Consider the following 67,717-nt stretch of genomic DNA (forward strand, 5'->3'; position numbering starts at 1 on the left):
CAAATGCTGATAAGTGAACTTGCCCATCGTGCTTTGGTATGTTTTTCACATGATGCAATTTCATATCCAATTTTTTAATCTCTATAAATGTTTGCTTGGCCATGTGGCATACATGGCATGAAGTCTTGCTCAAATAGTCTATTATACAACTTTTGCGCTGATTGATGAACTATGACTTATTCTTTGAATGTTGTAAATGATTTGTTACGGAATCTAATTTTTCAGCTATGATCCTAATGTTCTCTTGCAGAATCTAGTGAATGGATACGTTTTCAAAGGCAAACCAATAATCATCCAGTTTGGGTGGAATCCTGCTTCTTCAAAAGCAAATTAATCGAACATTTCCGCATGATTCATGAACAGGAGGAAGCTCTTTATGCTGCCCTGTCATCGTTGGTTCTATATTAACTATTCATTCTCATATTCCTAATAAAGCTGGACTTCAAATCCATCAAACTTTGGTTTTTTTAAGTTTCTTAGTGATTGGTGCTCCTTCATTGACTCAATTAATACATGAAAAATTTTCTGTTGCTCTTGGAGAATTAATACAAGTTATGATTTATGTCATTATAATTAACTTGGTTCTATTGGCCTTATAGATGAGCAAACAGAAGTTGAAAAATTAATTCTTTCTGCTCAATGTAGGTAATTGCATTGCATTTGCATCATATGAAAGATGGCAAGTCTTTCTACTCAGGCAGAAGCATATTGTTATGGCATTCGCAGCTCTTAACAAGATTGCTCTTTGAGCATGCTCTGACACAACTGTCAATGACAATATATTACTTAGTAATAAGTTAAAACTAAAAAAAAAAATTACCCAGGACCCTGCGTCTTCTCTTTATCCCCTGATTCCTTAAAATAGGGAAAAACAAATACAATTTTTTTATTTGGATTTAAATCTGTGTCAAGGACTTACCCCAAAAAAGAGAAAAAAAAGGAAAATCAAAAGCAGAGGAAGCCATAGCCATTTGCTTTTTTACATTGCTTCTCCGTTTGGGTTTATCTTTTAATAAATACATTTCACTTTTTTCTCTTCTCTCTCAAAATATATAAATAGAATAGATTGATTTACAAACAATAAAAATGTATTAAACAATGTTTAAACGAAAATAATATTTTTAAATTTTTAAACTATGATCTTGCGAACAAGCTCGTTAAGCTTAGCTCAAAAACTCGTTCGAAAGCTCAGCTCGTAAGCTCGTTTGAAAGCTCGACTCTTAAGCTTGTTAGAAGCTCGATGGCTCGGCTGGTTCAGGGTTATCGGTCCTAGCTCGATTATCGGCTCAAAATTCAGCTCGATAAGAGGCTCGTGAATATTTCGATTCGATATGGCTCGTGATCCGGTTCGTTTAAAGGCTCGCGAGCCAGCGAGCTCAAATACGAGCTGCATTTTCATTAAGCTTGGTGAGCTCGAGCCACGGCTCAGCTTGAGTGAACAGTAAACGAGCTGAAATCGAGTTTCCCTATGTTCGAGCTTGGCTCGACTCGAATCCACCCCTACCCATGGAGTCACGAGATCGATATAAGCATCTACATAATTAAACAAACATAAAAATATTAATAATTTATGAATTCATACAAACATCAAATATTAAATACAAAATTAATCAAACATGCCATATTGCGACAAATATAAAACCATTTTTGTAAGATAGAACATAGAAATTCAAAGAGCATTATCATTGACAACTTGCATGCGTGTCGTGTCAAAGCATTAAACGACTTAACAATATTTGCGATCATAGTATTATATCAAATGCTAAGGAAATAAGCACAAGCCCACTGTTAATAGTTAATACCTTCCAAATAAGTTGCTACAATGGGATTTCAGTTTTAACCATCCACATTGCCTTGTCAAAATCTTCTATTCGATAAGTTTTTATAACTCTCCAAAATAATCTTTCTACATGTTTTATTTGTTTGTACCGACTATAAATATTCCTCTTTATATAATGGTTACACCAACCGTGTTGCGCATTTGGGAACGCTTCTCTCATATAACGAGTGAGTGTAGTGTCTATCTAAGATGATTGTTAAATCTAAGAGGTCCCCAATACACTTATTACTCAGAAGAATGGGGTCTAAGTTATTGTTTCCTTTTTTCCTCCAATGCCAAGTGTTAATGGATAAATTTGATTATTTCCAACCTTGTCCATTGTAATAAAAAATGTACCCCAATATCGACCTTTCAAGAATGCCCCATTAATACAAATAACGGGACGACAATAATCACGAAATGTTTTAATAAAGCATTCTAAATCCATAAAGACAGTATAAAATTGATTATCCATGTTAATATCTATTTGTGTAATAGTGTTAGGGTTTTGTTGTTCAAAGTTGTAACAAAATGTTATAATAGTCTGAATAACTCCTTCAGTGAATCTTTTATCTCATTCAAAGCCCAATTCTTAGCACGCCAAGCTTGTGTATAAAAGATATCAATTTGATACATATCCACCATATCCATTATGTTATCTTTTGGCCTATACACACCATCACTTATAGTAAACAATGTTTGTAATATTTTCTTAAGTGTTATTTTGTTTGTTTGTCTATGATGAGGTCTTATGAGATCCTAAAGATAAGTGTGCGTTCCTAACTTTTGCAACACAAAAATGTCACTGTTACTTAATTTCACCCCTTCTGCTTTCCATTTGCATTATTGATGCACACACTTTATATCCCATCTCTTTTATTTGAACTCGAAACCTTGAATTGATAACCATTTTCCAATGTATCCTTATATAATGTATCTATTAAAACTTGTTTAAAAGCAAATTGATCTTTCACTTTGAATCTGCCATTTTGTGATGCAACTATGTGAATTTCATTTCCCTCATTTTCTACATCTTTATAAGGCTCTGAACCACCAAAAAAATGGATTAGAATAATGATGCATTAGAGCAATATCAACTAAACTTTCATGCGTTATCCCTAATGGACCAACCTCTACATCATCAACAATATTATCACCCCCTTCAGCATCACTAATATCATTGCCACTATTATAATCATTATCGCCATTATCATCAAAACCACGATATTCATCTTCTTCGTCGAAGTGAAAATCATTTATTGATAAATTGCCCATTTGATAACATCTTTTAAGTGTACCCCACAACAGTTCTAGGCCTCTTTCACCATGGACCAAATATTGAGATAAAATATTCCAACCAATACCAATCTCAATACCATCATGATCAAGTTTACATTTACCCTACTTATTTGGGGTACACTTTTCGGTTGTGTATATATGTTATCTACAGAGTGAACTTCAATGGATGGGTTTTGATGAACCTCTTGGTAAATCTCTTGTTCTAGTTTTGGATGTTATTGTTCAGAATTTACTTGGAATTCAATTTGGTGTGTCACCTCTTTAAGAAATAAAAAGACTTTTTACGTGACTTAGATAGCTTTATCATCATCCGAATATCATAGTCATCTTTTAATAAATATAGCAAATCACTAAACTCCATTGGATTTGACATATAAATTTTTATCTTATTATAACTTTGATCGATACCCAAATGAGAAGATATCGCTTCTACAAATCCATTGTAATTGATTTTTCTATTAATTTAAACTAATGTCTGAACTCTACCAATATATTTTTAAATTATTACCACCTTTGTTGCACAATTGCCAACTAAATCCAAGCATGAATATCACTCCTACCAATTTTTTTGATCAAGCAATTAAAGAAAATGAAATATGGTTTGTTTAAAATCAATTAAGTTTTGAATGAAATAAGTAAAGAAGTGTGTTTTAATCCAATAAATATTTTCATATGCCTCCAAAGCTACCCCATCCAAATCATTAATAAATGAAATCAATTGTCTTCATGTAAATTGTTTTCATGCAATTGTTTAATGACAAGTGTTTTCATAAAACAATTTTATTCAACTTTTTCAATTTTCTTATGCATAAATTCACTTAATTTTGTATTGCAATTTCGCTCACCATTTTTTGCACCTCACACACACCTGCATGCACTCTTCACACCCACACACACTTACACACACCTCTTCGCACCCGCATGCGCTTTGTGTACTTATGTTCAGCTTTTTGTTACGATTTATAAATATTAACAATTACACAAAAAATTATCTATTTTTGAATATTTGGATCATAAGTTATCAAACATATCATATTATCAATATGATGATATAGGAGAAAAGGTTTTTCAAGAAAAACTATATCAAATCTAACGTAATTAGAAGAGAGGAGTATTATTGAAATACAAATTAAATTTGCTTAAAAAAGTAAAATCACTTAAAGTTTGTCTAAAAAAGTTTAGGCAGAAACTTTCGTGCCTATTTTAATTATTATCCCTTTTTCTTTAGTTTCAAAAAAAAAAAAAGGTCTAATGATGCCATATTTCGTTCCTCTTTCATAGTATGTTTTCACAACTTATAATTATAAAGCAACCAATTAATAAACTTACAATTACAAGTATTTTTGGTGCATTATATTTATTATTGTCATGTATACTAAAGAATCTTGACCTACATCTTTTGGTGACTAGCATACAAGAACAAGAAACAAACATTTTAAAATGTAAATACTACGATTTGAGTGTTTGTGAAAACTTAAACTTAGACAATGAGTTTGTGGAGTTATGATGACCCCCAACCATCATTAGGCATGCCATCACAATACTTCATTTTTCAATAATTTTTTGAGTAAAAATCTTTTTGTTGTTAGATGTTACATCTACGGTTATTACAACAGTGAGAAATCTTATTAGGAGCTTGTGAGCACCAGGGTAACAACATGGCTTAGTAAAAGCATGTGGTCACCAAAGTGGTGACAAAGCTTATAATGATCCCTCTTTTAAGCAGTGTTCTTATAGAGTCTTCTGCATTAGGTTTGTGGGAGAGACTAGTGAAAGTTAACAGCTAAGATGGGCTACAAAATAGCTTTCAAGCTTTTGCTCACTTCTATTGACTACTTATCCCTTTAGGACTAACACATTAGAATGATGACATAAATATGTATGCCCCTAGTTTGCATGATTTATATCCTTGGATGTTGTACTCATGACGGGCGGAATTTTGTTGGCATGAGTAACCTTTGGATATTACAAATTTACACAATCTTTTCTTTGTGTAAGTCTTGCTTAGCAAATGTAGGTTAGATCGTCCTTGGACTTTGTACCACAAACCTCGATGTAACCTGTTAGATAGGAATTAAATTCTAAATATTAGATGTTTACACTTATAAGATGGTAAGTTATTTTTTAACATCGAATATCAAACCTTAACCTCATGACATGAATTTATAGCATGCCTAAAGATGACATTGACCTGATGTCAATTATCTCTTGACCATCGAAGGTTGGTGTCTTGACTGTCTAGACATAGGGTGCATTCTACTTATTCGATGTTACTCGTACTTAAGATATGCATTACATACTATGGGACAAGACCTCTATTAATGGAAGTTGAAGCCTAACATGTTGAGATGGATTCTAATAATTGTATCCAACCACCTTTTTTAAGAGAATCAACATACATTTAGGTAGTCTTGCATGTTTGACTTATAGGCAGGTAACTAATGTGTTTAAAGCAACAATGTGTGGGGCATTAAGCAGATGTTATCCTTTGATCAAAGACATGTTTCGTATGTTAAGAGGTGTTATCCATTGATTGTCGTTCTATACTTGGTTGGACAATGTAAGTTACCTTACTTCTTGTTGTCAAAAAATGAATCACTATAGAGTGATAAGAGTCTAGTCATTGGAATCAACAAGTTTGGGATGCTTTAATTATCAAGGCTAATTATGTGTTCAAGATACCCAAGTTGATCAGGTCATTTTGAAAGGAGACAAACTTTTTACACCCGAAATGGTATTCTCAAGTCACCATTCTAATCCATGGGTTCAATGAGTTTGGTTGCTTAGTTTGCTAATTAGAGTGTCAACATACATGACATCAAGTAGATAATGTCTCTAGATAGCGAGAGAGATATCATACTTGTTACCCATTATTTACCTTGTTGAATAATCATAATTTTAATTCATGTTTAGAAATGTCTTATTGTCATCTTTACTAAGAGTGCCCTTAATAGGAGGTAACAAGCCTAAAGTGTTATATGCCATGGAAAGAATTCAGGATCCCTTACCTAATGACAGCTAGTTGTCACTTGTATTGGCATAAGTGATTGATAATCACTTAAGAAGTAACTAACCATACCAAAATCATAACTTCAATAGTTTCAACTTACAATTAAAGCAATCACTACCAAAATCACAACTAGAAAAGTTTCAACTTGCAATCAAAGCAATCACTATCTTACCATACCAAAATCACAACAACGTCTATCAAGTCATATAATTTTACATTTTACTTGAATAGTTACACATGTAACCCTAGTCTCCACAAACATAAATTTAAAACAATGAAAAGTCTAAAGTGAAAGACAATTCCAATGACTTACTAATACTTAGGCATTGTATTAAAGTACTATGACAATATCACAATCGCAGTTGTAATATTATTGTTTTCTAAACGAAACACGTTACGTATCTTGATTGTCTTCTTGTGTCTCTTCATCTTCTTGTATTGAACTCCATCACAATTCAATATACTTTTTGTTGGTACTAATTTTATCACCAACAAATTGCACTATTGGTCAACTTAATTAGTAGAGATGGTAATAGGGTAGGTAGAGGCCGAATACCTTAATCCACCTCCTCGTTCTCGCCCTGTCCCTCATATGAGAATGACAGAGAATCCTTGTCCCCTCTCTATAAAAAAATTTGCCTCCCCTTCCCTTCTCTATCCTTGTAGGGAAATTTACCCATACTTTTCCCTCCTATAGTGGTGTGCATAGTTCGGTTTGGTGTGACTTGAGAGTTTTTTCAAACTAAATTAAAAAAAAATGGCTTGAAAAATTTACAAACCAAATAAAACTATTTTGGGTTTTCAAGCTAAACTAAAAAAATATGGTTTTGTCCAATATAGATTACAATTTAAACTTATTAAAATCATTCATTTATAAATATGAAATATATATATATATATATATAATATACATATAAAGAAAATGACAAAATAAATATGAAAAAAATAAGTAAAGTTGGCAATTTTTAACACGACCTGTTAACTTGATATAACACAAAAAATATTGGGTTAGAGATAAGTTTTTTAACACGAAATTTATTTCAAGTTTACCCAACAAGACTCGAAATTAAATTAAGTAGTATTAATATTTACACAAAAGTAACCTAACATAATCTGAATCAGCTTAAATATTTTGAAGAAATATTACTGTAATAGAATTTACTAGGAATAAATTATAGAAATGTTAAAAAATAATATTAACATCAGCTAAAATCTTTATAGATTGCATATAGTTATATTTTTATATAATTATAATTACTCATATTACCGTTTATTTTTATTTAAATATTTTATTTTATTATTAAGTAGTAAGAATTTGATTTTATTAATCAAATTATAGACCTTTTTTAAAGTTCTATCTCATTATAATTATATGTTGTATCCTTATAGTAATAATTTGAAATCTTTACAAATTGTATATAATTATATTTTATATAATTACAATTACTCATATTATTTTATTTTATTATTAAGTAGTAAAAATTTAATTTGGCTATTCAAATTATTGACGTGTTTTAAAAATCTTAATATATAAATTTTTAGACCATTTGTCAATAAGACAAAATATTATATTGTTTGTTTTATTAATAGTATATTAGGGTAATTTGGTGAATAAATTAAAACAATAAAATATTTTGGAAAGTAAAAATAATAAATAATTTTAAGTCAATTTGGGTTGGGTCAGGTCAACTCGAATATTAAAGGGTTGGTTAAGAATTTAAAAATGTTAATAAAATTCTAATTTGAATCAGGTTAGAGTTGAATGTCTTTAATATGAAGCCTGAACTAACACGACCTGATAACATGAACTACTAGGTCTAAAAATAAGTTGTGCACCTAATTATATATTGAAAAATTTTATTAAATATAGTTTTATATATATATTTTTGAAAAATATAGTTTACAATTTAGTTAAGTTAAAAAATTGTCCATATTGTAACCCAAATTAAATTTTTTTTTTTAAATTTATCAACTAAAACTAAACCAAACCAAACCGTAATTTTTAAACACTCTAGTTGGTTTTACAGTTTCAACCAATTATATACACTCTTACCCTCCCATCTTCACTAAAAAAATAATAGTGTATATATATTATGTGTAATAATTTAAAACTTTTATATGTAATTCAATATATAAATATTTAGATAATATATTTAAAAAATAATATATTTGAAATATATTTATTTTTATGTCCAACTGTGAGGATTTTAATTGTACTTATCTTTATTAGATAACTCTCCGCCTATTCAAAAAGGAACAAGCCGAAGATCCAGTTTTGATTGTTCTCTGTTATAAAATTAACTTAATCAATATGACAGATGAAGAAATTAAAGAAGAATTGATGGAAGGAAGTAAGAAAGTATTGAGAGAATGCTTTTATATATGAACTGGATGCAGAGAAGAGAAGAGAAAAATTGTGTTTACATGAAGAGAGGAGGGGGTATTTATAGGCAATTTGCCGCCCCTCCAATCAACAAAGGAATCAAATTTTCCAACTTCATTAATGCATTCACACTCCTTTGGTTTCTCCTGCGTAAGCCTTGCCAATTTCTTCTTCCATGTGCTTGCAATAATAAATACGTTCCCACTGCTTTTCTTGACTTAATTTGGTGGAAAGCCACCTGGTTTTATAACACTCCCCCTTGAATTTCCACCACTTACAGAGAATTATATTAACCTTACTAAGGAAAAACCCAGTAGGATAAAAACCAAAGCAAAGGAACATAATTATTAAATGTCCTGTAAGTTGGCGTTGGACGTGCTTAAACTGCCTCATTAAAAACCTTACTAGGAAAACCCAGTGAGACAAAACCTAGTGAAGGAAAAAAGAGTACAGAGCACCTTTTGTTCAATATTGGATAAACTTCCAAATTTTGCCTGATGAATGCTCCCTCTGATGAACGCTCCCCCTCTTTGTAGTAAGATTAACTTGGTTGCTTGTTGAGCCGTTGCATACCGATGTTATACACTAACTTCTCAAATGTCGATGTCGGTAGTGTCTTAGTGAACAAATCTACAAGATTCTCACTAGATCTGATTTACTTGACATCAATCTTTTTACTCTGTTGGAGCTCATGAGTGTAAAAGAACTTGGTGAGATATGTTTAGTTCTGTCTCCTTTGATGTACCTATCTCTAATTTGGGCTATACATGTTGCATTGTCTTCATATAATATGGAAGGAGTGTTTGAGGTAGAAGGAAGACTACATGCATTTCAGATATGATGAATGACAGACCGTAACCATATACATTCTCGGCTAGCTTCATGGAGAGCTAAAATCTCTGAATGATTTGAAGAAGTTGCAACCAAGCTCTGCTTAGTGGAGCGTCATGATATAGATGTGTCATTATAAGTGAAAATATATCCCGTCTATGAACGGGCCTTATGAGGGTCAGAAAGATAACCAGCATCTGCATATCCAACCAAACTAGGATTTTTAGGGGATTTGACAGAATAGAATAATCTCAAATCTCTAGTTCCACATAGGTAACGAAATATATGTTTGATTCAATTCCAGTGGCGACGAGTTGGTGCAGAGCTAAATCGGGCCAATAAATTAACTGTAAAGGATATATCCGGTCTCGTGCATTGGGCCAAATATAATAAGGCTCCAATGGTATTAAAATATGGTACTTCATAACCAAGTATCTTTTCATCTTCTTCTTTAGGATGAAATGGATCATTTTTTGGATCAAGAGACCGAACAACCATTGGGGTGCTCAAAGGATAAGCCTTATCCATATTAAAGTGTTTTAATAATTTTTCAATATACGCTGTTTGATGGATAAGTATTCCATTTGAATTGTGCTCGATCTGTAGGCCGAGACAATATTTTGTTTTCCCCAAATCCTTTATTTCAAATTCTTTTTTCAAATATTCAGCAGTTTTTAAGAGCTCTTCAGGAGTCCCAATTAAATTCATGTCATCAACATAAACTACTACAATAGCAAATCCCGATTTTGACCTTTTGATAAAGACATATAGGCATATAGGGTCATTCACATAACCCTCTTTTTTCAAATATTCATTGAGGCGATTGTACCACATACGTCCGAATTGTTTTAATCCGTATAATGATCGTTGTAATTTAATTGAGTACAAGCCTCTTGAATTGACATTTTTTGCTTCAGGCAATTTGTATCCTTCAGGGAGTTTCATATAAATTTCAGTGTCCAAATTTTCATACAAATAAGCAGTAACTACGTCCATTAGACGCATATCCAGTCCTTCAGAGACTGTTAAACTGATTAAATATTTGAATGTGATTATATCTATCACAGGTGTATATGTTTCATCAAAGTCTATACTAGGCCTTTGGGAAAAGCCTTAGGCTACAAGCCTGACTTTATATCTAGCAATTTCATTTTTCTCATTTCTTTTTCTCACAAATACCCATTTATATCCAACGGGTTGTAAGTCTTGAGGTGTTGAAACTACAGGCCCAATCACTTGACATTTTGCTAGGGAAGCTAATTCTGCTTGAATTGCTTCTTCCCATTTAGGCTAATCATGTCTTTGTTTGCACTCAACCACAGTATGTGGTTCAAAATCATCATCATTCAGAATTTCAGTAGCTACTGCAAATGAGAATATATCATCAATTATAATTGTTTCACGATTCTACATTTCTTGTGTATGAACATAATTTAAAGATATTTCAATATTCTCATTTTCCTGTTCTTCAGAATTTTGTACCACTTCAGAGGTTTGTGTCACTTCAGGGGCTTGAGTCTCTTTAGAGACCATAACCTCTTCTGGAGAAATATTTGTTTGATTATTTGTCTTTCTTTTTCGAGGAACAGCGTCCTTTGATCCAACAGGTCTACCATGCTTCTGGCGTGAGGTAGATTGATCAGTCACGGTTCGAATGGATTGTTCAACAGTCACATTGATTCTTGTTGGTGTATTAGCAGCTGGAACATGTGATCTTGTCACTTTTGCCGTATCAACAAATGCATCAGGCATTTAGTTGGCAATAATTTGTAAACGCACTATCCTCTGAACTTTAGTTTCTCACTTTGGGATGTGCGAGGATCTAAATGAGACATGGTAGATACATATCAAGTAAGTTCATGTCTAACTTCAGGAGGCATTTTCTTTTCCCCTAAAGATGGGAAAGTTGTCTCATTAAAGTGACAATCTGTAAATCGTGCAGTAAAAAGATCACTTGTTAATGGTTCCAGGTACCTAATAATGGATGGTGAATTATATCTAACATATATTTCCAAACGACGTTGGGGTCCCATTTTTGTGCGTTGAGGGGACGCAATAGGGACATATATAGCACAACCAAATATTCTCAAATGAGATACATTTGGTTGGTAACCAAGAACCAATTGTAGGGGAGAATATTGATGATAAGAAGAAGGTCGCAAGCGAATTAACGCTGCAACATGTAATATAGCATGTCCCCACATAGAAGTAGGTAATTGACTTTTCAGTAATAAAGTGCGTGCAATTACCTGGAGTCGTTTGATAAGAGACTCAGCTAATCCATTCTGTGTGTGGACATGCAGGATTGGATGTTCAACCTTAATCCCCATAGATATGCAATAATCATCAAATGTTTTGGAGGTAAATTCACCAGCATTATCTAGTCGTATTGACTTGATCGAATAATCTGTGAAATGTGCCTTTAATTTGATAATTTGTGCTAACAGTTTAGCAAATGTAACATTTCGAGTAGGCAATAAACAAACATGAGACCATCGTGCAGATGCATCAATTAAGACCATAAAATAACAAAATGACCCACTTGATAGATGAATAGGCCCACATATATCCCCTTGAATCCTTTGCAGGAATGATGAGGAGTCATCTCCAATTTTGGAAGGGGATGGTCTTATTACTAATTTGTCTTGAGAACAGGCGGTGCAGAATTGTTCACTAGACAATAAAATTTTATGATTCTGTAATGTATGTCCATGTGAATTTTCAATAATCCTACGCATCATTGTAGATCCTAGGTGGCCTAAACGATCATACCAAAACATAAATGCTTTTGGATCAACGAACTTCTAGTTCGATACTGCGTAGGTTTCAATTGCCTTTATGATTGTACAATACAATCCAGATGATAAAGCAAGCAATTTTTCTAGTATAAGCCTTCTTCCGGAGGTATTACTAGTTATACAGACGAATTCTACACCATTTTCACTCATGGTTTCAAGATGATAACCATTTTTTCTTATATCTTTAAAACTCAGTAGATTTCTTCTGGATCTACTTGAATATAATGCATCATTGATGCTTAATTTGGTCTCATTGTTTAACATAATTGTGGCTCTTTCGGAGCCTTCTATCAGATTAATTAATCCTGATATGGTATTTACTTTAGCTTCGATTAATGCTAAAGTTAAGAAAAAATTTTTTTCCTTAAGAATTGTGTGCGTTGTTGCACTGTCCACCAAACACGTCTCCCATATCAGCTTTTGAAGTCAACGTTTCAATTTTGGAGTCCATTTCCTCTCATTCAAAAATTACGTTAGTTATAACATACACAAAATATTGAAAGGAAGAAAGACAAAATAATATTTATGACTTATAAAAATCTTGGGCATCCTTGTCACTATTTAAGTGACCTATATTGTTATTCTTTGAAAGAAGATTTGAAACATCAAGAATCATTAGATCGACAGGATCTAACTTATTAAAAATTTAATACTTATGGGTGTTTGATATAGATCCACCCAATGTTTGTGTGTACTACAGTTACACCACCAATGATATTTATAACCTCACATATTATTTTGTGGTTTACTCTGCATTACAACTACTTCTGGTAGTTGCGTTCACTTCAGGGAATGATATATAAAGAGAAAAAATTAAGTCAAAATTTTCTTCTCCGATATTGCTACTACAAGAGCATAAAATAAAATGTGGGGAATATTTTTCTTCCACATTTAGGAAAAGATTCTGAATATTGTAGAGTTATACTAAATATAGAGTCATTGAAAGTATTATTGAATCTGATGTTCAAATCTATCTTTCAAATTTCTCCACAAATTTAATAGATTTATCATTATATCCACAAATTTAATCCTTTAGGGATATGATGTCGAGAAATAATAGCCTTGTGTTTGTCCTTCTGGGACATTTTATTTGGTCAATTTTTCAAGACCCATAAATTATAAGTGGAGATTTATGCAAAAAGCCCATTTAATATTATTCATCTAATTTTAGGAACTTTAGGTTCAATTATTGTCATATTTACAAAACTTCTGGTTTTGTAGATAATATATATGAGTTAATCTTTAAAACTTAAGGTTCAAATATTATCTCATATTTATAAAACAGCTGATTTTGTAGGAGAAATATTGGGATTAATTTTGGAAGCTTTAGGTCCATATATTATCCCATATCTACAAAACTTCTGGTTTTGTGGTTGGTATTCAAAATATTATAAAATGTATTTTGACTATATTTTGGACTTCAAGTCTATATTTTTCACACTTTATGCAAACTTCAGGTTGCAAAGGTGATATCATTATTAAAATAAAGACTTTGATGAAACTGGGGACTTCCGACCCATATATATGTATTTTCATGATTTTACAAACTTTAAGTTGTAAATCATAAAACTCGGAACTCCGGGCCCATATATATGATTTTCTCACGATTTTACAAGCTTCAGGTTGTAAATCGGATATAAATAAAAATAAATATTCAAATAAATAAAGATGCGAATAAATAAATATTCAAATAAATGAAATACAATAAAAATAAACATTTAAATAATATCAGGACTTCCGGTCCAGATTCTTGGTTTTATAAACTTCAGGTTACAAGTAATATTTATGACTTCAGGTCACAAATTTATAATTTCGTAAACTTCGGATTACGAATGATATTCAGGATTTCAGATCCAGATTCATGATATTCAGGACTACAGGTCCAGATTCATAATTTTGTAAACTTCAAGTTACAAATAAGATTCAGAACTTCAAGTTTAGATTTATGATATTCCAGACTTCAGGTTTAGATTCAAGAGTTTCAGGACTTCAGGTCCAAATTTACAATTTTGTAATCTTCAGGTTGCAAATATGATACAATTATAAAGAAAAATTAAGTAGAAATATAACATAAATTACTGGGACATCATAATTGGGATATCCGTATTTATAATATATAAGCTGCATAACGATATAATGGAAAGATATAATATATCTGAGTTGATCATGCTGATAACGTGTTATAAAATTAACTTAATCAATATGACAGATGAAGAAATTACAGAAGAATTGATGGAAGGAAGTATTGAGAGAATGCTTTTATATATGAACCGGATGCAGAGAAGAGAAGAGAAAAATTGTGTTTACATGAAGAGAGGAGGGGGTATTTATAGGCAATTTGCCGCCCCTCCAGTCAACAAAGGAAGCAAATTTCCAAGCCAATTTTTCAACTTCATTAATGCATTCACACTCCTTTGGTTTCTCCTGCGTCAGCCTTGCCAATTTCTTTTTCCATGTGCTTGCAATAATAAATACGTTCCCACTGCTTTTCTTGACTTAATCTGGTGGAAAGCCACCTGGCTTTATAACATTCCCATCTTTATTAAAAAATTCAATTTTATAGACCAAATTATTATCTCTATTAATTAATTAAATATGATCGGCATTTTTCGCATATAGTCTCAACTTTAGATCCCGTTTGAGATGGTCCTGAATATTTTAGTTCACATACTATAATTAATCTTGGAACATTGTATAATTGAAGAGACGGGTCAACATATTTAATCCAAGTCTTTCTTCTTACAATTTTTTATATTTTCCAGGAATATTTAATATTTCCAGGAAGTTGTTGGCTTGGTGACTTTTTGATCTTGGAGCCCTCATTTTCTTTTCTGTATCTTTAATCATAGACAAGAAGATGGGCATTTCCACTTTCATTATTAAATTACGGCATATATATATTTTTTTAACAGAAACCTACTCGATTTGATCAGATAGTAAGGTCGCGAGTATAATAATTGGACCTATTATATCAGGTATAATTCAGTGTTTCACAGCTAATACAATTCAAATTCAGGTCTGCAGCTCTACCACTTCTACTAATTTTAGGGTCAATTGTTGCATTTAGTAAGAGGATTACTGAAATATATTTAGGAGCCAAAGGACTTTTTACCATCCAAGTTTTAATGAAATAACAAATATATAATTGTAACAGATAAAAAATTTATATATTTGTCATAAAGGAATTACGCTCCATTGAGGATAATGGGTGTCGTACAAATTTGGAAGATGCTCATTGTCTAACAAAGTTCGAGCCTCCAACCATCGACAATCACTGGTGGGCGGAGATGTGAAGAATTTGGGGGGAGGAGGGGAAGTCATTTTTTCAAAATTAAAAATTGAAGGTAAAATATTATTTTTTAAAACTTGGGAAAAAAATAAAATAAAATTTTATATTTTGTAACATTATTGTTAAATAATAGTTTTTCTCTTATATTTAACAGTAATTTTAACGAATGTTTAAAAATATATAAGTGTTTAGGTTTTTTATTTATTACGAATATATTTTTATAATTGAGGTAAAACTTAGTGGGAAATGACTCTTTTTGGCCTATGTTTAGCTAATAACATTGTTAAAAAAAAAAAGTTTTGCATTGTCTGTGCTGATATATTTACTGAATAATACTGAACAAAAAAGATTTTGCAGTGCTTGTGTTTTCCTGCACCTGATTCTTTGGTTCATGTTTTAAAACAGACTTTATATTACAAATTCATAAAAATTACCCCCAAACTCAAAGACAGTCAATTGCCCTTCATATCTGAAGGGTCTATGAATTAGCCAATTTCCAGGAAGTTGCCCTCAATTATTTTCTTCTAAGCTGGATGTAAGACTTTCTGATTGTGGGGACATCATCTTCTTTACTATATCTTTAATTATCTGCTACCTCCAAAAATAAATAAATAAATTTTCTGAAATGGGTTTTCGTTTTCATTCTGAAATATCTATTTTACCCTCTGCTTCTCCATTATCTGTGTGTCCACATCCAAATAGTTTTTATCATTTCACCATAACAGTCTAGTTTTATTATTTTTGTGGTTGAAAGTGCTGGAAACGCATTCTGCTACCCCTCTCCTATCCCGCACTGATTGGATCAGGAATCAGTCTAGTTATTTGCACAACTACAACACCAAGTTTGAGAATCTCAAGGCACAATTTGAGAAACTTACCCTTGTCAGACAGCGTGTGCTGCATAATATTGAGGTTGCTAGAAGAAATGGAGAAGAGATTGATGAGGACTTTCAAGAGTGGATGATTAATGTCGACAAGCTCATCGAAAACGCAGTTAAGATTTTTTTAGACGAACGGAAAGGAAAGAAGAGATGTTTCGGGGGGTTATGTCCTAATTTGGGAACCCGCCATCAGCTTAGCAAGAAAGCAGCTAACGAAGTTAAGTCTATGGTTTTACTATTGTCTCAAGGAGAAAAATTCCATGAAATCTCCTCCCGTACCATTCCAGAGGACATTTCCAGCTTGGTTACTTCAAGCCAAAATCCCTTTATTTCTTTGCGGAACTACAACAGATACTATGAGAAACTTGTTACTGAAGTTGAGAAGCTGATGGATGACAGGGAGCGTGTGCAGCGTTTGATAGAGGTTTCTAGAAGAAACGGAGAATCGATTTATGAAGATGTTTCGAAGTGGATGATGAGTGTTGGAGAGCTTGTTGATGATACAAGAAGGACTTTTGAAGCCTTTAAGCAGAAAGAAAATGGCCGATGTTCCATCGGGTTGTATCCTGGTCTGAAAGCCCGTTACAATCTCGGCAACAAAGCAGTGAGGCAACTGAGGGCTGTTGCTGAACTCCGGGGAGAAGTGTTCGATAGAGTTTCTTACACTATCATTCCACCCAACGTATGGCATACTTCTACCAAAGTTTACGAGAATTTTGGATCAAGAATGTCCACTTTGCAGGGTCTGTACAACACATTAAAGGATCCTAATATCAACATAGTTGGGGTGCATGGAATGGGTGGCATTGGCAAGACTGTGTTAGTGAAGCAATTAGCAGCTCGAGCCGAGAGAGATAAGCTCTTTGATGTTGTGATTTTTGCAGAGGTAACTTCAAGACCAAACATAAAAAAGATTCAAGGAGACATTGCAGATCATCTGGGTCTGATGTTCCGTGTGGAGGGTGAAGGGGAAAGAGCACTCAGGCTAATTGATCGATTGATGCTAGAGAAGACCGTTCTTGTAATATTAGATGATATCTGGACAAGTTTTAATTTGAGGAGAGTTGGAGTTCCTGTGGGAGACGATCATGAGATGTGTAAACTACTGCTAACATCAAGAGATGGTGATGTATTAAGCCAAATAGGTTCTCAGCGGAATTTTTTTGTTGATGTTTTAGATGAAGAAGAAAATTTTGATCTCTTTGAGAAAATAGCAGGTGATTCTGCTGAAAACCTGGAGTTGCAGCCCTTAGCATTTAACATAGCCAAGGCATCTGGAGGCTTGCCTCTTGCCGTTTCTTCAATTGCAACTGCATTGAGACGCAAGGACATAGCTACATGGCGCAATACATTGCGAAGTTTGGGACAGCCATTATTGAATAACTTCAGTGGGATACTTGCGGAAGTTTACTCAAGTATAGAGTTGAGTTATAATCTTTTGAAAGGTGAGGAACTCAAGTCAACTTTTTTGCTTTGTAGTCTGATGAAGTATTCTGGTGATATTTCCATCATGGGATTGTTAAAATATGGAATGGGTTTGGGTTTATTTAAAGAAATTTCTAGTGTGGAAGAAGCACGAAATAGAGTATATACATTGATTCACGAACTCAAATGCTGTTGTTTGCTACTCGATGGTCATTCCAATGAATGGTTTTCTATTCATGATATTGTTCTTCTTGTTGCCATAACAATTGCATCTAGAGATCAACATGCATTTACACTGAGAAATGGGGCTATAGATTGGCTAGATAAGGGTGCACTTAGAAAATGCCAGGCAATCTTCATATTGGACAGTAATATTACAGAGCTTCCTGAAGGTTTGGAATGTCCACAACTCAGTTTTTTCTATCTTCTTGCTCAAAATTCAATTATGAAAATTCCAGACAGTTTTTTCAGTGGAATGACACAACTCACTGTTCTAAACTTGACTAAAATGCACTTATCACCATTACCTTTCTCACTTTGTATCTTAGTAAACCTTCGGACATTGTGTTTGGATCAGTGCATACTGGGAAATATAGCTGGTGTTGGAGACTTGAAGAACCTAGAAATCCTCAGCTTATCACATTCTGATATTAAGTTTTTGCCTAAAGATATAGGTCAGTTGACTCAGTTGAGGATGTTAGATATGAGTGGTTGTTCCAAACTAGAAGTTATTTCACCAAATGTTATATCAAGTTTATCTCGCTTAGAAGAATTGTATATGAGTAATAGCTTTCTTCGATGGGAAGTTGAAGGGCTCAGTATGGAAGGAAGAAATGCTAGCGTTAATGAGTTGAAGCATTTGGCTGAATTGACATCTTTAGAAATATGTGTTAAAGATGCCAATATTCTACCAAGAGATCTTGTTTCTAAGTTGAGAAGATACAGGATATTCATAGGTGATGTGTGGGACTGGTTCAGTGAGTATGGAACTTTAAGAACATTGAAACTCAAGGCCAATACCAGCATTTTTCCGAAGCGTGGGATTACCAGGCAATTGAATGGAATTGAAGAACTATACTTGGATGAATTGTTGGGTGTCGACAACGTTCTTTATCAATTAGATGGTGAGGGTTTTTCACAATTGAAGCATCTCCATATTCAGAATAATTCCTCCTTGCAATGTATTGTTGACCCAACGGATCGTGAACCTGGTCATGCTTTTCCCAAATTGGAGTCAATGTTTCTTCACAATTTGGTGAACTTGGAGATGATGTTTAAAGGTCGATTCACTAAAGAGTCGTTTTGCAATTTAAAAATCATAAAGGTGGAAAAGTGTGATAAGTTAAAAAATGTCTTTTCATTTTCTATTGCTAGAGGGCTTCCACAACTTCAAACACTTAATTTCAATGGGTGCAATAATATGGAATATATATTTTTTCCTGAAACAGTTGCAGATTTTTATGTTGCTAACAGTGAAGAAAACATCGAAATCAATGAAGTGGTGAATAAGATTGAATTTGGTCAGATATGCTCCTTGACTTTGAAATCACTTCCAAAACTCAGAGGCTCTTGCTTTAAAGTGACATCGAGCTATGAAGACGTTTTGGAGGATTTGGTTGAATCAAACAAGCCACTTTTCAGTGAAACGGTAAGTTAATCTGAAGCTTTTTTCCTTTTTTCATTTTTATTCAATTTTTTTTACTCCATTTATTAACAAATATAGGAAATATAAATTGCTTAGGGAAAAACAACAGAAATGTAAGCTTTAGGCATGCCACATGTTCATGATAAAAAAATTTTACTTTTTAGATTTATACGTAATTACTGAAACAAACAACTTTCTGCAGGTTTCGTTTCCCATTTTGCAGGTACTGGAACTGGCTGAAATTAATATTCAGAAGATTTGGCACAATCAACTTCCATCAAACTCTTCTTCCATTCAAAATTTAACACATTTAATCTTGCGAGGGTGTGGTAAATTAAACTATATTTTTTCATCTTCTATATTACAAAGCTTTGTGAAACTCCAACACCTAGAAATATGCCATTGTGAAATTCTGGAAGAGGTAATCTTCGTGGAAGAGTTCTGTGAAGAAGTAAGGAAGGGAATAATCTTCCCTTGTTTAGAGCGCCTGGTGATAAAAGATCTTGAAAAACTAACAAGATTTTGCTCAGAAATTTTCATTGAATTTCCATCCTTGAAACACTTGGAGATAGAGCAATGCCCCCAGTTCAAGTCATTCATCTTGACGAACATAAACACAGACTCACAGGAAATTCAACCTTTCTTCAATGAAAAGGTACTAGATATTAAATTGTCCTCAACTTGTCATTGTATTGGTCTTTTGATCTGCTAGATATTAATTCATCTGCATGGAATTTTTTTCAATTACTTGTGTAGATATTAAATAATTTACTTTCTCTTCGGTGCAAATCCTACAGGTTGCATTACCTAGCTTAGAAGAAATGATAATTTCTGGCATGGATAACTTGAAGGTGATATGGAGCTACCAACTCCTTAGGCATTCTTTTCAAAGGCTAAAACTAATCGAAATCAAGAACTGTGATAAGCTATTGTCTATTTTTCCTTCAGATATGTTTGAATGGTTCCGGTTGTTAGAAACACTAACTGTTACTGCTTGTGGTTCATTAGTAGATATCTTTGATCTCCCGAGGTTAAATTTTCAAGCTCAGTTAAAAGAATTGTATATCCATGATCTACCAAAAGTGAGACATATATGGAAAACGGAGTCGCAAGTAAAGCATTCATTTCCAAAGCTCCACTTGGTGAAAATTATTGGATGTCAGGATCTAGAAAATCTTTTCCCAGCCCCCATTGCCAGGAGCCTTTTTGAACTTGAAGAGCTTGAGTTGGTTAATTGTGGAGTGAAGGAGATTGTTTCAAAAGAGGAAAGCGAAGAATCAACTATTAGGTTTGTCTTTCCACGGACAACATTTCTCAAATTCTCAATGCTGCCACAACTTAGATGTTTCTATCCTGGAACACACACTTCAGAATGGATGGCATTAAAAAAGTTAGAAGTGTGTGATTGTGAAAATGTGGAAATATTCACTTCAAAATTTCTCAGCAACCAACTCGATGTACCAGCAAAACAACCCCTCTTCTTGGTTGAAAAGGTAATAGCGCCTTTACTATTTGTCCTTTAAATCAGTAAATTGATATAAGATGGGAACCTCTATCTCTGTCAAAAGAATGATTTTCTTTTAATTGCCAGATTAAGTGATCTAAAATACTATATCAACTTCAATCAGTCGGTATGTTTCACATTTTTTTTTTTTTAAGGCTTTTTAAAAGATGAGTTGATTGCTGCAGCTTGAAATCATGTTAATAGTTGGGGTTGACAGGATTAACTTCAACTTCCTCTTGTTTATCTGTTACTAGGTCTTCCCAAATTTGGAGGAACTGAAACTTGGTGGAAAAGTCATTGCAATGGTATGGCAAGGGGCATTTCCAGAACACCTGTTTCGCAGAGTTGAAATTCTTCTCGTTGTTAGAGATGAATCAGATGTTTTTCCATTTCATGCCTTTCAAAGATTTCACAATTTGGAAAAGCTCATCCTAAGTCATGGTTCATACAAAGAGATATTCTCACATGAGGAGGTAGACGAACAAGATGGACATGCCAGTATATTGACACAGATTAAAGAAATAAAGTTGTTTGAACTTTCTATTCTAAAGTACATGTGGAAACAAGAGTCAAAACTTAGCACATTACTTCAGAATCTTGTCTTTCTTGAGGTATGGTGGTGCCATAATTTGAATTATTTAGTGCCATCCTCGACATGTTTCCACAATCTAACAGTTTTGGAAATATGGTTTTGCAAAAAATTGAAGAACTTAGTAGCACTTTCAACAGCCAAAACCCTGGTGCAACTCAAAGAAATGAAGATTTGTGGATGTGAAATGATGGTAGAAGTAGTAGCAGATGAGGGATATGCAATAGAAGAAGTTGAGATTAACTTTTGCAAATTGAAGAGCTTAACACTTTCTGGTTTAGAAAGTCTTGGAAGCTTCTGTTCCAGGAATTATACTTTCATATTCCCATTATTAGAAGAAGTATTCATAATAGAATGTTCCAATATGACTTTTTTCTCGAAGGGAGTTTTGAGCGCACCAAATCTACAAGCAGTACAACAGAGTTGGGCAACAGATCTATGGTGTTGGGACGGTGATCTTAATACGACCATACGACAGTTGCATAAGAAAACGGTTCGTGTTGATTTCCTGAGCTAACTGACTTTTTTTCATTTGTTTTTGAACTTTAGAGCAACTTTGACAATATCTAGTCTATTTTTCGATCTGCTATTCCTGGTTTCACCTTGAATTGCTATGGTTACAGAATGTCAAAACTTGTAAAGATTAGGTTCATCTTACATGTAGTTTGCAAAGCATTATGATTCATGTTTCTTTTGAAATTAAAGGGTTGAAATTCCTTGACAAATAATTTTTCTGGACATACTATAATTCATCCTTACCTAAGAGATTGTTCAATATTCATAGTCGATGTCTTACTTTATACAATTGTTAATATTTTCTGGGACGTTGTTGGCCTGGTGCTATATTTTTGCTGGATGACAAGGCTTTGGACTGAATACAAATGAATTGGGATAAAACTATCAATTCTTATATAGTTTAAGAAATGGAGTAATAATATTATTTTTTGGATAAATAAATGGTTCAAATGTAAAATCCTTTACCGCTAGTATAGAAGAGCCATGTTAAAAGACTTGACTGCATGTAAATATTTTACTGAAAGGTTTTGCTTAGTGCTCAAAGACTTCTATCATTTTTACCTGGAGGAATTTTGAAGAAATTAATGCACAGAGCAAGCAGTTGATTGGTTGACCCTTGGATGTGTCTGCAATATAAATGATGCAGGCGATATTTTATATATGCAAAATGACCCTCTTTAACCCATCTGGCTTCCTGGATGAGTATTAGTGTTATCATATCTTTTGTTGTTATACTTATTTGAGGATGAGTAATACTATATGCGTTAATAATAAACATAAACATGGATACAAGTACTATCGTATCATTATGTGATTGGGTGTTACTTAATCTCTAATTTAAAATCATTCAATCACATAATTATATATCAGTATTTGTGTCTGTATAAATATTATTGTTAATGCAGGGTTTTTTTTTTTTTTAAGAAAATTGTGGTCATCCAATTCTTTCTCAAGCTAAGCTGGATTTGTTTATCTTAGATCGTACAAAGGTGATCTAATGTCTAGAGAGGTGTTGAATGGAGTTTCCAACGTTACCTCTCTGATGTTTAAGCCAAAGTAGGAGTGTTAAGACTTAGAAATAAGTCTTGAATCAAAATATATGTATGGTTGTTGTGTAAAGTATCAAACATAGTAGTGTTTGTCTGTATTTTTATAATTATATATAACTGTGAATTCAGTTTTAATGAATAGTTAGTATATATTATACTCAGATTATGCTAAAAGATTATTCATCACATAGATTACCGATATGAAATGTAAGGATGTGTAAAGTTCGGTTGAAACCATACAAAAAATATAGTTTGGTTTGATTTACAAAATAGTTCAGTTTGGATTGGAAAAATTGCAAAAACATTTTACAGTTTGGTTTGCAATTTTGATGTGCATTCAATCTGGACTAAACCGTAAATATTTTTTAAATTGTTTTAATCAAAATGAGGTCACTGAGCATCCTTTAATTGACAATGTAGATGGATTTTCTGTATTGATTTTGACTCTTTGATCCCTAATCTCGGCTCTTATACTCTCAGACTCTGACTCTCTGAAACTTCTGCTATCTTTCCATTTGATGCTGAGATCTATCAATGACAACGACGAGTGCTCTGATTGCATCAAAAATGACATCGAGGCTGACTTCAATCCTGTCAAAGTATCCTGTTTTTCAATTTGTTGTTTTACAATTAGTTTTGTAGCAACTACAAATGTTTAGGGATTTTATGCCTTTAATCTTCAATCTTCAGTTAATTTAACGTTGTAATCTGCTGATGATGATGCTGACTGCATCAAAGTGCTAACGTCGAGACTGCTTTTTCCCATAAGAAAGTTATTGGTGAAGGGGACAGGTAAGCTTAATCAGGATTGTAGTTGAATTTTCTTCTAATTTATTTGCTACAAGGGTTGTTCATATGAATTTATTATCAGGTTAATATTTCCTTAGTTGTTCACATATAGAAAAATATATAGTATACTGTTCCATTTGTAGCTTTCTCTCAGTTGTATACTGCTTCTTGAAATTAAGTTCTGACACATTCTGCAAGCTTTCTCCAACTTTTATCAGAATTCTTAGCAATATCATTTAGCATTTTTAGAAAATTACTCTGGAAAATTTAAAGTGAAGCCACCTAAAATGTTTCTGCAAGCTTCCTGTCCTTGAAATAATGCAATTCTTAGATTCATTGAGATTTAGTTTTTCAATGTTTTCCCACATGTCACATCTTTATTTTTGAATGCGCTCTGTAAATTTGGTTATGTGCTCTTCCTTTTGATAGATGCATAATATAGTTGTGTGGATACACATTGAACTTTATGACCTATGCCACTTCCTTTTTTTGATTACCACCCTTCTAAGATGAGAGTTGAGAGACATATTCCTCGCATAGTTTGATTCTGGAACCACCCAACTTGTGACTATTTTATACTTATTAAATTCTGGAACAAAATGCCTCTGCTTTAAGACAAAAATACAAATACTAAAATTGACTAACTCTATTATTTCTCATTCTCACGACTCTGCTTGTTTGATTATGTCGTCTCTCTTGCTCACAGTTAGGGTTTCACCATCGCTCTTTCTTCACCTCATAGCCACAATCTTGGTCAGTTCACACACCTCCCTCTTGTTTGACTGGATTGGTTATTATTTGTTTTTATTTAGTATTTATTAATTCAATAAATTGAGACTTAAAGCTTATGGTTTTGAAGTTAATGTTAGTGAAGTAATTTGTTATTGTGCTTTGAATATTTTTATCAAATGTTGTTCTTGGTTCATTGAAGCTCATTTCATTTGTGTTATATCGTTTATGTGAATGTGATGAATTGGGTTACTTTATTTTATTTTGTGGTTTTTGTTTGATTATCTTATAAGGAAAATAACTAAAAGGTTTGTTTTTCATGTGACTTTAGTTGGTGGTGCAGGGAATTTTTTTATATGTTGTCTTATAAGTAAGAAATGTGAGGTTCATTTTAGTTTTCTTGGTGAAGTTCTTGTTCCTGAATTTTTTTTTCTCTTCTATTTTGCTGCTGTGTTCTTTATATTGTTTACCTTGCTATCTTGTTCTCCTGTTCTCATGTTATTGAAAAAAATAAATTTATGATCCCAGGCAATTTACAATCTTTTTTTCTTGCTCTTGGCGACTTTTATCCTCTGTCTCTTAATGGTTTTTTCTCTGTCACTCATCCCTGTCTCTTCTCTCTATGGAATTGTTGGGAAGAAATTGTTCAGTTGCTTGGAACCTATGTTGGATGAAATGCCTGCTTGAAAATGCAAGGACAATATACTTATATTAGAATAAGATTTGGTTGTGGATGATGACACATGATGCACAAAGTCAAAATGTCTTCTTTATATCAAAAGCCTATCTACTGTCAAGATGTGCTGCACCAAGCTATGCATTGATTGATTTTTATTAACTATATATTTTTTCCTTTCCATGCACTAGAGTAAAGAGCTTTGATTATGTATACTAAATAACTCATCTCCTGAAAAGGGATTCTGTACAGTCTTAAATTTCAATCTGAGTGGAACTGTAGTGATTCATTGTTGTATTGCCTGAGAGTTGCAAATAACGTACCTTCAGGTATATCTGTCATGATTTAATTGCTTGATGATTTCTTACAACTTAAATTACAGGCATTATAATGTTTTATACTTTATAATAGGTCTTCTATTTTTGTGTTTCATCTATTTATGCAGCCAAGGATGCATCAGACAGAGCATTGGTCCAACACAAGGGATGCTTTAAAGTTGCTTCGGTAGATCTGAGTCCTAAGGTATATTTGCACTAGCCGGCTATAATCTAACTTTGACACCACGTTCCCTTTAGTTAAGATTCAAATGATCCATCAGTGTCGTTCTGCTTCCTGAAGATACTCAAGGTCTTAACATGTACCAAATTAATTATACCATAAGTTATGCTTGTTATTTTGTAGCTATTAAAATGATGAGGGTGTGTAGGTTGTCTATTCAGCCGCTTCCATTGGTTCTTAGCGTCAACTTTTTATTCTACTGAAGTTGAATCTCTTAGGAACCTACATTATGGTAAAAGAATAATAAAAAAAAGGTTTAAAAAAGGAAGCTATCAATGCTTAATTTTACTGTATTATCTATCACAATGGAATGCAGTCCATGGAAATGAGAACTGATGACATACCATTTCGTAGAGTTTTTTGTTCCGTATCATTTCATTTGGCTTGATAAAATTATCCTATTTGTTAGATGCATCTGTCTTACCTGTCTTAGAGATTATTTATTTTTTCCTCTACTTTGATTTGCTGCACACTTTCTTTTTTTTCTGGGTGCACGTGATATATGAATGAGTTTGTATTTATTGATTATTGTGACTGACTTAAGAAATAACCTGCATTGAAGTTAGCAATTTATCTTTAGGCAATGGCTTTATAACCATTGCCATTATTTTCTATCACTCAGGGACCTATATACAGCTTCTTTGAACCAGTTAGTGGAGGTTCAATGATTCCAACAACTCCAAATTTCAAGTTATGAATAATAACATTGTTGGAATGAATAAAAGATTTTTATAAAAAACTGCTCTTTATGTGTCTGCAGATTATGGTTCACGAGTTGATCAAGTATTATGATCTTGCAGATGCTGAAAGCAGAGCAAGAGCCTAGAAATGGATTTGATGCATTTCACTTTGTTAACAAACAAGGGGATTTGGGTATTTTTTTTAAATAAAAGGTTTTTTTTGGTCATTGCAGTATTGGAAGTTCCTGAATTGGCCATGACTTTTTGTTGGATTCAGGAAGTGGCCTTGCAACAATAGCTACAAGTAATGGGAAGACAGCCCTGCAATCAGCGGCGAGGAATGGACATTTGGAGGTTTTCAGGTCACTTTTAGTGGCAGATCCTGGGATTGCTACACAGACTGATAAAACGGGACAAGCCACACTTTCCATGGCTGTCAAAGAGCAGCATATTGAGATCATGGACAGGGCTGGATTCAAGCCAAGTCTAGCCTGAAGATGGGCTAACTTGGCTTGAGTTCGGCCCAAATCTTATATAACTAGTTTGAACTCATTTGAAATGACAAGAGATGTTGTCAAAAATCGTCAGCAAAATAAATAGTCATTGCTGAAATGAACAGTTTCATCAAAGGGGATTCAGATCAAGTGTAAGTCAGTCCATCGAAATGAAACTCTAATTTAAATTTGGTTTAAATCAGATTAAATAATAATTCTAGTCAAACTTGCTCAGTTCAAGTCCACTCTAATGGTGGAGGAGTTAATTAAGTGAGAGCCATCATTTGTTAACATGGTTGATGCTAAAGGCAATTCACCATTGCATATAGAAACCCCTAGTGGTGGGGTTAATTTGTTTGGCTTCCCCGTGCATCTTTCTATAGATATTTTTTGCCATCCTTGAATGAATTGTATGGAAACAGAAATCCAGGGAATTTTCTTCTAAGACTTAAGATCACGGAATTTTGAAATGATTGGGATGTTTGTTTAGCATAGCAAAGATAAAAGAAAATTTTTGTAGGCTTCTATTGCCTAGGATGATTGTAGAAATAAAGATTACATTTTATAGGAGCAAAACTAGTAAAATTGTAATTACGTTTTAGTTTGGTTTGATTTAAAATAACAAAATGGTTTTATATAGATTGATTTAATTTAAAAAATAAAACGGTTTTGTTTGGTTTGAATTATTGTCAAAACATGAGAAGATAATGGAAAGGTCAATTAATGGTGAAAATCACTTTCAGTCATTAGAGAAAGAAGCAAAAATTTTAAAGGAAAAAATAAATTTTTTAAAACTTAATTTTTATAAAAAAATATTTATTTTTCAAATTAAAAAAAAATATTATAAATTTTTAAGATTTAATAATAAAATAATAATTTTACTCTATATAGTTAATTGTATAGGTTAAGTTTAACAATATATCAGGGAAATCTTATGTGAGAAGGATTCTTTTGACCTTAAGATTAATACACCCTAATTCCATTAGTCCAAACTCATTTTATGTTGAATTAATTAATTAATTAATTTATATATATTTATATAATTAAATAAGATGGTAAAATACTTACATATTATTATGTTTTCAAAGTCAGGCTTAGTGTTGACCTGGTTGATGGATCAATCTCGATTTTGACCAATCCGAGCGTGCGTTAGATTGGAAGTTTAATCCCTAGCGCTAAACCGACTAGTTAAAGCACACTAACGAACTCAACGACGAAAGAGAGGGAGTAGCTGCACTCGTGAAGCTCACACGGCGGTGAAAAAGCCTGGAAGACAAGCGAATTTTGAGAATTTTAGTGTAATTAATTTTGTATTTACAGTCAGGGAATTGCCTGTGTTGTGGTTTAAGCTAATTTGGAATCATGGGTAAGAGAGGGAGGAGAGAGAAGGGGAGTAGGAGCTCGTAGAGGAGACCACGTGATGAAGATATTAATCCTGGAGACATAGATGATGAAATCGATGCCTGTAAATTTCATATTAAATCAATTCTATTAGTTTTTTATATAATGCAATTTGGTCAAAAAGAAGATAAAGCATTGCTGTTTGAGAAAGTAAGAGGTGGAATTTGTTTTATTTTGTTTTTGCAGTTCACAAACAAAGGGATGTTATTCCTTTGGATATAAATGGTGATGTCGGGGATTCTGATGAAGACAATGAACATCCCGTCTTTGATGTAGAGATAGTCATTCAGATTAGCTGCGTTTGGACTGAAAAGCTGGACATTTAGTAATCTCTTAAATTTTCATATATCATCTTTTTTTCCATAGCAAATTTCATCTCTTTAGTGAATTCCATCATGTTTTTTTTTTCTTTTTTCTTTTTTTTTTAAATTTTAGGGTGATGACGATGATGATGAGCATGAGGATGCTCAAGACATGGGAATGGCTGCTAAAAGTAAGAAAGATGTTTTGAAATATGTTACATTATGTTGTACTTACTCAAATACTATAGTAAAAATAAAAATTCATGTTGTCTCTAGTTTTCTTGATTGTAATGTGATTGAACTATTGATATAGAGATGTTTCCATGGTTGTGTTTCATGTATCATTTCAACTAACGAGATGAGTATATTTTAGCACAGGAATTGGTTTTTTGTTTCCATCAGACCACACGTGGGTGGATTCATAGTGTCGGATATGATTTATTGACTAACACACTCATTTGGTACATGCATAATGTTGGATAGTGCTTAAATATATATTGACAAACACACATAATATGTGGTTTTTTTGGGTTTTTTTTTTTTTTTTTGTTGGCGCTAAATTGAACTGACTAAAACTTTGCTAAATTGGGTAAAGCTTATGAGCCAAAAAATATGGCTACCATAAAATTCTGCTGCGTTGGGCATCTGTTCCTATGCCTCCTGCCTTATTTCTTGGACTGGTCTTCTGGGCTGAGGACTTTGTTCACTTGTAGGTTGAAGCAAGATATAAACGATTTATCCAAAATTCACTATTTATGTTCACTTGTAGTTTGAAGCAGGATATAAACCTTTTATCAAAAATCCACTATTTATGCTTTAATGGTCAGCCTTTATATTGGTTGCTTCATATCATAGCTATCTAAAAATTTTCAGAACTGAAACCTGTTGATTGTGTTGATTTGATTCTGTTATATTAGGAAGGATATCAAAGCATATTAGGAGATAATATATTTAGGATTTGATTTGATTTGATTTATAGGGATTTGATTTGATTTAGTTAAAGATTTGATTGATTCATTTCCTGTTATATCTTCTCTGTAAACTGTATATATTGTACTGTTCAGTACTCTGAAATATATGAAAATAACATTCTCAATTCACATGGTATCAGAGCCTAACATTTAAATTTTTCTGGCGTTCTCAACTTAATTTCCGGCGAATCCAAGTCTTTTCTCCACTGCTTCTCCGATCACTGTGCTTCCATTGTTTTTCCGGTGATCGTGCATATACCAGTGTGATCAGGATTCTTTCGCCGACACATCCGTCAAAGCAACATCATCGTTCGACGTTCCACGCGCCTACACGCGCCGCTCAATCTCTCGGTATCTTCCGACGCCGATCTCCTGTTCCGGCGACAGTGCACCGACACCGCCTCTTCTGTTGAACTCAGACGACGCCGACGAGTCCATCTGTGGTGAGTTTGCAGTCATCCGACGCCGGAATATTCTACACGCGCCAACCGTTTTTCCGCTTGAAACATAAGCTCCGATCTACTGTTCCGGCGCACGTGGAACTACACCGCCGCCGCCAATTGACTCAGTAGACGCCGGTGGTTAGTTCTGTTGAAGACCCATCTCCACTAGCTGCTCCACGCGTCGCCGGTGACGTCACAGAATAGTTCACGCATTCCGAAGGCTTTGTTTCTCGATTCAACAGTCTTCTGATCAGTTTGTGGGCCTCAATTTCTTCGGATCTTCACTTTTCTTGGTTTCAGAAAGCTTCTTCTATTTTCTAATTCGTGATTCACCATGTTCATTGAAAGCTCCAAACCAGGTGAGCGCAATAGGCGTGAAACTCGACCAAAGTGCAATTATTGTCACAAATGGGGTCACACCAGAGACAAGTGTCATAAACTCTATGGTCGTCCTCTTCAAACTGCGAATACTGTTCAGACTTATGATTATCCTATTAGAGTGCAGTCTCCACCATCTTTGACACTCACAGGTGCTGATCTTGAAGATTATCTCCGATATCAGAGCGCAAAACAACCTTCATCTTTTATTGCTTCGATTGCTCATCCGGATAATTCAGCTGTATGCCTCACTCAATCTTCTTCTTCCGAGTCATGGATCCTTGATTCTGGTGCCTCTGATCATATCTCTGGTAACCCTCGTTTACTCTCTCACTTTACTAAGAGTACTTCCTTACCTACTGTAACATTAGCTAATGGGTCTATCGTTACTGCCAAAGCGGTAGGTTGTGCTCATCCTCTTCCACTCTTGCCTTTGGAGTCTGTCTTTTACCTCCCTGACTGTCCATTTAACCTTATTTCTGTTAGCAAACTTACCCGTTCCCTAAATTGTACAATTACATTTACTAATAACTCTGTTCTTATACAGGACCGCAGTACGGGTCGGATGATTGGCACAGGACGTGAGTCACAGGGCCTCTACCGACTAAATCCACCTGATTCTGTAGCATGTGCCATCACTGAGTCTCCAACACTTCTTCACAATCGTTTGGGTCACCCTAGTTTGTCAAAACTACAGCAGATGGTCCCTGGTTTGTCACATTTATCATCCTTTAATTGTGAGTCTTGTCAACTTGGAAAACATACTCGTATATCCTTTCCAAGACGTGTCAATAATCGGGCTACATCACCTTTTGAATTAGTCCATTCTGATGTATGGGGTCCTAGTAGAGTCGTGTCTACTTTAGGTTTTCAATATTTTGTTACATTTATTGATGATTATTCGCGTTGCACTTGGTTATTTTTAATGAAGAATAGATCTGAATTATTTTCTATTTTTCAATCCTTTTGTGCTGAAATTGAAACACAATTCTCTACTACTATTCGTACTCTTCGTAGTGATAATGCCAGTGAATATTTTTCTGCTCCCTTTACTAAATTTCTGGCATCTAAGGGCATTCTACATCAATCATCTTGTGCTCATACTCCTCAGCAAAATGGGATTGCCGAACGTAAAAATAGGCATCTTATTGAAACTGCCCGTACTTTACTCATACATAGTCATACACCTTTTCGTTTTTGGGCTGATGCTGTTATTTCTGCTTGTTTCTTAATTAATAGAATGCCTTCTTCAGTCTTGCAGGATCAGGTACCTCACTCTATTTTATATCCTGATCAGTCATTGTTTCCTCTTCAACCTCGTGTCTTTGGTTGTACATGTTTTGTTCATGACTTATCTCCTGGTCGAGATAAATTGTCTGCTCGTTCTATTAAATGTGTTTTTCTTGGATACTCGCGTCTTCAAAAAGGTTATCGATGTTATTCTCCTACTACACGTCGTTACTATCTTTCTGCAGATGTTACATTTTTTGAGTCTTCTCTTTATTTTTCGTCTTCTTCTCAACTAGACAAGTCTCCTATTACAGAAGTTCTTCCTGTGTCCTATAGTGTTCCCCTAATAAATTCACACCCTTCAACTAACCAATCTCCGACTAGTGCAGATCTTCCACCCACTAGTCATTCTACAGGTGATGGCCTTGCTTCTCCTTCAGGTGAGACAGTCTCTCAAGACCCGGTGCACTCGCTTCCTGCTCCAGAATCTTCTGTCTCTGCGGTCTTACCTCCTGATGATCAATTTCCCATCGCTATTCGCAAAGGTATGCGCTCAACTCGTAATCCTCATCCCATCTATAACTTTCTAAGTTATCATCGTTTATCTTCACCATACTATGCGTTTGTGTCCACTTTATCATCTATATCTACCCCTGCTACTGTTCATGAGGCATTATTTGATCCTGGATGGCGACAAGCAATGGTGGATGAGATGTCTGCTCTACATGCTAATAATACTTGGGAACTGGTTCCTTTGCCTCCTGGTCACTCAACGGTTGGATGTCGGTGGATCTATACTATTAAAGTTGGTCCTGATGGTCAGATTGACAGGTTGAAAGCACGGTTGGTTGCTAAAGGATACACTCAGACATATGGTCTTGACTATTATGAGACTTTCTCTCCGGTTGCTAAAATGTCTTCTGTTCGCCTATTTTTTTCTATGGCTGCCATTCGCCATTGGCCTTTGCATCAGTTAGATATCAAGAATGCCTTTCTTCATGGTGAACTGCAAGAAGAAATTTATATGGAGCAACCTCCTGGTTTTGTTGCTCAGGGGGAGTCTGGATTGGTTTGTAAACTTCGTCGGTCTCTATATGGTTTAAAACAATCTCCTCGCGCTTGGTTTGGTCGGTTTAGTACTGTTATTCAAGAATTTGGTATGCGACGGAGTGAATCTGATCATTCAGTATTTTATAGACATACTTCACACGACAAATGTATCTATTTAGTGGTCTATGTTGATGATATTGTTATTACAGGAAGTGATCAAGAGGGTATTGAACAATTAAAGAAGCATTTGTTTAATAATTTTCAAACCAAAGATTTGGGCCCACTCAGATACTTTCTTGGTATAGAAGTCGCCCAGTCTAAATCTGGAATTGTCATCTCTCAAAGGAAGTATGCATTGGATATTCTGCAAGAAACTGGGATGTTAGATTGCAAACCTATAGACTCTCCTATGGATCCTAATACTAAGCTCTTACCCGAACAGGGGGAGCCACTTACAGATCCTGGGAGATATCGAAGACTTGTTGGAAAACTTAATTATCTCACAATCACACGACCAGATATTTCTTTTGCTGTTAGTGTGGTAAGTCAATTCCTTCAGTCTCCATGTAATAGTCATTGGGATGCAGTTATTCGTATCTTGAGGTACATTAAGAGGACACCTGGAAAAGGACTGTTATATGAGAATAAAGGACATACTCAGATCGTTGGGTACTCAGATGCTGACTGGGCAGGTTCTCCATCTGACAGACGATCTACTTCTGGGTATTGTGTGTTAGTTGGAGGAAATCTAATATCATGGAAAAGTAAAAAGCAAAATGTTGTCGCTAGATCTAGCGCAGAAGCAGAATATCGTGCTATGGCCTTAGTCACTTGTGAGCTTATCTGGTTGAAGCAGTTGATCCAAGAATTAAAGTTTACAAAAATATCACAAATGTCATTATTTTGTGATAATCAGGCTGCTCTTCATATTTCCTCAAATCCTGTGTTTCATGAAAGAACAAAACATATAGAAATCGATTGTCATTTTGTGAGAGAAAAGATTATGTCTGGTTGTATCTCTTCAAGTCATGTCAATTCAAATGATCAGCTAGCGGATATACTTACTAAATCTCTTCGAGGGCCTCGCATTAATTTCATTTGTAACAAGCTTGGTGCATATGATTTATATGCTCCAGCTTGAGGGGGAGTGTTGATTGTGTTGATTTGATTCTGTTATATTAGGAAGGATATCAAAGCATATTAGGAGATAATATATTTAGGATTTGATTTGATTTGATTTATAGGGATTTGATTTGATTTAGTTAAGGATTTGATTGATTCATTTCCTGTTATATCTTCTCTGTAAACTGTATATATTGTACTGTTCAGTACTCTGAAATATATGAAAATAACATTCTCAATTCACAAAACCTGTGGTCAATGATAAGAAGTAAGTTGACAACAGAGGACTTAGTGCCTAAGTTGTTGAATTTGCTGATTTGTAGCTTTGAATTAAGAATACCCCTTATGGTCCCTTTAGAAAGGCTTCTGTAAGACAGCCCTGCAAAATTATGAAACAAGTTTCCATGCTAATCAGGCTTCCAAATGTGTCTAAATTGTGTTCCTTGATCAGAATTGATTTTCTTCACTTCCACTTGTAATAGTTGGTTGCAACTCCATCCAATTTCTGCAAGAACATTTCTTCTTCCCATTCATGTGGATTCTTATAATTGTTTGGAGAGCACACCAGTGTAAAGGATATTTTTCACTCAATTACTTACTGCAACTTCTCTTATCCGTAGTTGCAAGGCAACAAAAATTTTTGTGGGCAAAGTTTGGTGGAGTTGAAGATGAAATGCATGATGATGATGATGATGAGGATAAGGAAGATAAGAAGACTTTATGGGGTGGAATGAAGAGCCATTATTATTATGGTGACAATCGCGATTTTGAGGTGAGATTTAAATACCTTTGTTTATGGTTATAACTATCCTTTCACTTCTACTGTCTTGTATTTATGTATGCTATTAATACCTGGATAGCAAATTAGTCTGTATAGCGTTACAACTTCATAGTTTTATCTTCTTTTATGCTTTGAAGGTGTCTTTGACTGGATTATAATTTTTCCAATAATTTTATAGTTGCAATCAAGCGGTGATGAATCACCTGCAGAAGAGGAGGCTGAGGTGGTAAGAATGCTGAAAGAGAAAACAAAATCTTTAGAAATGGAAGACTTTGGCCTTCAAGACTCTAGTGATAGTGAAGATGAGAGTGATAGGGAATTAACCTTGGAGGTGTGTTTCCACATTATTTTCTTCCTTTGAGTTTGCAATTTACTTCTTAAGTGAAAAGAATTCAATACTAAAAATAATCTTCGCTCAAAGTAACATGTTGCCATAACATATTGTTATGTAGGAAATCTCAGTTAAAGGAAAAAGCAAAACAGTATCTGCAGCAAACAAAGAAGCTGTTGATGATGTGGGTACAACTTATGAGGAGGTCAAGAAAGATGTGAATGCTTTGTCGAAGGAGGAGCAAATGGATTTAGTGTACAGGTAACTTTGAAAAAATTGCGAAATGGTCTATATATTGTTTGATACTGGTGATAGAATTAATAACAAAGTCATGATAGATAACTCCCTTCAACTAAGCCTTCCATACATCTGTCTCATTCTGTTTCATACAAGCATAGAGACCATCTATGTGAGATATAAATTGTGCTTTGTTTTGTTAATATAATTTTTCAGTTTCTTTGAAAAAAACAACTTTCTTTGTCTATTTTTTGAATCTATGAGATTGTAATGTAAATTATTTGGATAAAGTTTTTAGGAACAGGGTTTCATCTTTCCACAATACTACCCACTAACTGGAAGCTTCTGACACTTGCATGCCCTCAACATAAATGTGCTAAAAGCAGGTGAGATTATGCTGTAAACATTAAATATAATGCATTTATGTGTTTGTAAAGTTTATTCTCGTATTCTAAGGAGATGTGTCAATGTTATATGTTTATTTGAAACTACTTAATTGTTAGAAGGCATGTTCTTCATCTATGGTTGAATGGGGATAGGCTTCTTATTCTGATATGCAGAATTTAATGGCAAATACATTTTTACTCTGGTACTTGATGTTTGATGTTTAGCCTTTTCCATTATATACTAATAATGTGTTAAATTACAAATTGTTTTCTCTTTCTGTTTTTGATTATTACCTTTTGTGTCTTATGCTTTTGATTGGTTGGCTAATATATTGCCCCTCAGTTCTGCTCCTGAATTAATCGGTTTGCTTTCAGAGTTGAATGACGCACTTGCACAACTTGATAATAAAGTTAATCCACTTTTAAGCAAGGTATTATTCTCTGACTGTTTAACTGTTAGTTTGAATGTTTATGTCAATATGATGTTCTGTATACCTGGAATGTAAAATACAAGGACTTGGGATGTTAATCTCTTTATTTTGAACCTTCTTTCTAGGAAATCATATTGAGTTTTTTTGTATATTGTTTGTATATTGTTTGTCTATGCATATATTGTGTTATTGTTTTTACATTATGTCACTCTCAGTTGTTTCAATTCTTTTGACTTGATCAACTTATTATAATTATGCCATTTATGCATGGTCTAGTTTCTCATTACATTGATGCCTTTGTATTCGACATGTTGTAAAGATTAAAGAGCAGGAGATCAAGTTGGAAGGTGGGATGCATTATCTTGAGGCGAAGCAACTTCTTCTCCTGGCCTATTGCCAAGCCATAACATTTTATCTTCTTCTCAAGTCTGAAGGGCAGCCAGTTCGTGATCATCCTGTCATAGCTTGCCTTGTCAAGATCAAGGATTTGCTGGATAGGTCTTTTGCTCCCCTTATAAAGCCTTAGATTATTCTCTATGATCTTGAGTTTAAATTTTTTTCCTCCATAGCATGGCAAAACTTTTGATAGACTAAAATTGTGCATACAGTATAATGCAATGACAATATTCTACACTATTGGATATGTTTAGTCCAGCAAGCCTTAGATTGTCGCAAATGGAATTATGAAAAAGATTATGTGATTAGTAACTTTTGGTGGCCTGAAAACCCTCAGCAAGGCCTAAAGTTCTGTCATTTTCTTGTTCATTTTCATATTTAAGATAAGTAAAATTTTTATAAATTAGAATTGGCAATAGAAAGTTAAGGTCAAGTTAAAAATTTTCTTCAATTTAAGATAATTCTACTTATTTTCATTTTAATAGGAATAGATTTATTGTTCTCCATTCAGTTTAATTTATTTGATTGCTGTTCTTTGACTGGAAGGTATCTGGATTTCAGACTTTTTTTTTTCCTTTTATCTATGAGTTTTTTTGCACTAAATGGTGATTGACATGAGCTCCTCTGCTTGTTTATTATAGAAGTGCAAAGTTAACATTTTTTTTGTTAAACTTGACGGTTTCTGTTTCATGTTCCACTTAACAGACAAAAGAACTTGATGTGAATCTTCCTTCTGAATTTGATGAGATTCTGAAGAAAGATCATACCAGCTCTGAAACAGTGAAAAAGTCGGTTAAAGCAAATGCTGTGATGGCATCTGATTCTGTCACAAAAGATCACCTGAAATCATCTTACATTTCAGCTGAGACAAAGCAAGCACCAGTGGTAGGTGCAAGTTAAATTTTGTTTCTTCTATCTTATACTTTGCCTTTTGGAAGTAAATCTCGTAAGTTTTTGGTTTCCTTGTAATACTACAGACTTCTGATGCAAATGAGTTGGAAAAGGAATCTTTGAGGGATCATGAGAATAAAGGAGGGAAACACAAGCATCAGGTGAAATATCATGTATTAGACCAGATTCTTTTATCTTTTTTCCCAACCCTTTCTTTTTATCTATGGCATTTTATTTTCTGTTGTTGCCCTTTGCTGTGTGCAAATTTCTGAGACTTTAATATGTCAGAATGATCAAGTTGGTGTTTAGAGCAGGGAAATGTTAAAAATAAGAGCAGCCCTAGAGGAAAAATTGAAGCAGAAGGGAGTCTTTAGTACTATTGCTTCAAAGCTTGATAAAGCCAAGAAACGTTTGAAACCGGTTAATGGGTACTACTTTGAGTTATGCTCCTTCATGTATTATTTTTTTAATTGTGGAAACTAATTCTTTGTACTTGGAATGGAACAGACAACTTGAAACATATGATGATTTTAATGATGATGATATGGATATTGATGGACAGAGTAATGGGCGTGTAAGCTCATTGCGCTCCAATAAACTTTCCCAACTTGTTACTGCTCAACCAAATAAATCAAAGGTAAAACAGTTGACTATATCATCTCTTCTTTCTGTTACCTTATGATAAACTTAAGAACTTGAAATTTACCCTGGGAAAAATTTTACTCCTCTTCGGCAGGTTGTTTCTGGTGATGATGATTTACCTAAGAGAGATGATATTGGTGAAAGGCAGAGAAAACATGAGCTTAAAGTGTTGGCAGGAGCTGGAATTATGTCTGAGGATGATGGTAGAGATGAACTTGGCATATCTGGGGCTGACGAGGATGATGAAGGTGATTCTGACTCAGAGGATCAGGGTACAGGAGTGTCAGAAGATGAATTTTACGAACAAGTGAAGCAACAACGAGCTCAAAAACTTGCTTCTAAAGCTGAGATTTATAAGAGGTCTATTCTTGCACCGTGCTTAAATTATCAGCCTTCTTTGTTCCCATTTGGCTTGCATAGCTTATACATCAAACAATATCAACCGCACCCTACTGTAAAAATTTTGATTAACTTTTAGTATTGACAGATACAATATTATATACAATCAATAAGTATTTTCTTCTAATCTTGACTTGTGCAAGGATTTAAATTATTCTACATTGTATAATCCTTCATGTTATTTTCATTATCTACTAATATATTACAATTTGTGGTTATTGCATCTAAAAGCATGTTTACATTTTCCAGGATTCAAGCAATCCCATCTTTGCCAGAAACCGTGGACGGAAAACGGCAGATCACATATAAGGTGAGGCTAGTCATTTTTATCTGCATGTTTTGGTGTTTTTCCTATCATTGCTTTCCAACTTTAAATTATATTTTGCTGCCAATTTGCATCTACAGATGGAGAAAAACAGAGGCCCGACTCGTCCACACAAGAAGCTGTTAAAAATCCAAGAAAGAAATACAGGGAATATTTCCCATACTAGATAATACTCTTGTACTCTTGATCCTCTGAACAGTTAATTTACTTTCTTCTGTTGCGTGCAGAATAAGCATCAGATGGCAGTCATGCGTCGTAAAGGGCAAGTTCGGGATATCAGGAAGCCTACTGGTCCTTATGGTGGCGAAGCCTCTGGAATCAATAGCAGTATCAGTCGAAGCACAAGATTCAAAACTTAAATACTTGTCCTCTGATTCAACTTCATTACTTGACAATTGCAGAGGTAATGTCGAATCATGCAATATTAAAGTGTTGTTAGTTGTAAGTCCAGTCTTGATACATAATTATATGAATCCAATTTTGAGATATAATTATATGAAATATATCTTGTTAGCAGTTGGCTCTTTGTTTTTTTGGGTTATATTTTCTTTTTCGAATATACAGAATGCGTTTTCGTTTTTTCCCAAGTAACAACGGAGACAGCGAGCACACAGATGCTCATAATATCTTCTTCAAGTTTCCTTTTTTAGGCATTTTGATTCAAATTCCCTGCCTTATAATTGTTGATTTTGACTTAGGGCTGAACCCGAATTGAGTTGGCTCAGACTCAAAAATTGACTCAGTCCGAATTTATTTACTTCGAATTTGAAACGAGTTCAAATTAAAAGGTTTTGCTTATTCTAAAACCGAGCCTAATTCAAGCTTCGGCTCTTTGTTTAGCTTATAAGTTAAATAGATGATTTAATTCAAATTTGACTTGTGACTCAATTTAAATTATATTGAGTAATTATTAAATAACTTTGTTTTGTCAATAACTCATAAATTTGAATCACATATACGAGTTATAGATTTAAATTATAAATTTAAATAAAACTTAAATCACCTTTAATGATGATTTAACAAATTTAAATAAAACTATTTTTCTAAATCAAATTCAAGCTAAAGATTATCTGGGTTCAGTTTGATTTAGTTTATATCTACCTCTAATTTTTTGTTTGCTTGAATTGGTAACGCCCTCTTTTATGAAGTTCAAATCTTTATCATTGGAATTAATTTTCCTTGCAACTTAATAAATCGGCAATTGGCTTGAAGATTAAATTGATATTTTATTGATCCAGGTAATTGAATCATGTAAATTATCATATATTAAAAACTATTTTTTCAGCCTTATATAATATATTATATCATAAAATATATTTTTTTAAATAATTATAATAATAAGATAATAAATATTATCATATTGAAAAATATCATCAACACATTTAAAATTTTAACAATTATTAGATACATTTAGGTCATATTATTACTATTTAAAAAAAATATCGGTTTGTATTAATAAAATTATAGATATATAAATTGTCAACAGTATAATATTAATTTTTGATATATTTTAAACTACGTACTATTTTTTATTTATATTATATAATACGATATATGATAATCATATTGTTGATTACTAATTTACTTATATCGATAACTAGGGCTAGACTTGAACTAAACCCGTTCGAACTCGATTTGAACGAGCTTGAAATGACTCAGTCCTAGTCAAGCTCGAGCTACTTGTTAGATTTTCTAATTAAAAATTTTGATACAAAACGATATCGTTTTGATAAGTATATATTAAAACGACGTCATTTTAATAACAAAAAAAAAAATCAAACTGAATTCAAATCGAGTTCAAACTTAGTTTTCATAAACTCGACGAGCTCAAACTCAACTATATGTAAACCAAGTTGAGTCAAGCTTGACTCGGCTCGAATCCAACCCTATCGATAACCCTCCTTATGTGCTATATGATGAAAAATACCTTCCACTCATCTACATATTGGAAATTATCAATAGCCTCCAACTATTTTCATTATACATACTCGACAAACATTCAAAAAATACACCATCCTCATCTTTCATCCTGTGTTACTTGTATAGTGACTGTGAATCACATATGATGACAAAATTATCTTAAATCACCCATTTTAAAACTAATCTCAACAATAATCAATTTTAAACCTATTTTAACATAAAATTACTGAAAATTTTAATGAAAATTGCAATTGATTCAAACCATTTTACACAAAACAGAGTCTTATTAGACAGCATGCAATTTATGCAAAGTAACTAAATCTCAACATTATAAGCAATGCTAACCTTTTTATCCATTCTAATCACAAAAAAATAATTGAAATTATCAAAAATCTCATTGAAAATTGGAATGTATGGTTTTCTCTCACCATACAGGTTGACTATATAATAATACATCATTATTTATATATAAAATCATATATAAAAATTATATACATAACACTGCTCCTTGTGTTTAGCTGTGAGGCTTCAATTTGTGGCCAAAATCAGGGCTTTGGACTGATAAATCTTTTGAGGGTTGGATTCTTTTGCAGCTTTTCTAAACTCTTATTGGAGTTCAAATAGAATAAATTGAGCTTTAAGTCATATATTAAACTTTCTTTTATAAATAAAGGAAATTCAAATTTATTTAAATATTCGGGTTTAAATTAACTCAACCAAAGCTTCTCCCACAAAAGTTAGGGTTAAAGTTTTGCATTTCAAGGCATGGACTATCCCAAACCCTTTTGTAAGAAAAGGATTTTTTTTTTTTTTAATAGAATTTTGTAATTGGTGTAACTTAAACCTGAGACTGCAATTACACATGATCATACATTTTGAAAAAATATAATTTGAATTATATATTTAAGTATTAAATATACAAAACTGATTAAATATTATTCTAATAATTATTTAAGTACATCGGATCAAGTTCAGATTGGGTCTAAAAACAATAATAGAAAATGAAATCATGACATGCGAAATAGTACATCGAAGAGTGAATGACACTTTAACACACCAGTGTAATATCAATTGCGCTGAGACTCGTAACATAGAATGTGACACTTATAATATAAAACAAACCCTCGAAAAATTTCTTGCGAGGCCGGTATATGAAATCCCATAGAGGAAAACAAAAGCAAAACACAAAATCAACTTTGTGATCAGATCATGACCATTATTATCATAATCAGTTTATCCATATTGAACTAGCATAGATCATTATGATTATCATTGCTGCCACCACCACCACCATCAAAATTGCCATGAAGATTCTTTGCTTTGCTTATACCCAGACAAACTATTGAAAAGTAAAACAAGCTCATACAGAGAAAAACAGTAAAAAAAGAAACATGAACAACGAAACTACAGCCGCCCCGCGTATATAATGGCACAGCAAGAGAAATAACTGTATCTACAACCTCGACCATGGTCACTCACCCCCTATCAATTCACTTCACGCATATCAATAAAGCAGTATACAACAGTAAGTTGATTGGAAATTTTTTACCTCTAGTTTATTGTTGTGTGTGAGGCTTGCAACAAGTAGCGAAACTGGAGATGTTGATTGAGTCTGCACTTAGAGTTGCACCTGTCTGTCGAAAATCCAACTGAATGGTATGATGGGTCCTTGCTTGGCACGTCCTTGAGCCCTCTCCTCCAGCCTTCTGATTCTCGGAGGTAATCCACAAACATATTCTTGAGCTTTCCGTCCTTCACCTGAAAGTCCAGTTAGCTGATCAACCTTCCATCTGCCGACCAAGAATTCCATTATGTCTGCATAGTCCTTAGCAGTGTAGACACCAAGTCGCTGAGCAACAGCTGAGAAATGCTCGAAAAGATCATCATCATGGCCATCATACATCAAGTGAGCTGGCATGGAGATTTTCTTCCTCATCATGTCAGCAAAAGCCATGATAGTTCCATCAGGATCAATCTCAAAGAGCTTTTCCACTATCTTGGTGTACGCAGTCTCATGGCGCTTCTCATCAGCAGCAATTATACCACATATTTGAGCCAATTTCATATCTCCCTGCTCCTTGGCATGACGAGCAGTGTTTCCATGCGAAATAAAGGTCGCCCTTTCTTGGAATGAAGTGTAGATGAAACCAAGGTAGGGATTGTTCTCTGTCCTGGGATCCTATGAAATGATACCCATAATAACAGAAAAAGATTAATTTAAGAAAATACTATTTTAACCATATTCATAAATTTGAATAGAAGAGAAAAAACATAGATGGCCCGGTTAGACAGTGAACTCTCAGGTGATTGGCTCCATAATCTCACATATTTGTACAAGATGGGATACCAAACAGACTGATGAACATATGTCAGCAGTGGATGCATAATTACAAAATCTTGTGTTTGTGTGCATGCTTTTTATGTGCCGGTGTGTGCACACATGCATGTATCTATGATTTTTAATATTGTGAATTACTTATTGAATGATGTTCAGATAGAAGGGTACTAATTTAAGAGGTAAGGATCTTACCATTCCTGATCCAATCAAATACTGAATTGTCTTCTCAATTTGTCTCATGTCTACTCGTCCGCACAGGTAGAGATACTTATTGAGAAGGTCTCCATGCCTATTCTCTTCAGCAGTCCATGCCCTAGTCCAAATAGCCCAAGAAGTTGGGCTTGCACCTGTTTCATCGCGAACTCCATCCAAGGTATTAAGCATAGTTTGATAAGTAGGAAGGGCTTCTTCTGTGATCATATCTCCAACCAAAACAACAAAGTAATCATCCGGAATCTCTTTTGCCCTCTCCCTCAGTTCCTTAACTTGATCATGAAATCCATCAGATGCAGGATCTGGCAGAAAATCTTGTGGTTGCCAGCACTTCTCAACCGGCTTCAGGTGAACCAAAATGTTCTGCTCAGCCCAATCCTCCAAGGACTTAAAGATCTCAATCTTTTGGGGAGGCATCGAGTGGGTGACTTGAACATGAACCTCTCGAGGAGGTGTAAAAGGCTTCTTGAGACTGTCAACCTCCCTGGATCAAGCAGAAGAATTCAGGATCAGGTACTCAGTTCAGATTGGATTCATCACAACAGTAATTAAAGCTTAAACGATCCAAAGCAACAGAAGCTCATAACATATATATGAATAGTTGTAAGTTTTGAACACCCAATCATATCCAAAACACAAACATATGGAGCAGGAACTAAAGAAGCATAACACATTACTGTTTGTAATTCCGGCATATACAAGCAAAATTAAACCAGGATTTTCATCCAGCTATTTACATTTTCTTAATGCATTTTAATACTGGATTAGTCAAAAACACATGAATTCATAAACTAATCGGCCAGGCTTGTCATCGACTAAGAAGTAGGTACATAAATAATGTATATGGAAAACATTAAATAGTTATTTGACTGAGAATCTGTATTCTAGCATCATGGAGGGGAAAAATATCACCGTTCTAAAAGCTCAAGCTGATGGCAAATTGTGCAATTGATCAGTATAAGATGCTCATGGGAGAGACATAAAAAACGCTTTACATTTATGGACACAATAAATTTAATATATAAAATAAGGCAGGACCACCACAAAGTAGTTCACTAATAAATACCAAAACCAAAACAAGGGGAAGAGAGTAAAATAAATATTTCTTCCATTCTCCCAAACATGACCAGCAGCTCAAGAAAGAGATGTGAAACAAGAAACCAATGCAAAATGATTGCTCACCAAAACTAGGTTCACCAACTAGAGTTTTTTACTTCAAAAAATATTAAGAACAATTGAAGTACAAAATGTGTCTTGGAATATGAATAACTGAAAGAAGCAAGTATTAACCAAAAGAGAAATACTTGGGACTAAATCATAAACAAATTCAATAAACTCACTTATAATCAGAAAGAGAAAAGCATGCATAAAAAACTTCCAATGGTATAATAGCCACAAAGATTGATTTGTTAACCAACAACAAGACAAAACAAAGTTAGTTCAAAATCATTTCAAAAGGGTTTTTCCATCTTTAGAATTGGAACTTTTTTTTTTTTTTTTTTGCTTTCCTTAAACTAAAGCTAAAATTTAAAACTAGGCCAAAGATCCACCAACCATTAACAATGCAAGGGATGGATTATTAAAAAGAATAATCTATGCATAAAGGTATCAAACCACTTTCACCAACTTGAATATCTTTTCTAAAGATGTAAATTCAACCACAATTTGATAAAGACAAAAGAAAAGATAAATAAGATAGCAAAAGCAATGAAATATTGCTTCAACTTGCCAACCAAAATTCGCATAAGCATGCTAAGCAAATTAAAACCCAAAAAAAGTACATCAAGAATCATTGATCATATTTCAAAATCACAAAAGTGAAGAGTAATGAACCAATGAACAATACATGAAAAACATAACAAAAGCAAGTTAAGCAAAAGAAGTAAAAACACAAACGCCCTTAGTTTCCACCTAAGAAAGCTTGTCCTTAAGATGGAAAATCCAATATCATTCGAGAAGCGTCTAAATAAAGACAAAAACAACTTCAACCACCAAGAAAGTAAGAAACAAACAGCTGGGCAGGCATGCACACACTTGACGCAAAATAAAAATAATATATAATTGAAATAAATAAAATTAAACCGGGGGCATCAACGATTATATGCAAATGGAATATTCACCAACGAAAATTCAACTGAAGAAACATTGTAAGAAATAATATATAATAATGACCAAAAATATCAATAATTAAGTGAAAACAGACACTCCTATGTATGAAAATGAATAATAGGAAAAATCAAATATCTTAAACCAACTCCAACACCTCCTAATGGAAAATGATATACAAAAAATTGTGCAAAACTATGAAACCAGAGAGTGCATTAAATACCCTCAAATCAAACAGAACAAATTTCAACCACCTTATGAAAAACTTGTTTTGAATTTCTCAAATGACCTTGAAAATGCAAGAACAAAGTAAATGACTATTGTTGCAAAGCATATTCAGCATCTTTTCATTTTATTACGTCATTAAAATTCATGAATCATGATACACTGCAAGTAATGAAAACAAAGTAAAATCAGTCATCACAATCGCTCCAACCTTTTAATATGAAATAAAAAACAAATACTAAATAACCCTCCAAAAATTAAAGTTCAGTGAAATGAACAAATTGAAATAAGAACTCAAATAAAATTCATACATTAAATGCATGAACTTGAATGACTCACGTCCAAGAGAAAAACCAAATCCACAAATTTCACAACCAAAACAAATCCCCCTATCAAAAAAATAAAAAATTTGATAAAACGGTAAAGCAACGAAGTGAAAACTTCACCACAAAACAGCAACGCATCAAAGGGTTAAACAACAAGATAAAAACCAACCCAGATGAAGACACACAGAGGGAAAAAACATAAACCCAGATCCAAAACAAGAAAAATGAAAACTTGAGAGAGAAAAAAAGAACAAAAGAAGAAAAGAAAAAGGTACTGAAATGAAGACTGACTTGGAGTTAGAGCGAAGAGTGGAAGCCATGGAGAACTTGGGAGATCTGCGACTGGCCATTTGAGGAAGAGCAAAACAAGGAACTTTGTGGGATGGGGTGGTGAAAGTTGAGAGCTTTAGAGCCATTGAAGGATTGATTAATGAAGAAGATTGAAGGGCTTGGATGGTTTTTGGAATTGTTAGCAGCTTGACAGTTCTGCTCCACGGGGGAGAAAGTGACCTAAATAGTTAAAAACGCAGTGGCAAGAAGCAATATATAAAGCCCAAGTAGGAGAAATTTTTTTAAAAAAATTTTTATTCATGAAAATAAAAGCAAATTTATTAATTTTTTATTAAAATAATCATTACAATTCTATATAGGCCAAAGGACAACGTTGGGCGGAAACCACCTTTTTTTTGGCCTCTTTATCAGACAAAAATTATTCATTTTTATTTAATAAAATCAGTCTAATAAAAATATCAACGAAGGGAAAAAATGATAGTAGAAAGGCCCATCGACAGGGGGAACGGCAACCAATTACTAGAGATAGAAGAAAAATGTCTAGGAAGAAAAACAGTTTATATAAATTTAATTATAGATGAAATTATTAATTTTTTATATTAAGAGAGAAAAATTATATAAATTTTATGGTTTTAAGATTTAACGATAAAATATTAATTTTATTTTTATCTTTAATATAAATTAGTTTATAAATAGATATTTAAACTTTTTATTTATTGTGAATATATTTTTGAGATTAGGGTAAAAATTGAGTGGGAAATAGTTTGTTGGCCTTCTGTATATTATCTGGGTATCATTGAGTAGCTTAACTTGTTGGGCCATTTTAAAATTATATTTAATAGGTATAATATATCCAAAGAATGGGTGGGGCAGGTTGATATGACTGGATCAAAATGGATATGAGTTCAAAATAAATCAATAAAAATAGATAAAGAAAATATAAACTTATATTTGGGCTTGAAGGTACGGATAGACCTATTTGATGCCTCTTTTTAATATGTTGTGTCAAACAATCAAATTTTGAATTTGATACAAGTTAAATGGGATGTTTGAATTAGTTTAAATTCCTATCATTTATAAAATCAAGCTTAATCTTTGATTCAAACTCGATTATTTTAATCTAAGTTCAATTAGTTTAAATTAAATCTAGTTTGAGTTGAATAATGATTTTATGAGTTTAATAAGAGTAAAATATAAAAAAATTTCAAGAAATGGTAAATAAATTAAAGAAGATTAGTTGTCGAGATGTTGTTACTCTCTCGAGCTTTCGATTATGATGTAAGAGTTTGTATAGAAGGTAATGTTATCAATAAGTTAACACAATATAAAAATATATATACGAGGGTAAATGGGTAATTACATTTCATAAAAGTTTGTGAATATTTTTCAAAAAAATGTTAATAAATAATATGTTATGTAATCTATGTGAAGTTTCCATTTAAATGTTATAAATATTTACTTATATTATGACTTTTAATTTATTAATAGAAAAATTCAAAAAAAAATCTCTCGTTAGAAAAAAAAAAAAAAATATATATATATATATATATATATATTATAAAATTTATTTTAAAAATTTGTGTGTAAAAATATTTAAAGGCCCCCTTTTTCATGCCTTCATTTTTTTCAAAACATGCAATGCGCATTATTCAAATTTTATAAAAGACTTATTTTTCACAAATCTCAGAGATTTTGTTCTTTAATTTTTGTCTAATGTTTTTCATTTAATAAAGTCAAAATCCTCATGTTACAGCACATGACTTAATTGGGTTAAAGGGGAGGTCAATAGGTCAATTCATCTTATTCAAAATAGGAAAGTTTCTTCTAAATGAAAATGACCTCACATTCATAAAATTATATACATCAATTCATGGTAAACCTTATTTAATATTTATAACCATCAAATACTAAAATTTGTAATGAATTATTATTGTTATAATATTAATTCAACTAAAAAGTTTATGGATCTTATCGAAAAAGCAAAAAATTATGTACTATAATTTTTTTTTTTTTTTATAAGCCAAAAACTAATTTTCACCCATAGTTTGATGAATGACAAATCTCACTACTTATGCTTGAAAAAAAAATTATTTCACACCTATATGATAAAATCAATAGTTATTTATGTCATATTCGCAAATATTATAATAGAGTTAATAACAATGTTTTTAGAATCAAATCAGTGATCAAATCGATTGTCTCATTAGTTTATGGTTCAATCAGAAATCAATCAGTTCAACTTATTATCAAATTATAATGAATTTTTTAAAATAATATCATATTAACCAACAGATTTTGCTTAAAAATTTATAAAAAAATAAAATCAATTAAGATACTCAAACCTATGGTGATTATAATATATCTTTTTTAAAAAGTGACAATTATTCATCTAATTTCAATGAAACAATTAGATGAAAAAAAATGTCTCATCTCATCATACAGAAAAAAATATAATTCTCCAAATCATTGTCTATAGAAAATATTTCAATGAATATGAGAAATATTTTTTTTTCTTTTTCATTTTGTTTTTAAACTTATATTTTCATTATAGACCTTTAAAAATGAAAAATTAAATAATTGCCCTAAACATTAGGGGCTTAAAAAAATTGTCCAAATCTACATAACTTAAGCAAAAATGCCCCTTTTACATTAAATAAGTGAAATGCACTCATATATAAACCAACAAAATTCATATTCCCACCCAAAATTCCCCTAAATTCATTGTTGCAAAATTTGAAGAATTCTCGAGGCTTTCCATGTACCTCCAACTATAGCACAATCTTTGGCTTTTCTCTAACATTTTTGCAACTTTTCGGTGACAAAAATGGAAAAAAAGGCGAGCACATAATCTCTTATCTTGTTTGAATCATTTTGGTGCTTAGATTTTACCAATTAGATGAAAATTTTAGGTATTATTAGTTTAGGATTTTTGTTTTTGAACAACTAATTTGTGGCTTGATTTTTACTTGTTTTGGATGAGTTAGTTTAGGGCTATTGTGTTTTAGTAAATGTATAATCATTTGTTGTTGAAATGGTAGTCGGAAAATGAGATCTTGGTTGAAAATTTGGTATTTTGAAATTAGAAAGTCACCTCGAGTGAGAAATATTCAACCAAAAGAATCCTCGGTTTGATAAATATCCTCCGAGTTGAATCGAAACCACAGGGGAGGGGGGAAATACAATTTTTTAAACAATAACTACATTGGGGGGGTCTATAGAGGAACCCATAAGGAGGGAAGAAATTGTGCTTTTTTGAAAAGTATCCTATGGGGAAGGAGGAAATTTTGATTTGTTAAACAATGATACCCATGGGATCTCAGAAGGAAGGGGTGATGAGTTTTTATTTTGGACCTGTAGGAAAGGGAGAAATTGATAAAAGGACAAATTGATATTTTTAAACATTTAGGATCTACAAGAGAGTAAGAAATCGTTAAGGGGGTAAATTGATATTTTGTCTAAATCTAGGGTTTATTGATGTATAGTTTTTGAATTTTATATCTGTTTTTTCACATTATAGGGTTTTCGACATGTAGTTTTCGAATTTTAGGTTTTTTTTTTTTATCATTCCTAAGTTTTTCAATATGTAGTTTTCAAATTTTATATCTGTTTTTTATTTTTGTTTTTCTTGGTTTTTGATATGTCATTTTGAATTTTAAGTCGATTTTTTGGTTTTAGCAAATTTTCGGCATATAGTTTTTAAATTTAAGTTTCGTTTTTCAATTTCTGTAATTCCTAGGCTTTTTTATGTATAGTTTTCGATTTTCAGACCTATTTTTGGTATTTGCCATTCTTGGATTTTTTTGACATTTAGTTTTCTAATTTCAAGTTAATTTTTCAATTTTTTTTTCATTCTAAGGTATTTCAACATATAATTTTTGAATTTTAGATTGGTTTTTCGATTTTTGTCATTTTAAAGTTTTTTAATGTATAGTTTTTTGAATTTCAGATTGATTTTTTTTATTTTTATTATTCTAGGGCTTTTTGACATGTAATTTTTAAATTCCAAATCCAATTTTTTATTTTTTTTCATTCTAGGTTTTTAGATATATAGTTTTTGAATTTTAAATCGATTTTTTTAGTTTAAAGTTTTTTGACATATAGTTTTCAAATTTGAAGTCTGTTTTTTATTTTTGTATTTGATTATATATATATATTTTTTTTTTTGAAATTCTTATCAACTTTGATATGATAATAATTTCATTTTTATAAGATGTTACCTAAAAAAGAAAACATGTGGACCCTAGCAATCAATTAAGAATCCCAAATAAGGCACCATACTTTCAAGCAGAGGTTGCTTCTTGTATACAACAAAACTCAATGTTCAAGATCAAATCTACATTGACACAAACACAATTGTGGTGGTTTGAGAGGATTTATTTTGGGTATTTGCTACGATTACTAGATACGAAATTTAACATAGTGTTGGTACACTCATTCATGTTGCAACAATTGTATCGGAGATTAGGGAGAAATGAGTTTTGGTTTAAGATTAATGAGGTTAACATGAAATTCAGCCCATTCAGGTTTGCAATTATGATCGGGCTACCATTCAATCAGATCACTGTTATTTCATCATATATTCCATGAGGTTTTAGAGATAAGGTTCAAGAGACCTATTTTTGGGATGTTAGAAGGTCCAATATCATGATTTGAAGCGAGTTTTCTCGACGAGACCATAGGGAGATGACGATATCACTGTCGTCAAAATGGTTCTGTTGTATTGTCTTCACATGATGTTATTGGGGAACGACAAATGAAAGATATCTATAGAATATCTCTAGTTGGTCGATCATTTGAATGGTTTCAATTCCTACCCATGGTGTGTTTTGGTGTGAAAAATGACATACAAGTCGATGACTTAGGTGAGTTAAAGGATCTGCTCCAATCAAATGATAGATATGTATAAATATGACATCCACAGGTTCTCACTCGCATTCCAAGTAATTGTATATTTGTTAATTATATATGTTGATTGCCAAAGGGAAAAAATTATTAATTGTATTTAAACATTAATGTTTACATTACAGTTTTGGATTTACAAGACGATCAAGACCTTGTATAATTAGGTAGGCTTGGTTGTTATTGATATGTCTCCACAAATGTCCAGATGACATATGAGAGATATTCCTAGATAGATTTATATAAGAATTATATTCACCAGTGATAAAGTATGTAACTGTTAATTAATTAGTTGATTAATTTATTGATTAATACAAATATATTTAATTATATATCTGAATGAGTAAGATGATGTTACTTTCTTACTTCAACCATCACCGATTGAGAAGGCTATATAATGGTATGCTTACATTATTGCCTACATGAGTGTGTCAGATCCCTAGTCATCCTCATGCTCCTCAATGCCCTTAAATGAAACTTCTTTGACTAAGCCACTTGTGGACATTCAGACCCCTAGTCATAAGACACATGTTGATGTTTAGACCCTTGTTATCGAGCACCCCATGCACGAGTGCCCATCCACTGTGTCACCCATTTATCATTCAGATCTAAACGATGAAACATCATCTAGATTAAGAATCAAGGAAAAGCAAGGATCTTCTCTAATGAAAGATGACCCTTTATTGTCTAAATCTACATAATGAAATGTAATACCCTCAGGTACATTTTAGGAGCATTTATATCTTTTGACCCTATTTTGAGATATTTTCAATTTTAAATACACACACACACACACACACACACACACACACACACACACACACACACACACACACACACACACACACACACACACACACACACATATATATATATATATATATATATATATATATATATATATATATATATATATATATATATGTATGTATATGTATATATATAGATGTATGTGTGTTTTGTTATACATATATATAATATGGACAAAAAAAAAAAGATAAAGTTGTCTTACATAGATTTGGATATATATAAAGAGAAAAAAAGACAAAACAAAGAAACTTCAAGGCTTTTCCATCATCTTCTGTCCATTCCAACAACCAACATTCTTCAAGTTATTTTCTTTTGTTTTGTGAAGATAAATGAAGGAATTGAAAGGGTTTTGGAAGACAAAATAAGAAAATGAAACAAAGAATCACTTTGGAAGCCTTGATAACCAAAAGATCTCTTTCCTTTTCCTTTTACCTATATTTATATGCATGTTATGTGAGTATGTTAGTGTGTTTTGGTGTTGAATTAAAGTGGTTTTGGTGATAAAGGAAGTAAAACAAAGAGGAGGGAGTCAACTTGTAAAGATTGACTTGAAACAAGGTAAGGGATATTATCCTTGATGTGTTTCATGTTTTATGCTTTTGGTTCCTTAGATCTATGTTATAAATGATGATTTTGAAGTTGAGAAATGTTGTTTTGTCATTTGAGGTATCTATATGTGTGATTTTGTTCATGAAAGAGAGTTAGATAATATTTATAGTTTTACCACTGATTTCATCCCTTATCTAAAGAATTATGAGTGCTATTATAGCTTGTTGGAAAGCTCTTTGAATCTTCTTTTTAGTGATATATAGCTTGTATGACTTAGAGACCGTTTGGACTATTAAATGGCATGAACAAAAAAACTGTCTTACCAGATAAATAGTGAAGACAGTTTTTTGCTATTAACTTTATCCCACGTTTTGACTACCTTATCTAATGAATCATAAGTACTAATATAGCTTGTTGGAAAGCTATTTGAATCCTCTTTTCAATGATATATATCTTGTATGAATTAGAGATCATTTGGACTATTAAATATTGTATGAACCAAAAGGACTGTTTTACCAAATAAATAATGAAGACAGTTTTTTCCACTGATTTCATCTCACGTTTTGACTATCTTATCTAATGAATTATGTCCACTATTATATCTTGTTAGAAAGCTCTTTGAATCCTCTTTTTAACAATATATAACTTGTATGAATTAGAAACCGTTTGAACTATTAAATGATATGACAAATAAGGTTACCCTGTTAAATAAATAGTTCTGTGAACAGTATTTCACAGTTTTTGAAAAGAAAGGAAAGGAAGAAAGAAAGGAAAGGAAAGGAAAGAAAGGAGAGAAAAAGAAAAGAAGAAGAAAAGAAATAAAAGCAAGAAAAGGAATTTGAGGCTCAAGATTCAGAGGTCGTCTCAAAAGTATGGTCTAGTGAGTTATAAATAGATTTAGATGGAAGCAAGATTAGTAGGATATAAGGCACGCATGCATGCTATGAACTATGAGGGGGCATTTTACACTACACTACCCGCAATAGGACACGTCCGTAGTAGGACACGTCTATAGTAGGACATAGACCCACAATAGGGTCCGCTCGCAGTAGAGCATAATTCAAATTCAAAAATGGTGTAGTGAGAGAAAAGAAGAGAGCTCGAGTTTAGAAAAGTATCAAATCTCTATAGTCAGCTTCCAGAAAGTATCAAATAGACACTAGATGGGACAAAGTATGACCCAAATAGTAAAGAATGAACTAGATTATCCTCTCAATTTCTTATGGAAGTTATGATCTGAGGTTGAGTCTCGAGAGTGAGTTAGAATAGGAAAGAAAATAGTTTACTTAATTTTTTTCCCTTACTGAGTGTTATTATCTCTCACTTTCTTTTCTTTCATGATTACAGATACAGGTGACTGAGATAGCTGTGAGACAGGGTTAGATCAACGAAGATAAATCTGGCTGGAGCAGGTTATCTCTGGTTGTTCTTATTTACTTTTGACCTTTTTGAGATGATTGTACAGTTGTATATGATTACTCTATGTTTTCAGATGCTTTTATATGAGATATATACATCTTTTGTCACTTCCAGATTTTCAGTTTTCTTAGAATAATTTCTAACTACTTTTAGTAATGAATTGAGTTCAAAGTAGTTTTTTTAAAAAAATAATAATAAAAATAAATAAATAAATAATATATGCTTCGGTTATTAATTCATAACATTTCTCCTTTGGTGGGTAGTACTTCTGAGGAGAGATGTTACATGAAGTGTCATCCAAATCAAGAAAAACTGATGAAAGATGACAAAGCATCGTCTAAACGACATGATAAAAGAGACGATTCATTATCCTTCGTCGTCGTCATGGGTGACTATCCTTCAACTTGGATTTGGAAGATGGGTGAAAAACATCGATTGCAGACAGAATAGGTGTGGCTGAAGAAGAGAAACAAACCCTAAGGATAAAATTGAAACTTTTCAAACTTTGAGAATGAGGTAAACTATTAGTTTTTAAAACCTAGAAGGGAAATGATATAAATTTTAAAGTTTTAAGGTTTAGGTTTTTATCTCTGCCTCTAACTGAAAATTATGATGGCGGTTAGCCCATGAATGGGTGTTCGAATTTTTCATCTGTAGTGGGTATAATTTTAAGATTAAACTAAAACTTGAGTGGCAAATAGTCCTTTAGCCTAAAAATTATATGTAATAGGTATAATATACCAAAGGAATGAACTGGTCAGGTTAATATGATCGGATCAAAATGGATATGAGTTCAAAATAGATCAATAAAACTAGGTAATGAAAATATGAACTTATATTTGGCCTTGATGGTATGGATAGACCTATTGATACCTGTTTTTAATATGTTGTATCAATTGTTGAATCTATGGTTGGAATTGATTTGGATCCAATCGAAATTAGTTTGAATCCAAAATTGTTATTTTGAATTAGATTTGAAAACAATTAAATTTTGAATTTAATATGAGTCAAATCGAATGTTCGAATTAGTTTAAATTTCTGTCATATATGAAATTAAATTTAATCTTTGACTCAAACTCGAACTCGATTCTTTCAGTCTAAGTTTAATTAGCTCAAATTAAATTCATTTTGAGTTGAATAATGATTTAAGAGTTTAATAAGTGCAAAGTTTGCAAAAATTTCAAGAAATGGTAAATAAATGAAAGAAGATAAGTTGTTAAAGTGTCATTACTCTATCTCGAGCATTCAATTATGATGTAAGAGTTTGTATAAGAGGTAAAGTTATCAATAAGTTAATAAAATATAAACATATATAAAACTAAGTGTACTTAATTTTGAGTATCTAATTAAATGATTTCTACGAGTTTAGATGGGTAATTGTTTTTCATAAAAGTTTGTGAATGTTTTTCAAAAAATGTTAATGAATAATATGGTATGTAATCTATGAAAGTTTCCATATAAATGTTATAAATATTTATTTATATTATGATTTTTAATTTTTTAATAGAAAATTTCAAAAAGAAAATCTCTTGTTTAAAAATATATATATATCATAAAATTTATTTTAAAAATTTGTTTGTAAAAACATTGAAAGGCCCTTCCTAGAGCCCTTTTCACGCCTTCATAATTATTCAAAACATGCAATGCACATTATTCAAATTTATAAATGACTTTTTTTTCTTTCACAATTCTCACAGGCTTTGTTTTTTGACTTTTCGTCCATGTTTTTCATTTAATAAAGACATGACTTAATTGGGTTAATGCATTAGTCAATGGGTTAACCGTCTTATTAATTAAGGTATATTGGTGACTTTGAGCCACTTTAGTCTAATCAGTAAAATAATAACATAATATAATTTGTTTAATTCAATCTCAAATTAATTCAATTTAATAATTAAAATAAGTTTTAATCTTGACTTAAACCAAATTAATCACTTATTTTCAATTGGACCAAATAATCAAATTTATTTCAATTACATTTTTAAAACATTGGTTATGCCGAATTGCTAATTTTCACTTGTAGTTTGAAGAAGTAACAAATCTCCCTATTTATGCTTTAAAAAAAATTATTTCATGCCTATCTGTTAATATCAATAATTAATTTTAATAGTTAAAAGATATTTATGTCATGTTCTCAAATATTATAATAGAGTTAATAGCAATATTTTTAAAACTGAATTAGTGATCAAACTAATTATCTCATTAATTTATGATTCAATCAAAATTTGATCAGTTTAACATATTATCAAATTATAATAAATTTTTTAAATAATATCATATTAACCAACAGATTTTGTTTAAAAATTTGTAAAAAATAAAATCAATCAGAATACTCAAACCTATGGTGATTAAAATATATCTTTTCTAAAGAGCGGCGATTATTCATGTGAATTCAATAAAACAATTAGATAAAAAAATGTATCATTTCATGATACAGAAAAAAATAATTCTCCAAATCATTATATATACAAAATATTTCAATGGATAGGAGATACATTTTGTTTTATTCTTTTTTATTTTATTTTTGAACTTATATTTCATTATAAGCCTTTTAGAAATGAAAGGTTAAATTAGTTGCCCTAAACATTGTGAGCTTAAACAAAATTGTCTAAATCAGCATAACTTAAACAAAAAATGCCCTGATGTATAAACCAACAAAATTCATATTCCCACCCAAAATTCCCCTAACTTCACTATTGCAAAATTTGAAGAATTCCCGAGGCTTTCCCCGTACCTCCAACGACAATGAAATCTTTAGCTTTTCTTTGACATTTTTGTAGCTTTCTAGTGACAAAAATGGCAAAGAAGGCGAGCACATCATCTCATATTTTGTTTAAATCATTTTGGTGCTTAGATTTTACTAATTAGATGAAAATTTTAGGTATTATTAGTTTAGGGTTTTTGTTTTTGAACAATTGATTTTTACTTGTTTTGGATGAATTAGTGTAGGGCTATTGTGTTTTAATAGGTGAATAATTGTTTGTTGATTTAATAGTCGAAATATCAAATTTTGGTCTGAAAATTTGGCATTTTGAAATAACAAATCACCTCAGGGGAGAAATATTCAACCCGAGGAATCCCTAGTTTGGGAAATATCCCCTGAGTCAAATTGAAGCCATGAGGAGGGGGAAATGCGATCTTTTAAACAATAACTAATTGGGGGGTCTACAAGGGAACTTCGAGAGAGGGAAAAAATTGCGTGTTTTTGAATAGTATCCTATGGGGGAGGAGGGAAATTTTGATTTGTTAAACAATGATACCCATGAGATCCCCATGGCGGGAGGGCTTGTATTGATATGCATTTATCTACTCTTAACATTTCATTTAAAACCGTCTTATAATGTTTAATATCAAAATGTTCTTCATAATTTTTTAATATTTCATTTAACCCTCTATAATTATCTAATATTTCTAGAGGTGTGCACAGTCTGATTTGGTATGGTTTGATAGATTTTTCAAACCAAATTGAAAAAAACATTTGAAAAATTTTCAAACTATTTTAGGTTTCAAACCAAACCAAACTGAAAAAGTATCGTTTGGTCTGATTTGGATTAAGGTTTGAACCATAGTTGTTAATATCTTAAAATACACGATACGTATCTTATCTTATAATACAATATAATATAGATAGAACATGATAAATATTATAAGTTGTATCGAATTAATACGATATATTAAGTGTATCATACAATACAATATATATATCTTACAATACGATACATATTATTAATACGAATTGATACATTTTTTTAGAGAAAATATAGTGCATTACTGGTGTATATAAAAAATTTTAAAATATTAAAGGTGTTTGTAATATTTTCAAAATAATGACGTATCAATTATAATATTTTATTGTTTTATTAGTATTTTTATTATTTTATTTTTTAAAACGCGTATTATACATTATGATACAAGATATGGTAAATTAGGTTTTTAATATACAATATGACACATGATTTAATTACCATAGTTTAAATTTTTTTAAATCATTCATTTCTAATATATATATATATATATAATTTAATAAAATTAACTAAATTGTAGTTTTTTAAAACATAATATACATGTGAAAAAATGATAAAATAAGTATGAAAAAACAAATTATACACCTAATTGCTTATTGAAAAATTTTGTCAAATATAGTTATATATATGTATTTTTTAAAAAATATAGTTTATAGTTTGTTTCGATTTGAAAATCATCTAAATAATAACCGAAACCGAAAAAACGATTTGAAAAATTTCAACCCAAACCAAATCATTTTAAAAACCAAACAAAACCAAATTTTAATTTTAAGCGGTTTGGTTCGGTTTTACAGTTTGAACCAAATTGTGCACACCCCTAAACATTTCATTTAATACCTTCATGTATTATCTTGTATTGAAATACATCTATTTATTCTTAACATTTTATTTAAAACCTTTTTATAATGTGTAATATTAAATGCCCCTCATATTTATTTTTAAGATTTCATTTAACCCCATAAATTTGTAACATTTCATTTAGCACCCTCATATATTGTCTTATATTGAAATGCATTTATCTATTTCTAATATTTTATTTAAAACTTTCATATTTTGTTTAATATCAAAATGTCCTCATATTTTGTTAATATTTTGTTTAACCCTTAAATTATTATCAAATATTCAAATGTCTCCTTTACACAACATTCGAACTAAATTTAACAAATAAAATGAAGTTTTGAGTTAAGATTCGTATAAATACTTTTTTTTCTCATGAATTGATTTCTTTCGATTAGAATTCAAAAATACGTATTTTTTTCTTTCTAATGAACCTATAATATCAAATATTAATAAAAATAAGAGTGAGAGTGAATATTTGAATGATATGAGAAATATATGTAAATGAGAAATTTCTATAAAAATGGTGAAGGATAGTTTTGGTATTTTAAAAAATATTTAGAGCATTTTTGCTTATAAATAGGAAAAGTGGACATTCTTTCATAAAGAGGGGCAAATGTCCATTTATTTTAGTTTCCCTTTAATTTATTAATAGAAAAATTCAAAATAAAATCTCTTGTTTAAAAAAAAAAATATCATAAAATTTTATTTTAAAAATTTGTGTGAAAAACATTGAAAGGCCCGCCCTTTCACGCCATTTTATCATTCAAAACACGCAATGCACATTATTCAAATTTTATAAGTGGCTCTTATGTTTCACAATTCTCACATATTTTGTTTTTAAATTTTGTCTATGTTTTTCTTTTAATAAAGCTAGAATCCTCGTATCAATTGGGTTTAAAGGGTTGATCAACGGGTCTAACCAGTTAAACAATAACATAATATCATTTATCCAATTTAACCTTAAATCAATTCGATTTAATAATTAAAATGAATTTTAATATTGATTTAAATCAAATTAATGATTTATTTTCATTTGGACCAATTAATCTAATTTAGTTCAATTGCAATTTTAAAACATTGGTTATATCGAATAAAAAATTATAGATTTTAAGAGTTATTTAATGATAGAAATTCTTTTAAAATAGAAAATTTACTATATTTTGATAAAAATTATAATATTTGATGGTAATAAATACTAGATAAGGTTTATCATGAATACTAGAATTAGTAATGAGTGATTATTATAATATTAATTCAACTAAAATGTTTATAGATCTTATCGAAAAAGCATAAAATTATATAATATAATATTATCAGATTTTTAATTTTTTTATTTATTTTTATAAGCCAATTCATTCATTTTCACCCACTATTTGATGAAATGACAATCTGTCTTTATACTTAAAAAAGAATTATTTCACCCATGCCCGATAAAATCAACAATTAATTTTAATAAATAAAAAGTATTTATGTCATATTCTCAAATATTGTAAGAGCGTTAATAATATCACTTACATTCTTAATAATACAAACAAATCATATTTTATAACTCTAAATCTTTTAATTTTTTTTTTCTCTTTTCATTTTCATTTTCATTTAACTTTAAATAAATTTAAAAATTAATTATTGTTCATGACAAGTTAAGAATCGCACCGATTGATGTGATTCTTGATTGAAGTTGCACCAAAACAGTACAATTCTAATCTAAAATTGCATCAAAAAATGTCATTCTTGATGTCTATGATCAATAATTTTTAATTTATTTTTATTATTTATATTTAATAAAATTTTATGAATAAAATGTTAGTTTGAAAAGTTTTTTGTTTTTTCAACAATTTTATTAAAAAGAATTAACTTTTTTTTTAATGAATAAGTACAAGGCATAAAAGGACCATTTTTCCTATTTCTAATCACATATAGGAGACCAACTCATAAATTTATGGCTTATGATAAATTGGCCAAAAGGTTTCTTCCCACCCAAGGTTAGGTGCAATCTCAAACTCACACACTCTTGCTTTTAAAAGCTCAAAATCTCACCTACGAGTAAAATTCTATGAAAATTTTTTATTAAAGTTAAAGTCAAAACCATTATTTAATAAAAAAATTTAAAAACTAAAGTTTTGTAACATTTTTTCCACTCATTTTGAAAATCTGGCAATTTTCTCTCACATAAAATTTGAAAAGTTTTCTAAGGTTTTGAAACCATCACCGGAGACGATAAACTTCGTTGCCTTCAATCATATTTGCTCTCTCTCCTTGCCTATCTCTCTATGTTAATCAAACCACTCCCTCCAATGAAGATAAGTTTGTCTTTGTTTCCAATAAAGACGATTTCATCTTTATCTCAAATGAAGACATTTTGTTTTTGTCTGAGATGGAGAAGAGGGTTTTCATCTTCAACGAAGACAAAAGGGGTGGGGGGAGGGAAGTGTGACCAACCGAGGGAGAAGAAGGAGGGAAGGCTGGTTGATGGTTGAGAGGGAATGAGTCACCAGAGAGAAAGAGAAAAAAACCCTAAGAAGAAATGACCATTTTCAAACTTTGGTTAGGGGAAATTATTAAATTTCAAACTAAGGGAGGGGGAAATGTGATAAAAACTTTAGTTTTTTTATTTTTTTTTAAATAACAATTTTACCTTTAACTTTAACAGAGAATTTTAATAAAATTTGACTTTAGTGGGATTTTAGGATTTTTAAAAATTGGAGGGTATAAGTTAGGTTTACACCTACCTTGGGTGGGAACAAGTCTTTTGGCCTAATAAATTTGCTAATTATCTATTAATTAATTGCACGAGTACCAAAATTAATTCATATTTTTAATGGATTAAAACTATTTATACCTAGGGCTAGACTCGAGCCAAGCGAGCTCGAGCTCGAGCTCGAGTTGGCTCAGTAGATTTTTTTAAAATTTTTTTTTTATACAAAACGATGTCGTTTTGGTCAATATATATTAAAAACGATGTCGTTTTGATAACAAAAAATAAGTCGAACCAAGCAGAGCCGAACTTGAGCCTGAAACTAGCTAGTCTTAGCTGAGCTCGAACCGAACTCGAATTGTCCATATATGAACCAAGCTGAGCTCAGCTCGACTCGAATTCAGCCCTATCTATACCTAGTTTTGAGTGTCAAATTGGATTCTTGAATTATGTATACCAAAATTAATTTATATTTTTAACTCATTATATAATTGAGTGATGAACACAATTTTAGTGATCTCATATTGGAAAAAGAAACTTTAACAATTCACTTCACTTGTTATAATAAACTTACTTTTTATTTTTTTAACACAATTCAACTTCTCCCGAATGTTTTTTTAACTAGAGAACATAAAGTTTAAGATTATACTTTTAAGTTTAAAAAGAGTTTTTTATTTCGATACTAAGTTATGTTTGAATCAAGATCAAACAACAATCACCATGTCAGACTTAAACCCATAGTTTACAAAACTTGTAGAGCTCTAACCTTGGCTCGAGTTTAGCTTCCTTATATCAAATTAAGTTCGAGTTTGATTTGATTTAAACAACTCTTAATATTAAGAAAATATAGGTAGATTCGCATTTCCTATTCATATTACGTGTTTATTATTAGACAATTTGTATGAGAATCTCGTAATTATCCTATATAAATATTAAGAGTTATTAATGTTTTTAAATCTTTCTTTTAGAAAATATAAATGTATAAAATAAGAAAAAATACATAATATTTTCGTATATTAACTAATTTTTATTTTATAAATTGTTTTTAGGCCTAACGACTATTTTTCATCTAAGATTTTGTTTAAATGATAAAATTTTCATCTTTTAAGTTATATAAAATTAAATTTTTACATGTTATTTACTTCTATTAATTAATTTGTTAGATTTTTTAGAAATGAGAGTTTTGTCTATTATTTTAAAATTACAAAACTAATATTAACACTTAATATAAATGTCAAATTGTCAATATCAAAACTTTTACTAACTTTAATTTATTATGTTTTAATCAATTATTTGGAAGTGTAATTATCATTTTTTAAGTTATTGATGGACTTTTGAAATTCTAAAAATTTCAAAAAACACTCTAAATTTTTTTCAAATTTCCAAAATCTTCTAAAATTTTTTAATACCCCTAATATTTTCAAAATGACATGCACTCCCAAAACTTTTGAAGGAAAAATAGAAAAAATAAGGGGAAAAGAAAAATAAAAAACAATAACAGGAACAGGGAGAATTGAGAAAATAGAAAAAATTTTGCAAAATTATCTTTATATCCTTTCACTAAACAAAAATCACTAACGAAAGTTGATAGCAGGTGAATATTGGCTTTTTGAATCTTTCAGGGCGGCAATCATTTAAACAAACCTTGGGTGGAAACCTAGTTCTTATGTGTTAACCTCGTCAGGGTCATCAGCCCTCACAAGACCCAGGGTGGGTCTGCCTTCGATATTATCGAACTTATTATTTCATGTTTTTGCCATTATAATACATAACTTGACATTTTGCTTTTTATTTTCAAAAAAAAAAATTAGAAAATGCAACTAAGCGTGTTTTCCCATTTTGAAATTTCTATTTCTAAATCAATAATATTATGTGTATTTATTTTTTATACAATTTTGTTACACATATAAGTAATTATTATATTATTAGATATTATTTTATCTTTAATTTAAAATCATCTCATCACGTAATATTATATCATCTGTATAACAAAATCGTATATCAACTAACTTCTCGAGTTTTGTATATATACTTTTTTATGTATATATATATATTTTTTTACAATTTTACTATACAAATGATTTGTCATCATGTGAATGAGTGATATTTATATATATATTTGAATTTTGTAATCCCACAAAAAAAATGTTTTTTTTCTATAAAAGAAAAAGTAAAAATTAAAAATCTGTTAAAAATAATTTTCAATTTATTCTTCACATTTTAAGGTATTTACTTCATTTTTGTGATTACACTTTATTATAAAATTCAAACCCATCAAGTATCCCCTAACCAATATTTCGGAACTTGTGTTATCTCATGGATAATTTAATAAAAGGAATTTCTTTTAACAAATAGATTTAACTTTTATATTTTTATGAGAGAAACTAATTTTTAAAATTTTTTAATTAAAAAATCAAATTTTAATTTTTTTATTAAAAATATCTAACAAACACAATTAAAATTATTTGATTTATTTTATTCCAGAAATAAATTGATTAATTTAGTATCTTCAATAATAAATAGTGAAAGTTTACTTGTTTTCGTATAAAAAATATAAATTCAATATAATCACTTGAAAATTCAGTCTTTTTAATAAAAGAAATTTAATTCTTTCAAAAAAAAAAAGATAGTTCAATACCTAACATATATTTGTTTCATAATAAAAAAATAATTGTTTCAGATTCTTCAAAATAAAGAAATAGAACTTGCAAAGGCATGAGAATGTTCTCCAGAAACAAGAAATTACTGTAGCTACAATGCTTTGACCAATTATAAATAAATTGAGTAAGTTTCCATATATATATATATATTATTTATATAATTTTTTTACATAATGATGTGTTATTATGTAATTGGATGTTATTTTATTTTTAATTTTTAACTGTCCAATCATTTGATGATATATAATTATTTGTGCATAAAAATTGTATACATAGCACTACTCATATATATAATTTTTTAAGGTTATTTTGAATATTCAAGTTTAATGTAATATCTTCTTAATTGATCTAACAATTAAGAGAATTATTGCATATATTTATTTCGCCTCTTACACTAAATCAAGGTGATTTCAGTTGTTAAATTTATCAATATAATTATTTTAACTTAAAATTGAATCAAACTGGGTATTAATGATGATACGTTATTATATAATTAGATTATTTTGAATTAAAGATAAAATAATATTCAATTATATAGTAACACATTATCAGGAGTATCCAATTTATTACTTAGTTTAAATGTATATAATATTACTCAAAAATTTTAATGAACATTCAATAATATGGGAGAACTAATGATATTTGTTATAAATATAATGAAATTAATTGAATAATGGAGACTATAACTAAATTTTATTAAAGGAACAAAAGGTAGGCTTAAGAAATGATAACAAGAAGCAAAAGGGACAAGCAAGAAAGCTCTTATTGAAGAAGTGTGTATTACATGTGGTGGAAAAATGGCAATCTTCAAAGCCAATTTTCCAAGGCATTTAATGTCTTTAAATTATCTTTTAGCCAAAGTCTAAATCATATCGTGGAAAAATTCCCCATGTATAACAATATTTAAATTGTTGTTTTGTCAATCCATCATGTATGACAATATTTAAATTTTCTCATATATATTGTTGTTTTGTGATGATCAATGTTATGTTGATCAAGTCAAAAAATTGGTTTGCAAGTTTTAAAATTTTCTAACAAGTTTTAGTCATGTGATGTCATCAGAACATCAACATAACAATCGAATCAATTTGACTTGATGATTGAATAAAAGATTGATATTGTTCATCTAGTTCAATTCCAAGTTAATACATTTCAATAACTAAACCATAATCGATTATTTAAACTAAATTTGGCATTAGTTCCTGATCATACAATAGTTATGGATTGGGTTTTAAAATAGTGGTAATGAAATGACGAGAAAATGTTATATATGAAACACGTATGATATTATTTATTGAATAATAAAAAATCAATGAAATTATGTATATCTATTTTGAGTTGACAAATATATTTTTTCATTATCTTGACAATCAAGAAATATTTATTAATTCAAATGTGATTTGTAAGTTTTTGAAAAAATTGATTTTAAAATTAAATTAGAGCAAAAAAAAAACAAAACAAAAAGATATATAACAACAATAAAGCATTAAAATGATTGAATCAAATTTTATGCATAAATAAGTCATTGTGTGTGATCATGTGTAGTGAAAAAAGTCTTGGTTGAAATGAATGTATGAACGGTTCTAATCCGTAATTATAATTTAAACATTATTTTATTTAAATACTTTTAAAATATTATTTATTATAATTTAATATTGTATTTGGTTAAATAAATATATTTATGTTAATGTATTTATTTTATATATTTCCTAAAAAAATTTCCATGTAAATAATATATTATGATTTATTCGAATTGTCAAATTATAAAATTTAATTAGATTAGATTACTTTTAAGTTGTTATTATATTTTCAAATATATATAATATATATATATATATTTTTAAATAATATATTTTCATATTTATTTATTATTTTAATTAAAAAAGAGAATATTTTTATATAAAAATTTAATAAACAATAATAAAATTTTAAGAAATTTAATATTATCTCAATAATTCTTCAATATTTAAGATGAATGTGATTAGTAAATTATTTTTATTTATTACTTGATAAAATAAATAAAATACTCAGAATAATAAAAATTAGATTAACTAGGTAATTAAATATCCTCCCACAGTTGAATTAGACTGGATAGTGTGACTTTAATAAATATTTTTTTTTATTTTTGCGATTTGCAAAATGTATGCACCATATAACCAGACCATAATTCTATTTGGCCACACATTAGTCTAATTTTTATTCAATATGTTTAACCATGTAATATATTATCAGATCAATAATATTGATGTTTCAATAATTGGACCGGGATAGACTCAGACTCGCCCTTGACTTGTCCATGGCCTATACGGATTTGAAAATATTGTTGATATACAGTAAGCACTTATGTGGTATGGGATTCGATGTTAGATATAATTAGGTATCTCAATTTCTCATTCTTTAACTTTAAAAATTTTATTTACTTACTCATGGGTAATTAAATCTGTCAGTTTTAAAGGCAAAATTATTATTTCATATGTAATACTAAAAATAAACTTAAATTTTATTCCCCCCCCCCCCCCCCCCCTCTCTCCCCTCCTAACAATTATCTTATAAGGCAAGTTTTAAAAAATGATATTTTCTCCCTTAAAGTTTAGTTTTCAAACTCCTGCGTCATTGCTAGTGGTATCTCCCTCCCAATGTTTTCTCCCCCCCCAGTGATCTCTCTTCTCTCACGTAAACTTTTAATAGACATCGATTGAAGTCGAAGATGAAGATGAAGATGAAGACGAAGACGAAGACGAAGGTCTCGTCTTTGTCTGGAAGATGTTTATCTTCTCAATTTCAATCGATGTCAACTAAAGGTTCAAGTGAGTGGAGAGAGATCGTAAAAAAGAGAGATTACCAACAATGGGATCGGTGTTTAAAAACTAAATCCTAAAAAGGGAGAAATGTTTTTTTTTTTTAACTTGATTTAAGAGTAAAATAGTTAGTTTTTAAAGTTTCGGAAGGGAGGGGACGGGGTGGGGGAGAAGGGGAGTGGAGATAAAATTGTTTGAGGAGAGGTTTGGACTGCATAACCATTATTATTAAACATTCATATATTAGTATATACCTACTATACTCTTTAATAGATCTGTTAATCTTAATTAGGTTTATTAAACCGAATATAATATGTTCTAGTTTGGATCCAGATTTTTTTCAAACTGGGGTTTCGGTTTGTCTATTTGCACCTTGAATACTTTTTTCGGCCTGGTTCCTTTATTTTTTATTTTTATTCTTTCGGGCCTGTTTTAGGCCCATTTTCGTTCCCCTACAACTTCAAAATCTAACAAACACATCCCTAAAATTCCCCCAAAGATTTGAAAACCTGACATTCCACGCACATGGTGTAAATTTTTACAGACACGACTCTGATGGTCAATTTCATTGATACTTTTGAGGCTCATCGAGGTCCATTATCATACCAAGAGATGTGAAGGCATCGATCCCAATGCATTTAAAGTGAATTGGACACAAATTTCTAATTATAAGATAATTTTTAAAAACTGATTTTATTAATAACTAATATTATAATAGCTTAAATATATTAGGTTATTTTAATTAATTTCTCAAATTTTGTGCCTAAATGATCAAATATAACAGATTATTTATATGAACTAATTAATTTGTACTTAGCTAATAAAAGAAATATATAAATAGATATATATTTAACTTATAATTAATTATAAACACACTATTTTGTATGCCAATACATTATAGGGTAAATCATGTTGTAGAAAAAGAGGGAAATAGCAGCGAAATTAGTAATTACTGAAAAAATGAGCATTTATTTGCCAAACTTTAGGCCAATGCATTTTCGAGTCCAATCAAGTTAGAACAAAGGTTGTTTCGGTCTAAGCTTAGGCCTAAGATAGATTCTTGTTGAACATAAATTTTGTTTAGGTTTGTTCAACACCCATATTTAGTCAAATCAAAATATTTTTTTAGACTAAACAATCAAGTCTCGGTCGAGTCTATCCAAAGACCTGCTCTTTATTATAAGTTTATTTACAAATGTATTATTAAGTGTAATTTACACCTTGACCCTCTTTAACAAGTTTTTGGCTATGTTCATATTGAAGTGTTAGCTTGTCTTTGCTTTCGACGAAACTATTAGGTAATAGGATATCGATTATCCCCAAATTTTAAAGCTAAAGGATTATTTCCCACCCAAAATATGTTAGTTTTTCCAAATTTCTCTCTGTTAATTTTGAAAATCTCATTTATTCACCTATAGACGGTT

At 31.3% G+C, this 67,717-nt stretch overlaps 3 protein-coding genes, 1 long non-coding RNA gene and 1 pseudogene across 5 annotated transcripts in view; 4 read left to right on the plus strand and 1 right to left on the minus strand.

Moving 5' to 3' along the window:
- The window catches only part of LOC123207813, a 539-nt gene extending 9 nt beyond the window's left edge, over positions 1-530 (plus strand). Inside the window, exons 1-2 of the long non-coding RNA XR_006500515.1 lie at positions 1-36; positions 251-530. The exon at positions 1-36 is cut by the window's left edge and continues 9 nt beyond it. This is a non-coding gene — a long non-coding RNA (uncharacterized LOC123207813). The remainder of the gene's footprint in view (positions 37-250) is intronic.
- A 14,814-nt stretch (positions 531-15,344) lies between these two features.
- Positions 15,345-23,734, plus strand: LOC123207811. The gene is made up of 7 exons (XM_044625291.1): positions 15,345-15,353; positions 16,132-19,383; positions 19,583-20,035; positions 20,178-20,873; positions 21,139-21,495; positions 21,592-21,966; positions 23,504-23,734. Exons 1-7 carry the CDS (start codon positions 15,345-15,347, stop codon positions 23,531-23,533), a joined length of 5,172 nt encoding a protein of 1,723 aa, XP_044481226.1. The 3' UTR covers positions 23,534-23,734.
- Positions 23,522-27,198, plus strand: LOC123207808 (ankyrin repeat-containing protein At5g02620-like). Of its 2 annotated transcripts, XM_044625286.1 has the most exons (6): positions 23,522-23,637; positions 23,777-23,830; positions 25,472-25,561; positions 25,678-25,754; positions 26,591-26,663; positions 26,748-27,198. In XM_044625286.1, coding segments are annotated over exons 1-6 (513 nt in total). In that variant the 5' UTR covers positions 23,522-23,636; the 3' UTR covers positions 26,966-27,198. The 2 variants fall into 2 exon arrangements, with proteins under 2 accessions (XP_044481221.1, XP_044481223.1); XM_044625288.1 differs by lacking the exon at positions 25,472-25,561.
- An 835-nt stretch (positions 27,199-28,033) lies between these two features.
- On the plus strand, positions 28,034-38,846 carry LOC123207812 (annotated as a pseudogene).
- A 3,053-nt stretch (positions 38,847-41,899) lies between these two features.
- Positions 41,900-46,335, minus strand: LOC123207809 (stearoyl-[acyl-carrier-protein] 9-desaturase, chloroplastic). Its single transcript, XM_044625289.1, has 3 exons — positions 46,100-46,335; positions 43,131-43,635; positions 41,900-42,779 (listed from the first exon to the last, which is right to left on the minus strand). Exons 1-3 carry the CDS (start codon positions 46,222-46,224, stop codon positions 42,219-42,221), a joined length of 1,191 nt encoding a protein of 396 aa, XP_044481224.1. The 5' UTR covers positions 46,225-46,335; the 3' UTR covers positions 41,900-42,218.
- Positions 46,336-67,717: the final 21,382 nt, after the last annotated feature.

This window comes from Mangifera indica, unplaced genomic scaffold (genome assembly GCF_011075055.1).
Source record: "Mangifera indica cultivar Alphonso unplaced genomic scaffold, CATAS_Mindica_2.1 Un_0106, whole genome shotgun sequence".
NCBI classification, from domain to species: Eukaryota; Viridiplantae; Streptophyta; class Magnoliopsida; order Sapindales; family Anacardiaceae; genus Mangifera; species Mangifera indica.

What these genes read in the sequence shown, in the direction of transcription:
- LOC123207811 (XM_044625291.1), top strand. An exon ending in AGCCACTTTTCAGTGAAACG is followed by an intron (nt 19,384 to 19,582) that starts GTAAGTTAATCT and finishes AACTTTCTGCAG; the next exon opens with GTTTCGTTTCCCATTTTGCA. An exon ending in GACAGTTGCATAAGAAAACG is followed by an intron (nt 21,967 to 23,503) that starts GTTCGTGTTGAT and finishes CCCTAATCTCGG; the next exon opens with CTCTTATACTCTCAGACTCT.
- LOC123207808 (XM_044625286.1), top strand. An exon ending in GTTATTGGTGAAGGGGACAG is followed by an intron (nt 23,831 to 25,471) that starts GTAAGCTTAATC and finishes TCTCCTGAAAAG; the next exon opens with GGATTCTGTACAGTCTTAAA. An exon ending in TAACAAACAAGGGGATTTGG is followed by an intron (nt 26,664 to 26,747) that starts GTATTTTTTTTA and finishes TGTTGGATTCAG; the next exon opens with GAAGTGGCCTTGCAACAATA.
- LOC123207809 (XM_044625289.1), bottom strand. Translation starts at nt 46,224, where the DNA reads ATGGCTCTAAAGCTCTCAACTTTCACCACCCCATCCCACAAAGTTCCT. An exon ending in ACTCTTCGCTCTAACTCCAA is followed by an intron (nt 43,636 to 46,099) that starts GTCAGTCTTCAT and finishes TGCTTGATCCAG; the next exon opens with GGAGGTTGACAGTCTCAAGA. An exon ending in ATTTGATTGGATCAGGAATG is followed by an intron (nt 42,780 to 43,130) that starts GTAAGATCCTTA and finishes ATCATTTCATAG; the next exon opens with GATCCCAGGACAGAGAACAA.